At 40.6% G+C, this 60,506-nt stretch overlaps 1 protein-coding gene and 1 long non-coding RNA gene across 2 annotated transcripts in view; both read right to left on the reverse strand.

Moving 5' to 3' along the window:
• The window catches only part of sorcs2 (sortilin-related VPS10 domain containing receptor 2), a 410,103-nt gene extending 397,315 nt beyond the window's left edge, over positions 1-12,788 (reverse strand). The window contains 1 exon segment of the mRNA XM_030722668.1: positions 12,269-12,788. Within this exon segment, the coding sequence (XP_030578528.1) occupies positions 12,269-12,604 (336 nt within the window). The 5' untranslated portion in view covers positions 12,605-12,788.
• A 26,344-nt stretch (positions 12,789-39,132) lies between these two features.
• Positions 39,133-59,789, reverse strand: LOC115775060 (uncharacterized). The gene is made up of 9 exons (XR_004019259.1): positions 59,698-59,789; positions 56,214-56,279; positions 55,027-55,136; positions 50,003-52,871; positions 41,803-41,915; positions 40,604-40,775; positions 40,251-40,417; positions 39,988-40,089; positions 39,133-39,781 (listed from the first exon to the last, which is right to left on the reverse strand). It is a non-coding gene; the product is annotated as an uncharacterized LOC115775060 (long non-coding RNA).
• Positions 59,790-60,506: the final 717 nt, after the last annotated feature.

The following is a 60,506-nucleotide window of genomic DNA, read 5'->3' on the forward strand; positions in this document are numbered from 1 at the left end:
AATACAGAGAAAACCCAACAGTCAACAGCCCCCTATGAGCAGGACTTGCCAACAGTGGGAAGGAAAAACTCCCTTTTAACAGGAAGAAACCTCCAGCAGAACCAGGCTCAGGGAGGGGCAGTCATCTGCCGCGACCGGTTGGGGCTGAGGGGAGAAAAAAAAAAAGACATGCTGTGGAAGAGAGCCAGAGATTAATAAATATTAATGATTAAATGCAGAGTGGAGTATAAACAAAGTAAATAAGATGAATGAAAAGAAACAGTGCATTATGGGAACCCACCGAGCAGCCTAGGCCTATAGCAGCAAAACTAAGGGATGGTTCAGGGTCACCTGATCCAGCCCTTCCTATAGGCTTGATCAAAAAGGAAAGTTTTAAGCCTAATCTTAAAAATAGAGAGGGTGTCTGTCTCCCGAATCCAAGCTGGAAGCTGGTTCCACAGAAGAGGCGCCTGAAAGCTGAAGGCTCTGCCTCCCATTCTACTCTTAAGTATCCTAGGAACCACAAGTAAGCCAGCAGTCTGAGAGCGAAGTGCTCTGTTGGGGTGATATGGTACTATGAGGTCTTTGAGAAAAGATGGGGCCTGATTATTCAAGACCTTGTAGGTGAGGAGAAGGATTTTAAATTCTATTCTAGATTTAACAGGGAGCCAATGAAGAGAAGCCAATATGGGAGAAATCTGCTCTCTCTTTCTAGTCCCTGTCAGTACTCTAGCTGCAGCATTTTGGATCAGCTGAAGGCTTTTCAGGGAGCTTTTAGGACAGCCTGATAATAACGAATTACAATAGTCCAGCCTAGAAGTAATAAATGCATGAATTAGCTTTTCAGCATCACTCTGAGAAAGGATGTTTCTAATTTTAGACATATTGCGCAAAAAAGCGTTCCTATATATTTGTTTAATATGTGCATTGAAGGACAAATCCTGGTCAAAAATGACTCCAAGATTTCTTACAGCATTACTGTGAGGGCTTGGCTGTAGCTCAGTAGGTACTGGCTACTCCAGGCTACATGCCAATGTAACCTTGGGCAAGATACTTAACCCCAAATTGCTCTCCGACCATTCCGTCGGAGTATGAATGTGTGTGAATGTTAGCTTAATTAATCATGGAAGTGCTTGTATGAATGGGTGTACATGGGTAAATGCAAACGTGTTGTATAAGCGCTTTGAGTACTCAGACTGAGTAGAAAATATATATATATAAAATATAAGAGCTAGTCCATTTACCATTTACTGGAGGCCAAAGTAATGCCATCCAGAGTAAGTATCTGGGTTGACACCATGTTTCTAAGCTTTGTGGGGCAGAGTGCAAGTATTTCAGTTTTATCTGAATTTAGAAGCAGGAAATTAGAGGTCATCCAGGCCTTAATGTCTTTAAGACATTCCTGCAGTTTAACTAATTGATGTGTGTCATCTGGCTTCATTGATAGGTAAAGCTGAGTATCATCTGCATAACAATGAAAATTGATGCAATGCTTTCTAATAATAGCATGTATAATGTAAATAAAATTGGTCCTAGCACAGAACCCTGTGGAACTCCATAATTAACCTTAGTATCTGAAGAAGACTCCCCATTTACATGAACAATTTGGAGTCTATTAGATAAATATGATTTAAACCACTGCAGTGCAGTACCTTTAATACCTATAGCAAGCTCTAATCTCTGTAATAAAATGTTATGGTCAACAGTATCAAAAGCTGCACTGAGGTCCAACAGGACAAGAACAGAGATGAGTCCACTGTCAGAGGCTCTAAGAAGATCATTTGTAACCTTCACTAATGCTGTTTCTGTACTGTGATGAATTCTGAAACCTGACTGAAACTCTTCAAATAAACCGTTCCTCTGCAGATGATCAGTTAGCTGTTTTACAACTACTCTTTCAAGAATCTTTGAGAGAAAAGGAAGGTTGGAGATTGGTCTATAATTAGCTAAGACAGCTGGGTCAAGTGATGGCTTTTTAAGTAGAGGTTTAATTACAGCCACCTTGAAGGTCTGTGGTACATAGCCAACTAATAAAGACTGATTGATCATTTTTAAGAAGTGTTAACTCCAATACTGGGCTTTTTAATGCTTCATTTTCAATAACCTATTAACAAAATGTATTATTTAATCCAAAAAGATAACAATGAATATAATATAGTATAAGGGGCTAATCTCCTTGGGAAATGAATATACATATGAATTTTATCTGCTTTTACATTACAAGACATTCTTGGCCGGTTTCCCGTTCATGGATTAAGCATGGTCCTAGACTAAAAGGAAAAAGTCAATGAAGACCACAATAGGAAAAAATATTTAGTCCAGGATTAGACTTAATCCCTGTATGAGAAACTGGGCCTCTGTGTATAACACTGATATTTTGGTCTAAGGTTGGCAGTAGAAGTATGTGAAAAGTGCTCAATGAAACATCCTGTGGGGAACATGAATGTGCTGAGTGCTAACTTGGGAAACCTAAGATATTTTAATGGAAATGGATATTTTGACCTTGTTTTAGTGTTAAGTGAAAGTTTAAACACTACTTAAAGGGAAGAGGATCACCATCTGTGGATAATGATTGTACTGAGGAGATTTTTTTGCATTCAGGCCATTAGATGATTATATATTTTTTCCCACTAAGTGGTCATTCGAGCCTTCTAATGGCACTACAGAAAAGGTCAAAATGTCAGCAAAGCATTTATCTTCTGGGCACCATGAATATGAGGTCTCTGGTGGCGAATTTTGATCAAATATAGTGTCTGAATGAATCCACTTATTGGAAATCTGGCCCGTGGTTATGCTGAAACAAAGACGGATGAATGAGATCAGAATCCAACATAATAGTCAGCTTAAAGGCAAAGGACACATTCCTTTGTTACTGAAAACTTCACGCTTGATGGTACAGGGGTTTCACCTGACAATCTCAATATGACTGGCATATATTTATGCCAGAGCTCTACATAAAATATGCAGAACCTGAGAGAAGTGCATGGCAAGGGGCCATTCTGAATTCATATCAGGAACCAAACCACTGGAAGACCCTGACAGGATTCCAATGTGGGTTACCAGGGCAACATGAGCAGGAACTTTCAACCATGACAGCTGAGCTGCAGAGGACGAAGAGAGGCGGACAAAACAACAGGGAACAAGGGAGGAACGAGAGGCCTCTGTTTACAGTGACAAATCTGGAAAAACAATGAACACATGCTGAGAGTATTTTTTGCACCGTAACAAAGGAATGAAAATTTGGATGTTCACACAGACGAGGGGCTTTCTTGTGTTCAACTATAGTTGCTTTGGCGGCCGCGTTGGTAACCAGTATCCCTCTAACCCCTCACATATTCAAATATACAAGTAAACACACATATTGTGTAACTTTGAAAGTTTAAGAGTCTTTATAGATTTCCAGTCTGAGAACAAGTTAGGGAGCAGGCAGGAAAAGAAAATAATTGGATAACAATACAGCAATACTGAGCAAGCAGTCTATGAGCCCTGAAGCCAGCAGCCTCAGAATAGCCTGTAACTCAAAGGTGATTTGATGCCTTTATTTAGCTCCTGGCAACCAGCATCCACCTGGTGTCACTGAACACTTAATTAAACAGTAACACTACAGTAGCATGCTGCCTCAGTACTTTCCCAAGGTCTCATTAGCAAGCCAACCATAGCATCCAATCGGCAAACATTACCTACCACCAAGTAGCAAAGAGTGGGCACTGAGGAAGGCTTTGGAGCAAGATCTTATCAAACAATGAGCTTGATGGTCTGTTGTGCTTTTATGTTTCAACTTGTTATTGTTGTCTATGTTAACTCTGCCAACAGAGAGTCATCCTGTAGTGCTAGATAGCCAGTCTAGATTTAACTGTTGTGGTTTTGGGTAACCGAGCCAAGACAGACAGATAGGCAGGCAGACAGACAAGAAAAATCTGCTCTTTATAGCATAAAAATTGTCTTGTTCAATTCAGTTTAGTTCGATGTTATTTATGTGGCGCCAAATCATAACAAACAGTTGCCTCAAGGTGCTTTATATTGTAACCTCACAATAATACAGAAAAAAAAAAGCAACGATCAAAACAATCCCCTATGAGCAAGCATTTGGCGACAGTGGAAAGGAAAACCTCCCCTTGTAACAGGAAGAATACTTTGGCAGAACAGGGCTCAAGGAGGGGCAGTCATCTGCCATGACCGGTTGGGGGTGAGGGGACAGAGACAGGACAAAAGACATGCTGTGGAAGAGAGGCTGGTGTGCTCAAAAACCTAACCTTAGCAGCCTCATTTCTGGCACAAATATGCTGCTCGCCCATATGAATGGGTAAGTGGTTTAGTCCCTACAAAGACTTTTTGAAATTTAAAATATATCTTTTGGTAGAGTATTGTTTTAACTATGCATTTTAAGCCAATACTGGGATGATATAAGATCCCAGAGATATGTCTTTCAAACGCTTACAGTGGCATTATGCACAGCAGGCATCAATCAGCAGTAACGCCAGAAGCCATTCAGTATTGTGGAGTGACACTCTGACATGCTGGGCTTAGCTGCATCATGAAGGCCATGCTGGTTGGCGAGCATCTTGTGGTGATCGTGCACTTTATAATATGATGACAGTGTGGGTTTCATATTTAAAACAGAGATAGAGGAGAACCACGCAAACAACTCTGATGATTTACAGTCTGGGTTTTGGAGTATCTTTTTAAGCAGGACCAACAAGGATAGACAAGATAAATGACGAGAAAGGGTTTCCTCACATGTGCAAACAATTTTCATTGGGGAACAACCAGAGGCCAAATGAACTGTCTGTTCAGTATGTGAAGCGGGAACAAATGCCTTTCACATTGAGTCAGGACCTGGGAGACCTAGACTGTGTGTGTGCATGTGCATGATAGAGCATTATTACAGCTCGGACGCCCGCTCGTGTGTGTGTGTGTGTGTGTGTGTGTGTGTGTGCGTGTGTGTGTGTGTGTGTGTGCATGTGTGTGTGTGTGTGCGTGTGTGTGTGTGTGTGTGTGTCCACACCTGCATGAGCCATGATTTTGCATGCAAATAAAGTAAAGCAACCTTATTATGAAATCGGCTCCCTCTAAATACTCTATTTAAATTCAACCAATGTGATGTTTAGATAAGACGTATGCAGGAGACAGATAATCCCTGGCCCAACTGGCTGAAATGATCCATGCAATGTGAAGATGGTGTCAGCAAGAGATCTGCTGGGGATGGTGTGTGAAAGGTGGTATCACCTAATATTCTGCATTATACAAAGCAAAAACAGCTGTTAATGTTGATGTTAACACTGACATTAACAAGATAAATGGAGGAATAGACTGAAAATGGTGAAAAGAGAGGATGGTGATGATGAATACAGTACCAGCCAAAAGTTCACATGAATGGGTGAGTGTGTAAGAAGGTAAGTGGAAACAGCTATTCACTGCTATGAGCTTCTCATTAAGTCCACTGACCACTCTGGGGAGAAATGCATCATTGAGACTTAAATGTCTACGAGACACAAACATGTTCTCCACAAGAGGAATGGAATTAAATTTGATGATAAATTTGACTTCTGACCTAGAGCCATCTTTAGGTTGAAAGAATTTTTAGTCATGCTACTGAAACTGTGGCTCCACAGGTGTAGTGGTCGACGCTTTCACTAAAATTGCCACTTCAATTCCAACTGGAGCCACAAATCCCCTTTGGGGTTGCGTCGGGAAGGGGCCTCTGGTGTAAAACTCTGCCAAATCAAACAAGCAGAGCTACCTGCTGTGGCAACCCCTTGTGACAAGGGAGCAGCTGAAAGTAGCTTTTAGCCATGCTACTGAAACCCATACCTTGGCTTCGGGCAGACTAATTTAAAATGTAATTAAATAGATTATTTAAATTTCCTTTCTTCAAAATGTAGGGTTAGGGTAAGATTAGGGTTAGGAATATCACCTATAATGACTTAGAGCTCAGATGGTTAACTTAGGGTTAAGTTTGGGTTGGATTTTAATAAGATGATAATAAAAATAAGGTGGGAAAGAGCTCTTAGACCACATCCATCTTCATAAATATCATATGCTTATACCAAATAACACCATCATGGCTGAATATGTCTTAACACCAGTATACTGTGTATCAGGCTAGTGTTTCCCAACCAACCAGAAAAAGCTATGTATTTTTAAATTTTAAAGCCTTGAAAATGTATGATTTATTACAATCACTGTTATTTTACTTTTCCTTATTTCCATCTAGGATGGCTCTTAAACCAGGAAGTGGCAGAAATTACCCGCAATTTCCCTGTGGGGGTGGAGGTTGGACCAAGAGTTTGGAGTCAGCACCCCTTTTGCTGCTCATTAATCATTTAGTATACTTTGGGACAGGCCGCCAGGGATCAGCAGCACGCACACATGAAAGAACATACATACTCTTGCAAATTGAAAAGTAGTGTGATTGCAATGCCAATGTCTCCCCCACAACTCATCCACACAAAATAGAGAAACCCTATTAAATATTGAGGGCTGTTTCCTAGCCAGTACAGATGCACACACCGGGGACACACATGCAGACATTGACGTTTCGCTTCACCACAGAAATAGAGGGAGAGAGACAAACACAGAACTCCCCCAGGCTAGTCGACGACTCGGGGAGAGGAGAGAGAGAGATTCACAAGGAGAGTGCTTTCAATAACGGCGAAGTCTGGTATTGTGTTATACAACTTCACATCCCTTTGCAGGATGTCTTCCAGGATTCACATACTCTGTATACGTGCACGTTTATGTCTGTAAGAAGCAGGGGGGTCAGTAATGTAGAGCCCTTAAATGCCCTTACACATGTAACCTCTGAGTACGCATCATATTTCTTAGATGTTTGTCATTTTCAAAACTATTCAGCTACTCTGGTTTCAAAAAGAAGTCCAGTTGTATGAGTTTATTTTTAAAAAATGAACCTCAGATACCTTGATGTACGACTTGAGTAAACACTTTCCTGATGAATCTATAGTCCCAATTGCTTGCTTGAAGTCTTATGGATTACGATATAATATTCATTTGTGAATTATGATCCCCATTAGAGTCAAAAGGATGATCGCAAGGTGGGCCTGCCTCAAACCCTACATTTGAGGGTGGAGTGTCCCCAGGGTTATTATAGTTAACGAAAACGAACGAAATAACGAAAACTGAAATTGAAAAAACATTGTCGTTAACTGAAATAAATAAAAACTATAATTAAAAGGAAAAAACGATAACTAATTAAAACTGAATTGTGAGTTTACAAAACTAACTAAAACTAACTGAAATAATCGATAAACTTACTTTCATTTACTTGTTTTTTTGGGGGGTTTTTTAAGCCTTGTGGATTGATATGAAATCATTGTTTCCGCTCTCCGAGTTTAAGCTGGGAGCGCCACAGGACAACTGTGTGAGTGCGCATGTGCGTGCGCTCACCGCGCTGGTCCGCAAAGTAATGGCTGCGGTCTGCAGAGAAAGCGGCCGAGTCCCGTATGGAGGTTCTTTGAGTACAAACACCTGCACACGACCACAAGGTAATTAACACACACAATCCAGCTACACAAGCATAAATGCGGACATGAGGTCGGCAACTTCTGTAGGTTGTGTACAGAGGCCGCAAAGACCCTGCAGGTTTAATTAGCGAGCATCTAACCAAGCTAGCTCCAAAACAGAAGCAGCTTCAGGTGGTGAGAACATCAGGATGCAGCTGGATTTGAGCTTTGACTCCTTCAAAGAGTTTGTTTTTGTTTAACACCACATGTAGGCGTTATTAATCTGCTGCACTGATGCTGAAGTTTATTGTGGAGTTTATTGTAGAATTTATTGAGTTTGGGAGTTCATGTTTTTCTTTGTTTCTCCCTGGTTATGCTCATGTGTGTCCTTAATATTACACAAATTTAGCATGTCTTGTGAACAGTTGGTTGTTGACTATATTTCTTTAAACTGTATCTTTTGTCAAGTTTTCATTACACAATAGTCACTTTTGCGCCTTGAATCTTGCACCTGATTAGGTATGAAAATACTAAAACTAATACTGAAACTAACTGAAACTAACTAAAACTAAGCATGAAACCAAAAATAAAAACTAATAAAAACGAGCAAAACCTCTCTGAAAACTAATTAAAACTAACTGAATTAGAGAAAAAAAAGTAAAAACTAACTAAAACTAAACTATAATGTAAAATCCAAAACTATTATAACCCTGAGTGTCCCTCTGTGTTTCGGTGTGATCCACGCCTCACTCTCACACTCATGTGTGGTGTTAAAACAACAAGATGGTTGCTAAATCCATCATTTATATATTGCCTATAAATAATATACAGAATGGCTTTACATTTAGCTGGTTTCACACAGAGCATCACGCAGCCTGTGAATGCACTAATATAATGACTGCCCACCTCCTTTCAGGGTGAACACAATTTTGTTGAGTCAGTTGCAACTTAAAGTTAGAAATGAGGGAACTTCTTCACGCAGATATAATGAAGTTTGAAAGACAGATATTTATAGGAGGAAACTGTTTTTTGCACTTTTTTGGAGCTTGATCAACACAGTGAATTGTATGTTGTCTTTGGTGATTCAGTTTCAGTTTATGGAAGTGCCAGAACAGATTACTGGACTACACCTTTAAGTAATACCATATAGCAAACATGCCACTGTCATGAAGTTCACTGTATTTACTACTGTGAAGTGAGATGTGTGAGTAAACTTTCCTTTAAACTTTTCTGTGAATATGAACAATATTTAGGAAAATCACAGTGAGTGACTGGATAAAGAAACATATGTGTTGGCACAGTAAAGAATTTGGTGGAATTCCCATATATATATATATATATATATATATATATATATATATATATATATATATATATATATATATATATATATATATATATATATATATATATATATATATAATTTTCTTATAATTTTCTTATTCTTATTTTCAACTTGAAAATCAGTTCAGTATACTATCACAGTGACTACTTTGGAAGTAGGGGCAGGTTTAAATACAGAATTTTAACACTGAGAAATAATTTAATGGCAATAAAGATAAAATAATTCCATCAACCTGAAGGTGTGCAATATAACAACCCTGTTGCCTTTTTGCTTCTTTGATATTTACTTAATGAGAGAAGTAGAGCACATGTACATTTACTATGTACAATACAGACACATAATACACCGGATAATAAGCAATAGTAAGAAATAGTGATTCATCTTTTTGGAATCCTGTTAGTCGTTTTAGGGTTCATGAATATTTTCACGGAGCTGTAACCTTTAACATGTTCAATTTGGGATTATTAAATACCAATTATGTAGCACCTGAACAGAAAAGAGTTTTTACTGCTGCACTTACTCTGTCTAGATCTACATTCACCTCTGCTTCTCTGTTGTTCTGCACTATGCTTTCTGCTCTTCAAAGACATCTCTGGAGGTAGGAACGCTCTCTTATGCTCAAAGCCACCAATTGACCAACAAAGGCTTGCCCGAGTAAAGTAATAGTTTCCAAAGGGACAGAAGGGAGTACGGAGAGTGAACTATTTTCAGTAACAGGACTTTCCTATGAAGACACACAAACAAGTCGCTTGTCAAACACTACAGTCTAGTCATAGGATGAAGGAGAACTGAACAGCATACACACAACATGCAGTGATTAGCCTGAATCACCAAAAGATGCATGTTTTTTTTTTCACTGCTAGGTGGTCTATAATTCATCTCTGACAACCCATCATCAAGATAGATGTGACAACGGAAGTCCTCTGCACTGCTGACCCTTTCATCAAGGAATTACATTTGGAACATCCAAGACCCAAAAACGACATTATGAAACAAGCGGAGAGGCAGAAATCCATTTTTCCCTTCCATCAATCTGCTTGCTGCTCATAAATGTCAGCCTTAGGGAAATTGAATGACACCATTTTTCTGTGTTTATTAGGCTGGGATGAACTCACTCTCGTTGACCTTTCAGAGTACACACCCACACCAAGTTAACTGAGGATAAGTCAAACTTGGAGTTTCAATGGCTGGCAGAACCTGAGCGCTAGGATCCCCGTGGACATGTCGCCTCAATTAAAAAAAAACATAGAGAGATGAAGACAGGGAAGTTCATTGCAAGATAGGCTGGAGTCCACCGGGAGAATGTCAATGTTTTATTACTTAAATGCCCAATCTAAATGCCAAAGTAGTAGAATCCCACAAGTCATTACTGAATTGTGGCAAGTTGCCCTCAACTGTGACTTTGGACTGTTTGTTTGAGCACATTCATTAATTCAAACCAAACTCTGAGCTCAAACTAATATTAAGAGCAATATTTACTATAGAATCAGTGAAATTTAATTTTTGAACAGTGAACTTTTTTCAGTGTTTGAATTGTGTACATTATTAATGAAAAGATATGTTAACACCTTCTAGATTAGTGTCCTCACACACTTAAGCTTTGGGTTGGTTACCTGTGTTTGTGACAGCTATAATATAGCGCTAAAATTCCTGGGCATTCCTTACTAAAGATTTAGCAGCACCTTGATTACCTTGTCTAGCTGCTATTCCTACCACCATTAGCAAGTTATGCTAATTAGCTCTGACTTTCCTAGACTTTGCTAGTTTACGCTTTTCAACTAGAATAGAAATTTAATATCAGGATGGGTCCTCACAAGCATGTAACATTATAAAGAGTCATATCATTTACAGAAATCATTTGCAACCAACATGTTATAGAACTGCTAAAAATAAGGATGGGAAAACATCATTGTAGGCTGTTCGTGGCAACATTGGTTGTATTTAGCCAACCGCAGCCACTGGAAACACCCATATAAAGGCCTAGCTTAGACTGAGTTACCACAAGTTATCTGCTTGAAAAGTTTAAAAAAATATATACACAACAGCTGAAGAATCAGTATAGTTTAGACTACTAAAAATTGAGGACACTTGCATTCATATTATTATTTCATCTCTTTCCTGCAGCCAGTACCAAAATACTATGCTACTTTTCAAGCACTAGTTATTGGAATCAACCTTAAATTCTCACTTCCATTTCTACCCACCAACAAGCAGAGCTGCCCGTAACAGTTTTAATTTCTCCTTAGCCAATGTCCATAATCCAGGGTCATTACCTGCATTTGTTACATTAAGTTATTTAGCAAAAGTCTAAGAAATTGCTCTTTCACATTATATTGTCCCCCCAGAGGTGGTTACAACTACTGCCAGTGAAGCACCCAGTGTGTCACACTGACAAAAAGGCTCTGATTCCAAGTGATGTCCCAACCAGACACCACTTTTCCACCTCCCCACCCTAGCCTCTGTCGATATCCATCACAAAGACTACTCTTGTTTAGTGTAGCTGCTCTGATTACAGTGAAGCCGAAGAAAAATCACTGTAATATTCTTAAAGTAGCTTTATCATTCTTTGTGGTGTTTCATTCCCAACACAGGTTATCTATGAAAATAACGTATATGTCGGCTATTTGCCAGTCATGGTAAAGGCATTAAAATAGTAGCCTAGACTGCATCCATTTTCGTTTAAGCTAAACTGGATTCCGAACCACAAATAAACAAGGCACTGCAAAATTCATGAATAAAAGGCGCCATCAATATTTCAGTCATGGCTTCATGTGACTAAATCAAGCTGTCTGTTTAGCGTGCGCTCCTTGTCTCCACACTGGCTCCGTGCGCACACAGCGCGTCCTTGGACTTCTTCCTAATGTCACGGCACACAATGGCACGCGAGGTTATAATTCAAATTGGGGTCTGGGGACCCGGGGCACTAAGTGAACATTAAATTGCCTCCCACCCAGTTAGCCTCTGCCCCAAATTCAAATGAGCCATTTCTTTCTTTAACTGTAATTAGGTTAAGTACGAATGGGAGTTCAAAGAAAGGAACCCGGTAATAATACGTTCCATTATGAATGTTTGGATTTCTCTGACCAGCGTGAACAGACAATAACACGATGTTCATGACCCTGAGCCACCTTGTGATGTAATGCAAGTCTGGGATCGAATGTGTGTTTGACGTCCCACCACCCCACCCCACGACATGAAAGCGATTAAAAAGTCCTGATGTTTCAAAAAAGCCTAGAGCTTTTAAACATCCACCCCGCCTCCAGGTGGACCACCTGGGTGCGTAAAAACTACATCGTGCCTCTCCTCTCTGAGAGGCGCACAGTGTGCGTCTGCAGTAGCAGCAGCAGCGTATGCGAGAACAATAACTTGTTTCTGTCTGTGTGGGCTGACGCTGGAGTGACAGATGGTGACAAAGAGCTGGCTATAGGGATGATACATGAACCAGTGGATCGGGACGGGACAGATGAGGAGGGAGGCTACTTACGCTACTGTTCTCTCCTGTCCAGTGGACCATCGCTTGGTTGTGGGTTGCATCCCCTTTAAGCACGAACGAGCTGCTTAACAGGGACATTTGTTTATCCCAGGACAGCGCTCTCCTGATACGGGGTGTGCTCCCCGCCCCGACGGCTTCTTGGCCCGGAGGGGAGCCTCCTTCTCCGGCGCCCAAGTCAAACGTGCGATCTTCCCAGCCTCGCCGGTTTAAAGCCATGCTGCCACAGCGCACAGGTCCCGGTAGTGCCATCCAGGCCGAGGCGGTCAACAGAAAGACGCAGAGGTGCGCAGCGGCTGAGACCGGTTCTCCGGGACGCAGAGGTGCCATGCTTTGCGCTATACACTGCCTAACGCGGAGACTGATGAAGAGACTGCTGATGCTGAGAGATAGATAGGTGTATATTGTAAGCCGAGGAAGAGAGAGTGAGGGAGGGATAGAGGGAGGGGAACTGGAGCGAAGTCAGACAGTGAGAACAACGTGGACTAGTCTCAGTGCCAAGCATGAACCACAGGACGGCGCAGCGGCGCCATCTGCTGTCCTGCAGCTGCACTGAGCTCAGATCATTCATCCATCTAAATAACGAGTCACAACATGAAGAAAGCACTGCCTAAAATCCATGGATCGTTTTCTAACGGCACTGTGTGTGTGTTCCTCGTTGTTTTCATACTGAATTCAATCGTAATTACTGTCATAGTGATCAGCAACTGACGCATGTGTTTTTAGTCTTCGTGACCTTCTGCTTTTCTGCTGATGTCAGGGCATAGACGGACATGAGGGTCAGTTAGTAACACTGTTTATTTTACAGGTGCAGGTCATGTTCTGTTATTTTGGGGCAGGGAATATGCTGAAAATTAATTAGTCAATTTATTTATTGTAAATGCATTCCACATAGAACAGTCGCAAACTAACATTGACACTGACGATTTTAAAGTTAGAAGTAGTTGTCACTTATTGCTTATGTGCTTTATTCTATTTCTGAATGTCCTGCACATATTTTGTAACAGCACATTTGTGGCAGATTTAGTGTAAGCTTAAGCCTGTTGTGAATAATATGGATGAAGATTTTTGTAAATCCTATAGTCAATCAGCTCAGAGGCACCTGGTCATAGATGCTCACGTTTTTCAAATGGTTATTGGTTTGTTGGTTATTTTCATTTGTTCCTTGCTCTGAATTTAACTGATAGAAACTGCGAGATGAACTAAAAGAGCAGAAACCAATAATCCCAAAAGACTTATTTGTGTAACGTCAGTCCTCACCGCTTCAGTGCCTCAGTATGTTGGTTGCCAGCTGGCCAAAGGGTCAGAGTTCACATTTGATATCACTAAATAATAGCTCCCCTCCTTGCATCTGTTCTCATATCCAATTATAATTGGATGCTGGATTAAACTCTGAGTCAGTGGGATTGTAATATTTGTAGAAAGGTTAGATGTAAACCAGATTTTACTTTTTTTTCTGATGATGTGTTTTTCTAATATAGTAGGTATTATTTTTGCTCATCATAGAGTACAATTCATTTTTTAAAAAGTGCTGTATAAAACCAAAAAGGTTTAACCTCCTTTCATTATTCTCAGGGTTTGTTTATAAGACTGCAGGGTTTAACTATGGTAACATTTGTAACCATTGCTGCAGTGTGGATTGATGTGATGTGGAAAACTGGAACATTTTATGGGTGATTGTTGACCTAGTGCTGTTATTTGTGACAGTTCCATGAGAATTACCATTGTGCCTTTTTTACAGAATTTTGGGCCTGTAAAGCCCTTGGTCTAGACCTGCTTTAAGCCTAAATGGTTTTTAGCTTAATTGTTTGTCAGAGTCCTCTTTGACAAAGGAGCTTTTGACAGCGTCGAGAGAAGGGGAAAGTCCAGTTTACTCTCACAACTACAAAGTGCTGGAAGGATCTCAAGTTACTAAATGTTATAAGGTAAAGACCCAACAATATTAGAAAGAGAACCTCCCTTATGAGCAAGCACTTGGCAACAGTGGGGAGCAAAAAACCCCTTTTGAACAGGAAGAGCCCTTCAGCATGCTCGGGGAATGGAAGCCATCTTTTTTGACTGGTTGGGGGGAGTAAGTGGAAAGAGAAAACAGAAAAGGAGATCATAGAAACACCAAGAATAATAACTTGCAGTAGTGGCAGAGATGGTGTCTGTCTCTTGAATACAAACTGAGAGCTGGTTTCACAGGAAATCTACATTTGGGTCTACTCTGAGAACCAAAAGTGGATTTCCTGCACTCTGAGTGTGAAAATCTATTGGAATAATAGGATACTAAGTGGTCTTTAAGCTCTTATGGAGCCTGATTATTTCAGGACTTTTGATGTGAAAAGAAGGATTCTAAATTCAGCTTTAGATTTAACAGCGAACCAGTAAAGCGATGCTAAGATGGGAGAAATATGATCTCTCATTTATTTAAGAACAAATCTTTTTTAGGTTTTACTGCTGCAGACAGAATTGACTCTGCAATTAAGCTTTCCTACACAATTTAAAGGTATTTAACAAAATATAATTTTTTTAAGTTACACATAAGTCAAAGAAGTGGATGCAATGTGAAAAGTGTTACTTTTAGTGACCAATCATTAGAGAGTTCTCTAAACTCTTCAGGGTTTTTTTTTTAGCACTTTTTAGCTCACTGATTTTAGTTTTATGCCACATTACATTACTGTTTTGAACAAGACAGGGCAGTTTATTTAAGGTTTAAGAAAATAATAAGGGGGTTCTGATTCCTGTCTTCTTCCTCCTTTCATGTGAGCTTGTTACTAATGACATCCATTCAAAATGACAGAAGGCAATCTTCAATAAAGAACTGCAGAGAGTACAACTGTACACAGTATTTGTATGGCAGACTATAGCCAAACCAAAGCAGAGAAAAGTAGTAGTAGTAAGGTATTATGATGATAAATGAACCCACTCACAAATGAGCAAAATGCTGATGAGGACTTAATGAGGACTCCCAGACCAAACTATTGTATCAAATTTGATGATATTCACAGCTGAAAGGTTCTGCTGCAAACCGAAAGTAGTTACTAGACAAAGATTTGAATATATTTTAAGGGGGACAGGTTTCAGTGAAATGTCCCCTTAAAGAAAGATGTCAGGTCTTAGTGACCTTATCACTGTTGAAAAGGTGATCTTAGTTAATTATTTACATGTCAGCATCCTTCTGTTGTTACTGCAAGATGGGATTAAATGAATAAAGCGTTGTTGTTGTTCTAAATGATCTCTCTAAGATCGGGTGCCAGAGTGGCAGAACAGGAGCACAGACAGTTTGAATATTTGATGGACCTGAGGGCAGGAGGGATATCAGCATTACACCAAACACATTTTTCAAATTATCACATTACCAAACAGATTCTGGATACATGAGGCTCCCTTCCCTGACTTTTCAGTTAAATTAAATGTTATTCATATAGTGCCAAATAACAACAAACAGTTGCCACAAGGCACTTTACAGTGTGATGTAAAGCCCGTACAACAATTGCAAAGAAAACGCAACAATCAAAATGACCCCCTATGAGGAAGCACTTGCCAACAGTGGGAAGGAAAAACTCCCTTTTAACAGGAAGAAACCTCCAGCAGAACCAGGCTCGGGGGAGTAGCCATCTACCATAACTGGTTAGGGCTGAGGGGAGGAAGGCAGGACAAAAGGCATGTAAATAAAAGCCAGACATTAATAGTAATTACTAATGATTAAATGTAGAGTGATTTATAGAAAAGAGGTCAATGAAAAGAAACACTCGGTGCATCACAGGGACCCCTCCAGCAGCCTAGGTCTATTGCAGCATAACTAAGGGATGGTTCACGGTCACCTGATCCAGCCCTAACTATAAGCATGATCAAAATGTTAAGTTTTAAGCCTAATCTTAAAAATAGAGAGTGTGTCTGTCTCCTGGATTCAAACTGGAAGCTGGTTCCACAGAAGAGGCGCCTGAAAGCTGAAGGCTCTGCCTCCCATTCTACTCTTAAGTATCCTAAGAACCACAAGTAAGCCAGCAGTCTGAGAGCGAAGTGCTCTATTGGGGTGATATGGTACTATGAGGTCTTTGAGATAAGATGGTACCTGATTATTCAAGACCTTGTAGGTGAGGAGAAGAATTTTAAATTCTATTCTAGATTTAACAGGGAGCCAATGAAGAGAAGCCAATATGGGAGAAATCTGCTCTCTCTTTCTAGTCCCTGTCAGTACTCTAGCTGCAGCATTTTGGATCAGCTGAAGGCTTTTCAGAGAGCTTTTAGGACAGCCTGATAATAATGAATTACAATAACCCAGCCTAGAAATAATAAACGCATGAATTAGCTTTTCAGCATCACTCTGAGAAAGTATGTTTCTAATTTTAGAAATATTGCGTAAATGCAAAAAAGCATTCTTACATATTTGTTTAATATGTGCATTGAAGGACATATCCTGGTCAAAAATGACTCCAAGATTCCTCACAGTGTTACTGGAGGCCAAAGTAATGCCATCCAGAGTAAGTATCTGGTTAGACATCGTTTTTCTAAAATGTGTAGGGTCAAGTACAAGAACTTCAGTTTTATCTGAATTTAGAAGCAGGAAATTAAAGGTCATCCAGGCTTTTATATCTTAAAAACATTCCTGCAATTGTAACCTTCACTAATGGTTTTTCTGTATTGTGATGAATTCTGAATCCTGACTGAATCTCTTCAAATAAACCATGGAGATTGGCCTATAATTAGCTAAGACAGATGGATCAAGTGATGACTTTTTAAGTAACAGTTAAGTTACTGCCACCTTAAAGGCCTGTGGTACATAGCCAATTAATAAAGATAGATTGATCAAATTTAAGATTGAAGCATTAATATAGTTTATAGTATAATTCTCTCTACACCCACACTGAAACCCTTAGTGGGCAAAGTCAAAGAACTGCCTCTGAGTACTGCAAGTACTGCAGGACAAGCAAATGAGGGGCTCAGAATCAAGAACTTTCCAATTTTCCAATGTATTTATCAGCAGCTATTTTCACTTATTTAGTAATTTTAAGAAAATAATTCAGCACATAAGACTCTAAATAATACATGTGCCTGAGTAATGATGAATAATTCAGTTAGCATTAAAAAAATGCTTCAACATGGAAACCTTACCTCAGTGTGATGTTTTAAGAATTCACAGATCAAAACAAAGTCTTGTTATCAAGTTGATGAGGCAGGACCTTGAATTGATGTTTTACTTGTGATCAAGGGAACTCGTTTTCTTCACACATACATGAGTAAGGGTGGGAGGGGGCGACAAAGTGTGCACCCTCCATGACCTCTTATGTCAGTATACTGCCCGCAACTCTACCCCCTAAGCCAGAGCTTGAGCTTCAATATTTCAAGTACTGTGGAAATGTGTGTGTTTGTATGTGTGTGTGTGTGTGTGTGTGTGAGAGAGAGACAGAGAGAGAGAGAGAGGTAAAGCAACAGGAATACAGATCAGAGTTTGTGGACGACCTGTGTTCAGTTTCAGTCTATATGTGAACCTGTAAACTGCAAATTTATTTTAACATACCTGAAAAAAGTACACAGAAAGTTTTGTTTTTGTGTCCTAGAGAGTTACACCATTCAAAACATCCTCAACCACTATATAAGAAACTTTCTATAGAGCCCCAGAAGGGATTTTTTTGGGAAGGAATCTTTGTATGCTGTTGTTCACTTCTACACCAACAGTTGATTTAATCTGCTTTAAATCTGATGAGTACTGTTGGATCCCCAACATTGTATTTCATCACTGGTTGAGATGTGGGGGCCATTTTTATTGTCTTTTCCTTTTCTGTGACCTCACTGTGAATCAACCAGTTCAAACAGCATACTGAATAGTAGAGGGGAACAAAATCAAATATTGTAACTGATTTAAATTTGGGCCAATCTCATACTTCTCTTGCACTTCTTAACTTGTTTTTTCTCTCAGTGTAAGTTTATAATAAATTGTCCTTGTGCCTCTGTTACGGCCACTGAATTCCCTCCAGTGCGTCAAAACTCATTATTCATTCTCAGGACATGAACAAAGTTGCAGGGAGGCAAATCTGCTGAGCTTACAAATATGAGGTGGTTCATTTCCTGATTGTCCATCAGACCACTCAGGACCATTGTAACTCATTCACACACTGTTACTTCCTGGCAAAACCAGTGATAAGCCAAGCATGCTGCAATTTAAACACTGTCCAATAGCAGCTCTGCACTGGCAGTTATAAAACCACATTTACAAAATATCTTGATGATCAGAGTTTCAAAAAGCAAAGCAAAGTCATCAGATCATCAATTAACACTTAATTAACAGCACTAACAGGCCAACAGTAATTTTTGCTGTCTGTAGTTCTGTAATAGCAGAGCATGAAAAACCGGTCTTCTCTATTGCTGATACTCCAGGAAGCAGGCTCTGTTTTCAGGCGTCACCATGAAATTTTTCATCATGCCATTAATACTCAGTTATTAGCTTAAAAAACTTTAACCTTAGCACTGAAGCAGATGCTGATTCTGGAAGTCTGCTAGGATTCATTATTTGTCAAGGAGTCATTAAGAAATCCAAAAATGACTTTTGCATAGCCATTTTTTTGTGAAGTTGCACAACTGTGTGGTGAAAACACTATGGGCAGGGATACAACCAAACCTAAGTAATCTAAGAACTATTATATCCACTATTAAAATGGTAAATGGTAAATGGACTAGTTCTTATATAGCGCTTTTCTACTCAATCAGAGCACTCAAAGCGCTTATACAACCTGTATAAAACGTACTTTGGTGGGAAAAAAATAATAAATACCAAGAAAACCACATAAAATATGCAGGTCCTTCACAATTTTTCTGTGGGTGTTGCAGCACCCTCAGCTCAATAGTTTTGAGAGAAAAACTACTTTTGCAAAATATCTTTAAAAAAAAAAAGTAAAACTAGGAAGATAACCAAAACATTTTTCTAAGATAGGAAAACCTTTTTGACCAAAACAGAATTTTTCCAAACAAATACAAAACATTTGTGGGAGAAACACTTTTTTTTTTTTTTTTTTTTGACAAACAAAATATTGCAAATGTGAACAGCAGATACAGTAATGCAGATTTTTTTAAAAGAGCAAAACCTTTGGAAAAAAAACAGTAAGACAATATGAAATCTTAGCAAGAGAAGCAACATTTTGCAGTAATGATGTCAGAAAATATATTTACGTAAAATTGAAGAGTATGCAGAATTGTTTTGCACAGTCTTCCCAAAAACAATTTTGGGAAGACTATGCAAAACAAGAGAAAAAATAGGAAAGAATGTATTTGGAAAAACATGTTTTCAAACATATTCGAAGGAAATTCGAGACCTGTGCAGAGAACGTTTGTAGAGAATGCAAAATTTCCCCAAGAAAAACAAAACATCAGCAAGAATACCAAGACTTGCAAGAAATAAAATCTTTTTTCAAAAGCAAAATTTCAGGAGTCTGCAAAATGTGTACAAAAGAAACACTTTCATTTTAAAATATACCTCAACAGAATTTAAAAAGAAGGCAAGTAAAGAAACATTAAAGATTTTTTTGACAGCTAGGTTCCACTTCCCACTCCCACCCTGCAATCCTTAAGGATAAACGGAAGAAAATGCACAGAAGGAACAAAGATTTATCCAAGGAATTCAACAGAAAGCTTTTTTTTTTATCCTCCTGTCTAATATAATTTCCTGCATTTTTTTCTAAGCTCTTTAACTCCCAATCATAATTTAAGACACATGAGGTTTTACTCCAAGGAGCTTCATATGCAGCATGTTTTTCTGGCTGATTTATGATTAAATATATTGCAGTCAACAGTGAACAGAAGGAAATATTAGTAATGAGAGTGAAATGTGGAATTAGTTTTGCTTCTGTGCTTTCCTTAATTGCAATAAATTACAGCGAAGTTACACTGCAGACTCCAGGGCATACGAGAGCACAGCACAATACAGATGGTGTAAAACTACTGGTTCAAACTGGCACGATGTGAATGAAATGACCTACTGAATCAAGCTTAGTGATCAAGGTAGAACCACGTCAGGTATCTGCTAAAGAGGCCAAAGGCATCCTGTGGAAGCTGTTGAGTGTCAAAGCCTTTCACGGTTCTCCTGCAGCCCTGTGAAACTAAAGCACATTAATCTTCATAACATCCAATTATCCATTAAAATTTCATGATGAACGAAGCTACATTCAGCAGCTGCTCAGGAGCATGCTAACAAGCTGGACTTCTGCAGTCCAAGGTTCTCCTCCCCTTGAGCTGTCTCTGCGCTCAGATGATGCAAGACCTGCCTTACATCTCATCTGCGATCACATACACAGAGAGATGCCACAGATAACCATCAACGAGGGCCATGAAATATTTACCGAATTGAGTTTGCGAAGACATCATAGAGATACAGTTTGGACTTTCTGTATAATTTTGATTTTAAAATAGAGGGATCGAGTGTGTTTAAACTGACACGAGTATCCCATTTATGATCAGACTCTTAAAGTATCATAGCCCATTTTTCGTGACTGCTTTTTTGTGACTGCTGTATACGTAAACCACCAAAACCATAAAGAGTGATTTTCATCTGAAATCTTTTATAACTTACAAACAGACAAACAAGGCATGGTTTATAACAATAAATCCTTGTAACTGACTTTGTGTTAGATCTTGAAAAAGCTCTTTTTTCTAGTTTTTTTTTTAATTCTTTTTGGTGATGCTACAGTCTATCCAAGATGACAGTGGGTGAGAGGCAGGATGCACCCAGGACAGGTCACCAGTCACAGACAGCATAACATCTATTTAGAAGCACAAATTAACCCATCACAACTACAGGTGGAATGCAGTCAATAGGTTAGAAATATGATGCAATGAAGCGAAACTAAATTAAATGAATATGACTTTTTTTTTTCCTTAAGAAAATTGAGTTTGCTGATCCTTTTTAGTGGCGCTGACTGATAAACATTATGGGGCGTAGCATGAACTTTTTTTGGCTTCTGGAATGGGATGTGCCAGAAAATGTTTAAACTTAGCATGCATGCATGTCACTGGACTGTGAGAGGACACCAGAGCACCCTGAGAGAAATCCAAGCATATGCAGGAAGAAAATTCAAAGTCCAGAAAGGAAGACCCAAACCTGCACATAAACAGTGTGCAACCTACCCAAGGGCGTTGAGGGCTGTTTCCCTGTGGAATTCTGTATAAGCAGACTTCTTTTTGCAACCACAGGAGTTCGCCCCTAGTAAGGATATTCTTATTTGTAATCACTGCAGGGTCTTACTTTATAATATAAAGTGCCTCGAGGTGACTGTTGTGTTGTGATTTGGCACTATATAAATAAATAAAACTTGAATTATCTTTTACCCCCATGAGTGTAAACACCCTTGAGTCTCTGGCAAGAACAGCATATGCACAGACATCCCCAAATCTTACAAATATGAAAACATATTTACACACAAAACAGCTAGCATGAAAAATATTGAGTTAAATCATATACACAACCCGTATACATATATGGGTTGTGTATATTTCTCATATGGACTCTGTGCAGTCCTGTGAAAGAGTAAGTACAGGCATGATTCAACAGCTTGTAGAGCCACTTTCAGCAGTAACTGAGTAACTGAAGTAATTTTTTTCTGTATGACTTTAAAAGTCTCTCAAATCATTGTGGAGGAAATTTGATCCACTCTTTCTGACACCATTGCTTCAGTTCATTGAGGTTTGCCAGGAACTAACAGCACTGGAGCTCAGTTAGCATTTAACATGTGAGTCTGAGATTCATGCTTTTAGGAATTTGTAGTTTCTCTGAGCATCACCCTGTCTGACTTTGGCCTTGAATTTGCTGGGACATCCACTCCTGGGAACACTGTGGCATTGTGTTAACACACGTGAATGCTTATAGAGGTGGTCGCACTTGCTGATGATCAGTTAATCCAGGGGTCGGCAACCCACGGCTCCGGAGCCGCATGCAGCTCATTCCAGGCTTAATCTGCGGCTCTGCGTGGCTCGCAGAAGTAAATTATAAGTATCCAATTGAAGTGCATTTTATTTTTGTCAGTTTGGTTTTTGTTGTAGTTTTAAATTGGAACATTATTGTGATCTTGAAATATTAAAATAAAATCATTTTATTTATCTATTTATTTATTTTCGTTTCTCAATATATGCGTCACTCTACCGGCTACAGCTAGTATTTGTGGCTCTCACTGTTTTGTTTTCCATGGAAACCAGGTTCAAATGGCTCTTTCCGGATTACAGGTTGCAGACCCCTGAGTTAATCAAATGAGTTTGAGCAGCAGGTCCTGGCTGCTACTTACACTCTTAATTCCTATGGACGCAGGAAGGGTGTACTTAGTTTTTCACCAGACTGTAACTTTCTTTCACATGACTGAGCTACAGCTCCCCAGTAGAGGGTGGCTGTAGTTCAGGAGATAGAGCAGGTCACCTACGAATTGGACGCTGGTTTGATCCCTGGCAGCTCCAGTCTGCGTGCAAGATAATGAACCTCAAGCTGCTCTCCAGTGTGTTTATCAGAGTGTGAGTGTTAGATAGAAATCCCTTAGGCACAGATAAAAGGGTTTGTGAATGAGGCATGTTGTATAACGTGCTTTATGGGCTAAATAGAGCAGAAAAGCACTAAATAAGAACCAGGCCAGTTACCATTCCCTTGTTTATTCCCCATTCTACTCCAAAAGAAGAGATACCTTTCTTATTACACATTACAGACATGCAATGTGTAATGATTATGTATAATGTGAGTATTTGTTAATATAAAAATATGACATTATTTTTATTTTACATTAGTGTAACCGAAATAAAGAAACATAGATAAAGCTAAAGTTTTTAAAGTAGCCTCTTCATTAAAATGTAAACATTTCTAGTCCCCATAATGGAGTACAAACACACACCTTGATCCCGTGAATGTCAAACTTCCAGCTCAGTTTAAAGGAATGTTCCACCCTAATAATGAAGCACTGGGCAATTGACCTTACTGAACTCCTGAAGAGTAATTATCTCAGCTTAGGAAGCTTAAAGCACATATATATGCAAATACAATCACACACACTTGTTTCCACACACTCAGACAGGAGAACCCATCCTCTAAGTATTTCATATCTGGTCTTGCATGGTCTAAAAGGCGTGACCATCTATTAGGGTCCACACAGGGGCCGCCCCCCACCCTCCTACCCCCATGTGGTCACACTCTGTCATCATAGATTAAAAGCGGCAAGGTTGATAACTCACCCTGGCTGGTGGATTGAATGCCTCCGTGTTTCTTGGCACCACTGGTGCATGAACAGGAACGCGTGTACTGGACGAATATACATGAGTGTTTTTGTGTAAACGCCGCCACGCATAGCGGCGTGGACATCTTGGACTGTACTGTATATACTGCACTCATACTGAGTGCACCAACTCTTACATTAATGCAGCTGAATGTATTTTGTGATCTTTTACTTTAAAACTAGTGTGAGTATAAAACCTCAACAGCAAGCAGCACTTTGCAGCAACAGTGAAAGCAATATTTTAGGGTGAAATGTTAATACATAATTCAAAGTATAGTGTGTGGTGAGCCCAAGATTGACTGACTAGAATTCTGATATGTCTGTGGAGGGTGTGTTTCATGTCAGATAATGAAGTTTTCATCCAAATCAGACTGCATTATTTAACATGCAGTTTTTCCTCTTTTTTTCCCCCCTGTGCTGACCCATTTGAGCAGAGCTGTGTTATGTTGTTTTGCTGAAGTTGAGTTTTGATGAATCATGTGCAAAGCTCCATCATAGGATGGTTTAATTCACTGAGCAATCACAGTGACCTACAATAAACCTTCAAGGATGATTGGCTAATCAGAGTGGCACTATCTAAGGTTGCATTAACCCATCTATGAGGACAGTGTAAGAGGTATATGTTCCTCTTATAATCTGAATTGTATGACTAATGGAGTTTGACTGGTGTGGATTTATCTTCCAAGGCCTATACTGACATTAATAGTTCAAACTTTATTAGACTGAGGTACACATAACTTCTATTTTCATATCATTTTGCAGTAAACATCATTTTGACTGGTACATAAGTTTTTTTTCCTGCTGCATGTGTAGAAGGGAAGGAAAATGGACAGCTGTTTTTAGATTAAGATAAGCTTTTAATCCAAATTGACTGTTGCTGACTCATTGCAAAATGTCAGTCAGCCTGAGATTGGAGTCTTTAGTCTTAACCATCTCATTTAAATATTGAAAAAAGCCAAAGAACAAGGCCATTCTGGGGTTTGTATTTGCATACGGAGCACAACAAGAGCATGGAAGTTTGTGCTGCCTTTTTGCTCATACAGAAAGATGCAAATTCTAAAATGGTGAATTCATTGATTTGGGCTATGCAGTAACTGGAGTAGCTGGAGCCTATCTCAGCTATCACAGGGAGAGAGGTGAGGTACACCCTGGACAGGCCGCCAGTCTGTCGCAGGAGCACTAAAGATCCAAGGCAGCATATCTCGATGACCCCAGCACCCCAGCAGAAGGAAGTGGGAGGTCCCGCACAGAGCTCTCACAGGCAAAAACACTGAAAGCATCCAAGGCCCCACACCTCAAGACTGCAAGGCAGCATCTACCCAAGCCCCCTCCACCACCAATAACCAGGGCACAGAAGTTCTGATCTGGGCTGATGATCTCACTCCCATTTTGCTTTTGGAAGGGAAATTGAATCATCAATTCTTGGTATAATGAGAAACAGAAGAAACACCACCAGTGCTTTAGCAACATGTAGATTAATAGGCATTCGCCAGGGCTGGCTGGTCTGCCACTGGCATTCCATTGTCTTCACAGATTCAATTCAGTTAAATTCAGTTTTATTTATATGGCACCAAATCACAACAAAAGGTCGCCTCAAGGCATTGTATATTGTAAAGACTATAAAATGATTACAGAGAAAACCCAGCAGTCAAAACAACCCCCTATGAGCAAGCACTTGGCAACAGTGGGAAGGAAAAACACTTAACTTTAACAGGAAGAAACCTCCAGCAGAACCAGGCTCAGGGAGGGGCAGTCATCTGCCACAACTGAATGGGGGTGAGAGGAGGGAGACAGGACAAAAGACATGTTGTGGAAGAGAGCCAGAGATTAATTATAACTCAGGATCAAATGCAGAGTGGGGTATGAACACAGTGAAAAGAGGTAAATGAAAAATAAATACACAGTGCATGATGGGAACCCCCTAGCAGTGTAATTAAGGGACGGTTCAGGATCACCTGATCCAGCCCTAACTATAAGCTCGAGGAAAGTAGATGATGAGAGCAGGTTCACACAGTTTTTGTTATTAGGGAAAGACAGACCACCAGCTGGAAGTATTCTTCTAAAAATATATGTAACATCAAAGAAACTATAATTCTTTTATTGTCATTTTGGTCATTTTCACTTAATGCATCAAATTTTAGATATGCATTTCGCATTAAACTAGAATGTAACTGTGTTTTACAGTATTTTTATATGTAAAAAAAAATGCAATGAAAATTTTTGAAAAACATGTTTACTCACAGTTACAGGTTTTTCTGTTATTTTACATTAGAAATGTTAAATTACAGTCTGTGTTTTGTAATGTTATTGATATTTCATGTATTCAAAATAAGAAAATTCTGTAAAATTTATAGGACAAATTCTGTTGAATTACAGCTTTTTTTTACACTGCCAGTGAGTCTTTGCTTTTGCTGTAGACGCATTTGGAACTGGTGAATGAGATTAGCTGTGTTCTTCCGTCTCCACTGATTGGACAATGCACAACAGGTGCGTGAGTGCAAGCCTAGGAAAGGGCAACTGGGTCCTGTTTCTCTGTGTTTTGTATCCAAACTGTTTGGAACTGATCTGACATCAACCACACTGTAACCAGCAACTGTGAAACAGCTGCAGTGTAAGATAGATGTAGCCACTGTGCAATCACCCACTAGTTATTGAGACCATCATCTCACTGGTACAAATTTTTTACTGAGTTGTTAGAATAATGGTCTTAAAGCACATGTGTCAAACTCAGTGATGATGAGCTGCCTGAGGAAATCTGTCAAGTTCATGGAAAGTAAAGGAAAAAGGCTCTGCAGGGCTCTGGCAAGAAAGGTGGCTGTATGCTCTGCAACATAATGAAGCACTTCATGGGTTAAACCTGCAGTTTCAGGGACGAGGCTGCATGATTACACATGTGATTGACAAAAAACATAAATAAATTTTAAAAAATCAGACCAGATCTCCACCACTGTATTTCCAGCTCCGTTTTTTGCTGGGTAACTGGACACACTGCTCAGTTTATGCAGCGTTTTTTCCAACTTTGGCACGCAGAAATTCAGATCACAGTTTTTGCCTAAAAAAAATTGCAAATTTTCACCAGTTGAAATATTTTCATTTTCCCTAATGTTAGAAAAATATAGTTTTATATTTGATTTAATGTGATGAGGAAAAGCTGTATTCTGCCCATTCAAATTCATATTGCTGATTACAGTTTTTTTTTAATAGGTGGACCATGACTTTTGCCCTATGACAGCTGAGATGGGTTCCACCCCACCCCCAAAACCTGAATTGGATAAGCGGATGGATGGATGGATGGATGGATGGATGGATGGATGAATGGATGGATGGATGGTCCAGTGTTAGTTTCAACAATGTAAACCACCAGTGAATGTTCACAACTTTACAAACCCAGAGTACATTCACATTAACAGCTTACAACTGATTTTATAAAGGGATAATAGATGATTCATCAACAGTTAATTAACAGGTAACTTTCCACTTACAAGTCCTTTCAGCTGATACCTTGTTAGATAAAAACAATACAATTATAGGGAAATATAACCCATAGGAAAGTCCATCTTTCAGACTACTAAGTATCTTTATTGCTGAATAACTTGTAATGATAAAAAGCCTCTGACACAGTATTTACGCCACAACAGCATCATATAATTCTACAATAGGAAAAGGCTCTGTTCCCATGTGCCTATAAATGTGCTCCAACTCCATCAGTGTAAAGCATCGTTAAAGCCTCTTGACTGCAGCAATAAACACATTGAAGCAGCTTTATTCTGCGAGTGCTTGATGTCAATTTTTGCTTTGGGAATTCTCACATTTCCATTTGTCAGATTTCCCCAGAGAGCTTGGCCACTTTCCACCGGCCTTCCCACTCACAACTCCCACTCAATCAAACCCACCCTCCCCCTGGACTTTTATTTTCAGCAGAGCTACACAGACACAAAAGCATCCCTGTACCACCACCAGGCTACTGAAATGCACCCTGCTGTAACAACGCTAATTGTGTGTGATTTGTTTACTGTGCAAGGCAAATGTCTTAATTGTCAGAGGAGAGGTGGGACAGAGAAAAGAATGAAAAGTGTGTATGTATGTGTGTTAGTGTCGATGGTGTGCAGAGGCTACTATGCTGGTCTGTGGGGATGAGAGGAAATAATGCACTGTCACATGCCTTGTTTAATGCAACAGCTGTAACTTAACATTATATTCCAGGGAACTCTTTCACAAGTGGATACAAGTTCTAAAATAGTCACATTTAATCTTTTATTTTTACTCTGGTCATAAAGCCCATTAGCCATTTGAAAGGTCATGATGGCGAATGATCTGGAAAGAAGATATAATTTTCTGAGATAAAGAAAACTAGATTTGCCCTTTTTTAAATGAATTTAATTTCAGTTTTCAACTTATTGATTTGTATAATTTAAAAATGTACAAAAAATGTCAATAAACAACACAATGCAGGTGGAGGCAAAAAAAAAAAAAAAAATCCCATGGACTTATCTTGGAGCCTTGAAGAGTTGTTACAGAATAAACTGGCTGGCACTGGCAGAGAAGATTTATCAAGTTTTTCATGGGTGCAACCCGCATACTCATCTCTGCTGCTCAACCCACAAATGTGGCACAATTTATAGGGAAATAAACAGGCTTTCCAAAAGTATGAGATTTATTGCCAAGAAGCATTTTTACAACAAAGAAAAGAAATCAACCAAACACAAATTTCCTTACGTTTTGTGCTAAGTTTCGAACCGGTCAACTTGATCTTGGGCATTGTGACATAAATAAACAAGGTCCTTGTCACCTCTGGAGTCACATTTTACCTGTTCTTTTTTAGGAGACCAGCAATGAAGTGGTTTGGAGGAGGAAATGAGCAAACTCAGACAATACTTTTTTGTAGTTAAGTGATGAAAGCTGCATCCAATCAAGCTAACTGTCAAGTTATGTTATAAAATTTACATACAAATTTAGACAAGTATCCATACATTCTCTTATCCTGGTTAGGATTGGAGGAGGGGGGGCTATCCCAGCTGACATAGGGCAAGAGTCAGGGTACACCCTGTACAGGTCCCCAGCCTGTCACAGGGCCAGCACAGAGAGACAGACAACCATTCACACCTATGGGCAATTTAGGGTGACCAATTAACCAAACCCCAGTAACTGCATGTCTTTGGACTGTGGGAGGAACCCCACACAGACACGGGGACAACATGCAGACTCCACACAGTGAGAGGCCTGGGCCAAGGTGGAATCAAACCCAGGCCTTCTAGATATGATTCCAGCTGTGAGGCAGCAGTGCTAACCACCATGCCACCGCGATGCCTAAATGGGCAGCACGGTGGTGTGGTGGTTACAAATGGTGCTAACATTTGCTAACAAAAATTACACAAAGAAGTTCTAAAGATGTTAAGATGTAAATCTGACTTCAGAGACTTCAAGAGTACAACCTCTTAAATTGGCGCAGTGGTTGAAATTCTATAGTGAAGTCCTAGGCTGGACAGGCATCTTGAAAAATTAGGGCAAAATTCAAGTGGCTAATGGTTGTTTTTTAAATTAATGGCTCAAGAGAGACAGACACAAACATTTTGGCACTTGAATTCCTTTTGAGTGATTCTTACAGTTATCTGCTGAAGCAGCTATGTTGCTGTGACACAGAAGTGCTTGTCTGATGGTAACATGGACTTGGTTTGGAAATTGCCCACTCTCCACTCCTGTGTTCACTCTCTTCACATGTGAAACATGAATCCAACACTTCAACTGTTCATTACCCCATCCTGTCATAGAACAGATCAGAAAGGTGAATAGATATAACTTAGCAGACTAAGGAAGCAGATAACTGTGGTCACAATGTAGAGTCCACATCTGGGCTTGTTACATGCATCTCGCTATTTTGTTCATGGAATCTAACTATGGCGTCTCGCCCTTTTTCTATGTGCAAATGTTTCCACTGCTTTTTGATATGTCAGTGAAGGAAATTCCAAAACAAAGTAACAGGGAATAACATTCCACAAGAAAGAAATTGGTTTAAGCTACTGTACAGTTAATATGTTAAATTTGATACATCACAAGCATTTAATATCAACAATAAGTAAATAATCATTATTTTAAGCTGATTTAATGTTAAGGGACAGCTTCTAAACCAAATTTAAGCTAAAAACACTTTTATTAAACCCATGTGTCTGTGTGCTAACAGCTAACTGCTGTCTGCATCTGAACTGTTGCTAGAAAAGCTTATAGAGCTAAGAGTTTGACCTTATCTGGTCCCAGATCTGGGAATGTCAGTGGCCTCCATCCGTTAATTCCTGTTTTAGGGGTGGCTGTAGCTCAGGAGGTAGAGCAGGTCACCTACTAATCGGACGGTTGGCGGTTTGATTCCTGGCTGCTCTGGGCTGCATGCCAAAGTATCCTTGGGCAAGATACTGAACCCCAAGTTGCTCACCGACGCAAGTGTTGACGAAGCAAGTATGTGTGTGTGTGAATATTAGACAATGAAAGCACTTAGCTTACTTACACATGGAAATGCTTGTGTGAATGGGTCAATGTAAATGTGTTGTGTAAGTGCTTTGAGTGCTCAGATAGAGTAGAAAAGCACTATATAAGAACTAGTGCATTTACCATTACCTCTAGTGCACCTGCTAATTTAATTAACACCAAAACATTAACACCCCCCCTCCCCCTGCTACTTAACTGATCAGATCAATATCCCACAAGTTTTATTGACTTAATGCTAGACTTTGATTAAATAGTGGGTTTTTTTGAGCAGTGTATTAGCCATACCTAAAAAACATGACAGTTTCATAACAATAAATAATAAAATTCTTATTCTATTATAATTCATTATTCTCATTTATTATAAAATTCCTCAGCACAGTAGGAAAGATAGGAGTATTACTACATCACAAAAATGTGGTTATTAATATTTCACCTGAACGGGGTTGTTCTTTCAGTTTTGCTTCCAAGGATGCAGAAAAGCAAACAACAAATAAACAGCATATTAGCAATTATTCCATTTATTTTTTATTTATATAGCACTAGTTCAAACACATCTCAAGACCCTTTATATTGCAGGGTGAAACCTCTACAATAATAGAGCGAAAACTGCCTACAATATGAAGCGCCTTGAGGCAGGTGTTGTTGTGAAATGATGCTATATAATTAAATTGAATTGACCTGAACTGTGGGAACAGTGGTAAGGTCTTTTTCCTTTTAATGTTCTGCTTTTTCCTTTTAACAGGAAAAGGCCTTCAGTGGAACCAGGCTCAGGGAGGGGCAGCTATCTGCTGTGACCATTTGGTGATGAGAGTAATGCAGTGGGAGAAAAGAGGAACATAGAGAGACCACGACCAACAAACAAAACACAAGCTACTGGACAGAGTATAATCTGGTGCACTAGCTTTGTAATGATATTTTCTGACTGCTATATAAAGCATTAAAGCATTAAACATTATAACGTACCTCATGCTTGAACATCCCCTTTAAATTCACTGAATACGTTCAGCTATGTAACTGATTTATACATTACTGAAGGCTTTACAAACTAAGACATCTCTTATTGGTGCCCAATTCAGCAAATCCCTAGTTTGAAACTTGTAGTTATGAGAATTTAAGCGAGTGATGCAATTCGCTGCTAGTACATTACTAAGCTCGCAGAGCCCAGGATCTTCTGAGAACAAGTCCTTTTCATTTCACTGAACTTTTGCATTTAGCAGCAATACAGGCACCAGGGCACTCTCCCTCTCCATTTCACAAAGTGATGGCCTGTAAAGATAGTGCTGTTGACAGGGTCTCTTTCTGCTGTGCTGCTTCTCCCTCTTTGTGAGTGCTCAGAGCACACTGCAGGACTGTATGTGCTGCTCCTGCCTCTCAGGGGACAAAAAAAAGATGAATGAAAGTATTCCTTTGGGATGTCCTGCAAGTGTCACTAACACTAAAAAAGACTCCCTCTGTGCTTTGTTGTGCATAGCATGCATACTCAAATCAGCAAACCCGCTCCCAGGCCATTCATTAAAACATGTGCTTGAATGCCCCCTACTGGTGGCCTCCACACTCTGCCCATTAAAATCTGTGGCAATCATCTAACCCAAGCGAGCTATTTTCCTGCCCTCGATCTGATCTGTGTAAACAAACATCCCCTTGGTAATACTGTGAAGGTCTTGTTAGTCTTGTTGGATGAGAAGTAAAAGGGCTTGGAGAGGATCCCCACACATGAATAATTGAACAACCTTGAATATGTTGTCTTCTGGTTTGCGCAAAAAAAAAGCAATGAAACCAAAAAAAATTTCAAACAATCTGTATCCACCCACCAGCTCCCGACCTTTCTTCCTGTGCGAGCAACTTTGAAGTAAGGTTTATTTTCCTCTATGCCCTTGTGTTCACGCTCTCCTTCAGTACCCAAGCTCCTCATTTGTGCCTGACTACAATTAGACACCTACAATGCTTTTTTCCTGCTACTTTAGCACATTGGGTTTAGAGGCAAGTTGCTGCAACATCTCTGGTAAACAAACAGACGGCTCTGTCTGCGGCACTGCACTGTCCCCGAGGCAGAGGGCTCACCATGATTATTCATAAGGACTAAAGCCTTAACCTAAATAAGCACCAGACAAACACACTCATCATGTGGCCCCTATCAAACTTTGGGAAGGAAAAAAGATGGAAGAGGTGCTAAAATGAGGGTAAATGATATGGATTAAGAAAAAAAATTATAGGAGTTTGGAGCCTATGTAAATTGAAGCCTGTGTGAATACATTGAAAAATATCACCAAAAGCAACTCTAATTAAATTGTATATTTATATAATAAGTATGCAATATATCAGCTTCATATAACTGTAACATTAAATAAGAACAATTTACAAATTTCAAAATCAAACTAGAAATAAACTCCATCTGCCCATGACCTTGAGGTGAGATTGCTATATTTCTCAAAACAAAATGTCTAAATGTGTTGGAAGATACTTTAATTCTGTAAATAACCACAGCACAATATGAAGATATAATCTCATCTAATTTAAAAAGATGTTAGTATTAAGTGATGAGCAATTTGGTTCCCATGAAGACAAATTGTAGGCTAATGTACACACAATAGAGGGCACTGTAGCAATGTGTGTGTGTGTGTGTGTGTGTGTGTGTGTGTGTGTGTGTGTGTGTGTGTGTGTGTGTGTGTGTGTGTGTGTGTGTGTGTGTGTGTGTGTGTGTCAAGGTGATTCACTTTTCCATCGCATACAATTCAAAAATGTTTTGAAGAGGTTAATTAATGACAGACATCAAAGTCTGACACTAAGTAGCCTCATCAAAGTATAAACAAGAAGGATCTGTGCTCCACCTCATGAAACAAACCCCCTCCTAATGAGGAAAAGCCAACATGTCTGCTCCGCTCACTGCAAAATGAAGGCGTAATTTCCCTCCTCACTTTTTCCGCCCTTTGAGACAGTGGCGGAGACATGTGAACAGGTGGAGTCACAGTACTGAGAAGGGAGCAGACAGAAATGGCAGGCTGATCAATTAGCTCCACCTTGTCAGATGTGCACTGAAAGAAAAAGAAGAGAGGAGGAAATGAAAAGGAGCTTGAATTCTGTGTGTGTGTGTGTGTGTGTGTGTGTGTGTGTGTGTGTGTGTGTGTGTGTGTGTGTGTGTGTGTGTGTGTGTGTGTGTGTGTGAGAGAGATAAAAAAGACAGAGGTTTCATTTCATGCAGAATGAAGCCGATTAGTTGATGGAATTCAGACAGTGACAACACATCTTCGAATAACAAGCTGTAAGTGGGAATGTCACTCACAGGAGCCCCCTGGAAGAAATACAGTAAGCATTTTGACTATCACAACTATCATAAGGAATCCAGAACTCCACATTTCACCTATTACAGCTCCCTGTGTGTGTGTGTGTGTGTGTGTGTGTGTGTGTGTGTGTGTGTGTGTGTGTGTGTGTGTGTGTGTGTGTGTGTGTGTGTGTGTGTGTGTGTGTGTGTGTTTGGTCTTATATATTTTTATATGTCTTATATGTTTTATAGATAAACATGCCTCTGCTCACCTTAAACCCCTCGGATGTGTTGATGATCAAATACTCCCAGCTCATCACATTTGGATCCCTTTGTCAGTATCCCTTGGATTGACATACTGGCTGTCTCTTTGGTGTCAGTGTTCAGCTTGCTAGTAGCATCTGCTTGTATGAGAAAGTATACAAAGGAACTATAAGTTCAGGCAGGACCACTTTAGTCAAAGGATTCTTATTTTTGCCTGCAGTAATTTATATTTGGCAGTACAGCTTTTGACTTGGGACCTTCCTTCTCTTCCTACAGGAAAAGTCTAAAGTGGGCAAAGCAGCAGAGCAAGCATGCATGACAAATATGCATTGATTAGGTGAGCTAGGATTAAAAGAGAAGAGGAGTTGGTGCGGTTCTGTATTTCCATACAGAAGACTGAGGTTTAGGTCACATCTACTATCCCAGTCACTTGGTTGTTCCATGTTTGTTCTGCCTGCTACCATCTTGCACCCTGCTGTTATGTGCTGGATTGTCTCAGGGGCATCTCCGTGCAGCCTGAAACTGGGGTCTTGCCTTGTGTGGTAGACCTCAACTTCTATCAATCTTGTGCTTGATACTGCCATGATTAGTGCCTCTTTGCTGTCTGTCAGTCCAGCTTTGTCCAGCCATTGGTAGGATTTTTCTATATCAGCCACTTCTTCTATCTGCCAGTGGTACATGCCATGCAGAGGCCTGTCCTTTCATGATGGTTCCTGTTCCTCTTCTTCTTTCTCGGGTTTCTGTTGCCTGAGGTTCTCACTAAGCACATGATCCTTTGTGGCCATCTTCCTGACGATGGATATTTGTTGTTTTATCTAGGATAGTGGTTCTGACACACACTAGTCCTTTGCCTTTCTTTCGGCTTAGCATACAGTCTCAGGGTGCAGGATTTAGGGTGAAACCCTCCATGCATGGTAAGGAGCTTTCTCGTCTTGATGTCAGTGGCTTCCATCTCCTCCTTTGGCCAGCAGGGCATAGATGTTGGCTGCCTGGATCTTGTTCTTCCCATTCAGCTGACTCTTCAGGACTTGCCTTACTCTCTGCAGCCTCTTCATGGTTCCCATTTGCCTGTGGGATTCCAAGGTACTTGTAGCTGTCCTCAGTGTCTGCAAGCTGGCCTTCTGGTAGTGCAATCCCCTCACTTCAGGAAATTAGGGGAAAAAAAGCTATTTATTAACTGATTAAGTCGTGTTTTAGACTGTTTATTGCTAGCAGATCTATTCTGACCCAAGGTGCAGCTGCGACTGGCTCTGAATGATGGATTTACAGCAGACAGTCGCTCCCCCTCTTCCACCATACCATAGAATATTTTAGTGGTATGCAGTACCAGACCGTACTGACTTACTTTCACCCCTGCTTTCAACACCACTTTTTGTTATTGATTCATTAATATGCTTTACATTGTTGTTTATCAGTGGAGGGAGCAGATTTCAAAACAGCAAAGAGAAGCACTCAATCATTCTCATCTTTTTTTTTCCTTTTTTTTTGAGGAGGAAGAGGAGGAGGAGGAGGCTCATCTTTAATACTTCAGGCTATATCAGCTAGCAGTTTGTAAACCTGTTTAGTGCTGCAGCAACAATCAAATATGTCCGGTTCATACATCATTGTAGTTTGTGCCTTTGCTCTTTCAGAACTGATTTGGAAATCCAAAGGTGCTTGAAAGCTTTTTCTCCAACCCTCAAGGACAAACTTCACCCATGAGAGCTGACAGCATGCAATCTTTTTCTCAGTGACATTCTCAGAAACAAAGGTGAGCGATAATACTTAAAGTAAGGTGTGCTTTTGATTGCATGTTTAAAGGTTCGTCATTGCTCTTGTATTAATTAGATATTTTCCAGAATGGTATCCAGCAGTTTTTTCTTCCACAGAAGTTTCAGTGTGAGGCTGCTGTGTCATCTGAAGTGTCATTTCATTCATTTTTTTTTTACACGATTTTTAGAAAACTAGATTTTTCTACCAAAGAGTGAACTAGTGTGTTTCCATAGATTACCTCTGTGTGTGTATACTTATTAAAGGAAGGCATGTGTCTTTGTCTCTTTTTTTCCCCCTTAGATACAGTGAATGATAAAATGTTAGGAGGAGACAAGCAGCAGAAGTAGTTTAAAGAGGCTGCTGCACTGAGGGCACCTCAACCCTGAGATCAGGAGCTCAGAATAACAAAAAGTATCAGAAGCAGCTCAGGTTTGGAAAGAAGCTTTACCTGTTATCATATTATTCAATTAAAAATTATTAACAGGTTTTGGGATGTGACAAAACTGTGATAGACATTTAGCTTCATATTTTTCAAACAATTTCATTCAATATAAAAATTATAGTGGATTTTGTAACACATACATTGTGTTAGCCCTGCAATAAATTAGCAGCCTGTCCAGGGTGGACCCTGCCCTTTACCCTCTGCTAGCTGGGATAAGCTCCAAACTCCCTGTGGTCCTAAATTAAATAAGCAGAAGAAGATGGATGGATGGACTGTATTCCAATTATATGATCTTATATTTTAATGACTCTGATGGCCCTTAGCAATCATGGGAATAGTTTTATGTTCCTCCAGCTATTCACTTTCTATCTATTGAGTGTCTGTCATTCTTGCTGTGTATTTTAAGGATATCAGACCAGATGGTTGTTATGTTCATATTACAGAAGTGTTCCTTACATATCAAACAGATACTCCACAGTCCAACGCTGCTGACATGTGAGAGGGATGACATGGAAACAAAAGGTGAGCCGAATCATTTATTTTCTTTTAATATATGTTTAACATTCACTTGAGTATTACTTGCTATGCATAACTGTGGCTCTACAGAACACATCACGCTGCATGGTGCAAGTTAAATGACCAGATCTTCTTTTGTTGTGGTTTATTGTCTTGAAAGCAGCAGACACAGCAGACGGCCTTCAGAAGAAGTCAAGGAAGAAATATTTGAGGCCACGGACTGAAACGGTATTTTTACCTGTCATCATGAGACATTTGGAGTGACAGTTCTCAGTTTTTGTTGTGCTTAACATTTACAGTTCAAGACGTCTGCTGTTGATATTTAACACAAAAAGAAAAGCAGCTTTTACAGGTTTGATATTCTGACCATCACTCTGTACACGAGGTGCTGTCATTTAATTTCAAAGGTTTCTATGTCCTGGTGTTCTCTGTGCTTCAGGTTCACAGCAGATGGAAGAAAACTCAAACATGTATACACAATGTAGCCATTGTGCTGACTGTAGACAAAAATAAAATTTAAAAATTACTTTGACCATTATTTTAGGAAGGTAGCCATATATAACATTGTTTAACCTATTCAGGAAGAAGCACTGAGATTAATAAGGGTGGTTTCTCAGGGTGGTCTTTGTACACCACCTTGAAAAACTTGCTAAGCATGACAGGGAACAGATACGATGTAACCCCAGATGCACCCAGCCACAAAGATAACGACAACAGAGAACCAAATGCACCTCCCTCCTAAACTCCTGCACCAACCTGACATTTCTCCTCCCCGAGTTAAATATATGGATGGAAGTTAAATGGTTACAAACATAAAAACCACTGGTCCACAGTCAGGAACAGTGAGCTGAAATCAACAGATGACCCAGACAAAGCTACCCGAGACAATGTATTGAACTACTATACATATAATTTAATTATTTGACCTGACTGGTTTCACATCATATGTTCTTTCTCCTTTTGGCCGATCAAACCAGCGCATGCTGTTTCGCCCACCTCTGTTTTGATGTTGAAGAAGAAGAAGCTGCTTCAGAGAAGTGGGCTTCATGGTCTCAGTGCACAGGCTGCCAGTCGCACACACACTGCAACATGTGTTTTCACTGCCACAATCAAAACACTGAACAAAATCTTTGATTATATATTGTTTGGAGCAAAATTGGTGCGTTCTATTTTCTAATTTGATGACAGCTACACTCCAAGCTTTTGTTTTTAAAAAGTTTATTTATTTTCCAGTGGACAAAATCTTTGCTGTTACACATTTCTCTCATTTTTTTTCCATATTTCTGTCTCTGGCTCTTGAGTGCCATGGCTCTGTCTTTTCCCTGACAGAGAGCCTTTAAAATATTAAAAAGTGCCTATTAATTTTACTTTTACATCATCTTTATGTGGATGTTATCTTTTCATTTATTTTTTTTTAATGCTCACACTGCTGTGTAGTGGTAGTAGAGACATTTTAGTTTCCTAATTATGAAACTGAGCTGCTTGTCTGTGATTTGGAAGTTTGTATCTGTTTGTTACTGCAGAGATTAAAGCTGTGATCCAATCTCAGCCTGGATCCACTGTTTGATTTGACTGGAGGTTGCTAAGCTTTAATTATCATGATACATTTTAACCCAACTGTCAAACCCTGATTAGATACACAATGTGAAGTTCACAGAAGTTCACATATTTTTGCTCATTATGAACACAGGATGCTTTTAAAACGGTCTCAAAAGGCTGTTGCTATGGTGGCTTTTTAGGCTAACCTGGTGTGTCCAGTTCCTGCTGCTAGCTGTCTGCCGCAGGAAAGCTGCATCCCTTTTCAAATAGCCGCCGCTCCGCCGCAACTCCGACTTAAACACCACATTATCTTTTAAGAAAAGGCCTTTTGTAGCCACTGATGACACACACACCTATATGCACGTCACTGTCACAGTGTGTCTTCACTAAAACCTCTAAAGCATTGTTTATAAAATGGAATGTGGCAGGAATCTGATGATGGAGACTGGAGGGTCTGCAGCTGACGTTTCATAATCCTGAATGACTCCCTGATCATTCATATAATTCATCAGAGCAGAGTTTAGACTGCACAGTGTGTTCACTGTTACTGTCAGCTTTGAGCCTGCTACCTTCGTATATGTTTACTGCTGAGGTTTGATGGGGCAGGTGGAGGAGAGTCAAAGAATGCTCACAGCCAGCTCATCATTTCCATGCAAGGAAATGAATGAATATGGATATTAAATAAAAATCCACTTATTATGCAATTTTTTACACATTTGTTGGACTCAGTCAGAGTAATATGGATGACATTTAGAGTCTGAATTGCTAACCCTAACCCTAGCTCAGCATACAAATGATGCCCGGGATTGCCAGTATTATTAGTTTGATGTGGTGAGTAGTGTTGGTCAGTTTCGATTATAAAATAAAAGGGAAAACATAAGCAAACAAAAAGCTTATTATGAAGACTTGGAAGAACAATGTGACACTGATGAGAGAATTAGGCTCATTATTTATGATGACTTAGACCAATAACTCATGTTATATTGTAAATTGTGTCATTGTTTTGGTATGCTTTTGGTCACCACTTCCAATCCAGTTTAACTTATATGTAAAAACAAAAAATGTACATGAATTTGATTTGACTAACAGTATCAAAAGCACAAGAGTAAATTTTTCTAGTATTTTATTAAAGATTTGATACTTTAATATCATATGGTGTCAGCTCCTGCTTTATACAGAACTTTATGATTTGACCTTATGTTTGAAAGGTAATAACTCAATGATAAAAACATTAAAACACCGTTATTATACAACAGTCTACTATAATCACTTTACAAAACTGAATTTCCTTTCTCAAATGTGCTGTGAGTCACTGCTGCTGAAAGCTGAGTTATTGACTTCAAAAGTGTATGTGCCTCACTCAGAGGAAGAGGACTCGAATGCAGGACATACAGACGAGGTAAGAGTCAAAAATCCAAATCTTTAGTCAAAAACACACAGTGGTTACACACAGCAAGGTAAGCAGTCCACAAAATAGTCTGCAAGGGTCACACAACACAGATCAAAATGAAACAAATTTAAATAAAGAGAAATCAACTGGACACTGAAAAACAAAGTCGTGTGGAAAAGAAGGAAGCAGGTGCGGTTACACACTGAGTGACAATTATTACAAAGAAGAGAAAACTGATTACAAAATAAATGAGGACATGAACATTAAAAAAAATCTCATACATCATACATGTATGAAAACATGCTGTACAGGTACAATATGGTAAGTGTTAATATTCAAAGCTGGCTCTACCTGGACTACTTAAAGCTTTGATAAAGTCACTGAGTCATCAGCGATTAAATGAGTGAGTAAAAATGAAATAACTGAGTTTGGTGAATTTTGTTTGTAAATAAATGACAGCAAAAAATAAATACAAGAAAAAAAAAACATGCTTATTAACATTCATTAATAATCAGGAATCAGCAAAACAGTCATGGTCAGACTTTTATAGTCCTAGTTGCTCTTGCTGTCATCTTCATAATCACTGTGATCAATGCATGACATCAGTCCCTCCTCTTTGAAGACCCCTCGAAACATCACCTTTAACCTTGAGGGGAATGAAGGAAGCAGAGGTTCAGGCCTGTTACCATGTGGTTTCTAAAATGACTGGCAGGCAGCAGCCAGGCAGTTAGAAAGTAGATGGCAGATGTTTCGAGTGACTGCTGTATGGTTACTATACTTATCAATACTACCCTTATTAAAGCACACAGACCAACAGAGAACAGATGCTGACTGGTGCAGGAACACGCTCACCTGTGGAGCCCACTGAAGCTGCTGTTTCCTTTTGTTGGCTGTCTCCGTCTGTTGTTGAAGCTGGCACCTGTTTAATCAGTCTGATGCTGAGATCCTGCCCATCTGAGTTTGAAAACACAGCAATGATTAGTTTGTATTACGGTCAAAGTTGGATCTTCATTTTTGTCCTTCTTATGAGGCTCAAACAGCTCAGACAGTCTATCTCTAATAGGATCTCATTTGAAAGTGGTGACAGGGTTATCGACTTATCCACATCACTTTACCTGGATGCTTTCTTTTAAGCTGTAGGCAGACTGCCCTCGGCCTTGATTCACTTCTAACTCTGCAGACCAGCTGGCCTCTGAGCTCACACTCAGCATGTGTAGCAGGAAACAGGAAGTTCAACTCTGATTCTTCCATCTTTTTTCCCTCCATGTTCATAAGAACACTCCTAAGATGGGCAGCAGGTAATAATTTTAGAGATTTACACACTTATTAGACAACAGTAACAGGTATTGCTTGGTTGCTGTTTCACTGTGTGTATAAGAGTCCAGTCTCATATTTATTCCAAAAAAAAAAAAACAGTACCAAGATTCAAAGATTCAGATGTTATCAGCCTGTAAGTGCTGTGGTATACCTGCAGTGCAGAAGAACATCAGTCAGCAAAGCCCAAACAGTGAGATGGACTCATCTCCTCTGTGACTCCTGCAGATCTTCAGGGGAAGGAACACAGTCTTTCAATGCTGTCACCATCTGTGGGCCCAAACCCCTCAAACTGTCTGCTCTGCTTCCTCTGGGATTAAAGCTAGCTGGAGAAAATCAAATGCAGAGGTGAAGAATATTATATTACTAAACATTAGAGCTCAAGTTTAGATAACTTTGTTCTACTGTTGAAATGAAGATCTAAACAGACAGGAGATCAGAGGACAGGTGGCAGCATTTCATAAGCGTGGACAGTGAGATGTTTGGTGGTGTAGCAGCTCCTGATTTTGAATGAATGCAGTATGAAATCATTTTCTTTCAGGCCCCTCTTCTGTGAAACCAGCTCCCAGTCTGGATTCAGGACACAGACACCCTCTCTATTTTTAAGATTAGACTTAAAACTTTCCTTTTTGATAAAGCTTATAGTTAGGGCTGGATCAGGTGACCCTGAACACCCCTACCGCCCCTAGTTACACTACTATAGGCCTAGGGGGTTGGGAACGTCCCACTGAGCTTTTTTCCTCCACTTCCCACTTTTCACTCATGTGTCTACACCCCACAGCTACCCAGCATTAACTGTGTTCATCCCATCTCCTGATACTCGGTTTTCCCTTTTTTCCTGTAGATGTTTTTGTACAGATTGCTCAAGCAGGAACTCATATTTTCCAAGAATTGTCTCAACCATAACAAGTTTATGATACTTTGAATATTAAAAATAGTAATACTCTCACTAAGCTGTGAACCTAATTACCCATATTCATGACTTATGTAAGGGTGATGCTACAGATGTTACAAGGATAAACCCTTTTGTAGACTTTTATGCCATTCCAAATATTTTTTATTTTTATATGGGAACAATCAATTATGACTATTATTGTGTCAATTATTATTGTGAAACTGTGGACAAAGTCACATTTGTCATTACTTTGTTGTGCTCTTCTTGGCTAATGGTGACAAATATCAAGACAGATTTTTTTTTTTCCCCGTTTTTGTGACCTCAGCATGTCTAAGTTACCTAAGATTAAAATAGTGATAGTTATGGGAAAGACATTTCTCTCTTTTTCCATCTGTCTAATCAAACATTTTATACCTCAGTTACTGCACTCGCTATTGTGTTCTACAACTATGACTAACCTGAGCAGGCTTGGAGCTAAAAGAACAGGACTGCAGGGATTCCTTCTTCCTGAACTTTGCTTCCTCACAAGACCGAAAGTGGGAGCCCGGGTCACAATCATATCACCATCCACCTGAGAAAGAAACACGTACAGTGTCATGGGCTGGATTGCAATCAGTTCAAGCACTCTCAAAAAACTCCAGGACGCAAGTAATTCTTTCCATGAAGTTTACTGAAAATCTTGTCAAACTGTAACAATTAAACAAAACGTTCAGCATACACGTTAAAATCATGACATAAATAAACAGTATAGCATAACTAACTTAGCTCTGTAGCTCACAAGGTAAGAGACGTGCGTCCTCCATACTGCTCAATAGGGGAGGGGTGAAGTGCCTGTCTTGACGGTTAGAAGCATCACTGGGGTGAGAATAAGCGGCGATTCTAGATCTGATGACACTGGGATGAGCGGTCTCACGTTCATGATCGACACTACCTCTCCCATGAGTGTAGCCAAGACCTCTTGCGTCAAGGGAAACATCTTTTGTTCGAGCACCATGCAGTCCAGAATACGACGGGTGATGCCAATCATTCGCTCCCACGCTCCACCCACATGAGACGCTTGGGGTGGGTTGAAAACCCAGGTGCAATTTCCCAGGAACTTCTCTACGCTGTCAAAGTCTGGACTTTGTCCATTCTCAACTCTTGAGAGGCGCCAATGAAGTTGGTTCCGCACTCTGAGCGTATATGCTTTGCAGGTCCTCTGATTGCGAAGAACCTCCTCAAAGCCTTGATGAAGCTGCTGGAACTCATTACTTCAATCAGCTCAATATGAACTGCTCTTGAGCACATGCACGAGAACATCACGGCCCAGCGTTTGGAGTTGGTGGTTCCTTCTCTCGTGTGGCGTGCGACGATGTCCCACGGTCCAAAGACATCCACGCCTACGTTGGTGAAAGGGGGTGCAACTTGTAGGTGTTCTGCTGGCAGGGCTGCCATCTGCTGGCACTCAGTTTTTCCTCTCAACTTTCTACAAGTGACACATTTGTAGAGCAGACTACTGATGCTGCGTTTAGCACCTACTAGCCAGAAACCTGCCGCTAGGATGGTGCCTTCAGTCATATGCCTCCCTTGGTGTTTTACCGCTTCATGATAATGCAACACAAGCAGGGCTGCTAGATGATCCTGGACAGGTATGATAATAGGGTGAGACTCGCTCGCGCTCAGTCCCGCCTGCTCAATCTGGCCTCCTATCCTGAGAAGTAGGTCTTGATCTAACGTGGGGTGCAGCTTCCACAGACTGCTGGAAGATTGGATGTTGGCTCCTGAACCAATGCATGCCAGCTCTTCCGCATAATAGTCTGAACATTCTTCATGATGCACGCTTTGGCTCTCAGCAGCTCTTCTTCTGAAGGACAACAGATGTGCCACCCTCGGCATCCATCCTGGGATGACTGAGCGAAAGAACGTGCCACATGAATGAGATGTGCTATGGCCATAAGAAGAGCTCCAAACTTGGAAAAGCATTCAAACCGCTGTGGGCGTATCACATCTCTAGCAACGTGCGTGAAGCTTGTGTGCACTTAGGGTCGCACTTCTGAACCAAGGTCAGGTTCAACTATGTCATATGTCTCCTGAGAATCAGACAAGCATGAAGCTGCTTCGTGAGGAAAGACTGGTCCCTTGAGCCACGCTGTGCTGCTCAGTAAGGCTGGCGTTATCGTTCTTGACCCGATGTCAGCTGTGTTGAGGTGCGTTGGGACGTATCTCAATGGCCTAAACAAGGTCACTGGCGGATATGCTGGACGCTGTTGTGCATGTAGACGTAGAATCTTCTAGACTGACAGCATCCATTACTACAACCAAACGTGATAACCATCTCCACAAACACCATCTCTACAATCTTGACCGCGAGCACGGCAGCACAGAGCTGGAGTCTTGGAACGGTCACTCCAGATGGGGAGGCTAACTTCGCCTTCCCAAAGACAAATCCGATTTCAATCTGTCATTGGTGACTCGTCACCCTGATGTAGGCCACGGCCGCTATCGCTTTAGTTGATGCGTCTACGGAAACACAAAGTTCTCTACTGAATGCACCTGCAGTGGAAAAGGATGTGCAAGGACGTGATATCTGCAGCCCATCTAAATCCTGAAGCGACTGTTTCCATCTAGTCCACTCCACTTCCTTGTCTTTGGGGAGCGGCACATCCCAGTCTTCTCCTTGTATGGTGAGCTCTCTAAGCATCAACTTTCCGTTGACCGTAATAGGCGCAAGAAACCCTAGAGGATCGTAAGGACTATTCACGGTCGAAAGCACTCCCCTGCGAGTGAAAGGCTTCCGGTCTTCCTCGATTCGGAACATGAAGGTGTCTACGAGCATGTTCCAAAGCAACCCAAGGCTTCGTTGGATGGGTGCATCATCTGCGAAGAGACTGAGACTTTCAACTTCCTTAGAGGGATCCTCAGGCGGAAACGCTTCAGTGACTGCTGGTCTGTTCAATGCAATGCTATGCAGCCTGAAGTTGGATGCCACGAGCATCTTCTGAGCCCATCCAAGAACGCTGATGGCTTCTTCTTCCATGGTGAAAGACTTTAAGGTGTCGTCCACATAGAATTCAGGTTCGACTAACACTGCCATAATTCACGTCCACTTTTTTAGCTTCCCTCCTCAAACCGTACACTGCAACGGCAGGTGAAGGGCTGCTGCCAAAAAGGTGAACTCGCATCCTGTAGCCCACAATGCCGGCATTGGGGTCGTTGTTCTTCACAGAATTCGAAGATCCGGTGGTCTTCCCGCACAATGAAGCAGTCGAACATGTGCTCAACGTCGGCAGTGACCGCTACCTGTTCCTTCCTGAACCTCATGAGGACACCTAACAGGCTGTTGTTAAGGTCAGCTCCTGTAAGTAGAACATCACTGAGTGACACTCCTTCACACGATGCGCTGCTGTCGAAGACCAAGCGGATCTTACCCAGCTTCCTCGGACGATACACACCAAACAATGGCAAGTGCCAAAATTCTTGTCCTGGCCTCAGAGGCGGCGCGATCTCTGAGTGCGCGTTCTTGAGCATCTTTTCCATAAACTCCAGGAAATCCTCTTTCATTTGTGGCTGCTTCTCCAGTTAGCATTGAAGTGAGATGAGTCGGTCAAAGCCCTGCTGTCTGTTATTAGGCAACCGCTGTCTTGGCGCTGTCTTAGCGTCTAGAGTCTAGAGCTGTCCTGATAACATTCGGACTCCATCACCTCAAGGAACTCTAAGTGTATGATCGTCGGCTATTCGAGCAAAGACGGTCTGCCCCAGGCGATCTCCAACTGGTGCGCTTGAGCCACGTACAAGGGTAGCCGTTGAGTCACACTGGTGAGAATGTCCCAGATGAAACTTCTCTTTCACTCTGACCTTGTTACCACATGGCTGAAGATGACTTGTATGTCCATTCTCCCAAGATAGCTGTCTTCCAACTTCTCACCTCCATCGATATGTGCACACCTCTAAGGCACACATCACCGACAACGACCCAACCCAGATCAAGCCTCTGGGCAAGCCTCGAGCTCTTCTCCGTCATCTCTGTCTGGCCCGCACACGTCTTAAGCGTGTACGAGAAAGAGCATCCAGGTATCTGGAAGATGTCAAAGAACTCTGACCGTACGAGCGATCGGTTACTCTGCTCATCCAGTATGGCATACATTCTCTTGGCCTTCTCTCTCCATCCTTTCGGGAACACGCTAACCAAGCAAATTTTGGCACGTTATAGCGCTCAGGCCTTCTCCACATACCTGCGTGCACGACGACTTGACTTCGTGACTCCCTGCTTCCTCTTGCTCCCCGCCATCTGCTGTGTAGGGAGTAGAGGACTTAAGACTTCTGAGTGAAAGGACTAGGGTGCAGTGCTGACATATGAGTGGTGCTCCCACACTCTGTGCATTCTACCTCCGCCTCACAGTTCTTGGCGAGATGTTCTGTGGAGGTACAACAGAGAAAGCAGATGCAGTGATCGTTCAAGAGCTGTTTACGCTTTTCTCTCGGAAGCCCCTGCACTTCTTCAGAGGGTGTGGCTTCCTATGCAGAGGACAAAGTTTGGATCAATTCGTTCTCTGAACTCAAACTTGGCTGTCGCTGAAACTTGTGTTTTCTGCGTGTACACAGACATCTTTGCAGGCATCTCCCAGGTGCATGAAGAAATTAAAACTTGGATCCGTGCGAGCCTTCACCTCCATGGAGATGAAGTCCACTAGCACAGAAAACGGTGGGAAGCTGATCATGTTTTCGCATTTGTATCTCGTCCTGAGGTACAGCCATTTTTCTTGGAGGTTGTAGAGGAGTTTCACTATAATAGGTCTAATTCCTCTCGAAGTGTCCAAGTAAAGCAAACCTGCTAAAATAGCCATCCTCCATGGCAGCTTCCAGCTCCGCTAAAAGGACGGATAAATCCCTAAGCATCTGCGGATCCTTCACTGTGACCTTTGGAAAGTTTTACAACTTGCTGAAAAGAGCCTGTTCGACGCCTTCGGGTGAAGCGTACATCTCATCAAGGCGCTCCCATGCCATACGCAGGTCAATCGGCGGACTCCTGATGTTAACAGTCTTAATCTCCTTACGTGTTCTGCTGACTCAATTCCTAGATCCTTAATCAGAAGGTCGAGCTCTTCTGCAGCATATGGGTCTAAATCACTGATACGGTTTTAAATGTGCTATATAAATAAATGTGACTTGACAAGTAATCTATAGACTGTACTTACAGACAATGCCTTAGCAAAGAGGGAGAGAAGGCTTCAGCTACAGCTGTAGACAGGATGAACACACGACTGACAACAACATCTGCATAACGAAAGCCTACTTCCTATTACCCAGAATGCATCTCTACGTCATTGTCAGGGTAACGAAACAACTTAACCACAACAATCAAACAACTTATTGCTGGGGCATAACATACAGTAATAGACTTTGTTGTCTGACCCTGCAAAAAGACAGAGGTCAGAAAAGCCCAGAGAACACAGATACATAGGGTCCAACATTCATACTCCAATATTAATTCTTCATAAAAGAAGAGCACCAGGTTGACAATTATATTATTTAGGGCTGCGTAAATCGATTATTTTAGTAATCGAGTATTCTATTGATTATTCCATCGATTAATCGAGTAATTGGATAAGAAATACTTTTTTATTAACAGTTTATCTGCATATTTTAACTTCCGTACTGCAGTTATTCGCCTGTGAACAAACAGCGGTGGATGGAGCAGCTACAAAGTTCTCTTTTCTTCACCTTAACACTTACTGATCAGGTGCTTGATGAAGGACCTCCAGCTGTTTCCCAGTAAATATTTTTAATGGTGGTTACTAAAAGAAAAAGCTGCTGTTTTGGACGCTGGAAAAACGTTTCCTTTTGCACTACTTGAGCTCACCATCTCTATAACAGCTTCGCCTCTTTGCGCTTGCGCAGTTAAAACCGCTGCCTGCTATGAGTGTTTTGGAAAACTTGTGGCTGCGGGAGCCATGGTGCATGTGTGAGTTATGTAATAAAATACGTTTCTACTGCAGGTCTATATTTAGTCACTAATAATGGATTAAAGTATAAAAAATATTTTGATGGAGCCCCTCAATCCTGGGGGGCGGGCCTTCCGGTACCGAACCATCGCTAGTGCTAATGGCCCGCGCTCGCTAGCAAACCAGTTCTGATAGCAACAGCTGAAGTAAAGACAAAAATAACAGCTGAAATTCTCAGCGAGCACAACACACACAGACACACAGAGAGCAGTGGAGGCGTGGAAATGCATGTCAGCGATAGTTGCCACCTGACCCGTAAAGTACGGAACCCCGCATGTTATGGAGCCGTATTCCACGGAGTCCCGTAACATACGGGGTTCTGTATTTTACGAGACAGGTGGCAACTCTAGCGATGATCCACTCTGTGGAAATCCATCGCAGCGACGGAGAGCTTTTTAGAATGTGTGTGTGTGTGTGTGTGCGTGCGTGATTCACACTCCAGTCCAGTAGGTGGCAGTAATGCAGTTCTATGTTGGTTTGCCAGCCACCAATAAACCCACAAAAAGACGACGGAGCACTAATGCTGCAAATGCTAGTGAGGAGCGCCACTTACACCGAGACAGCTGAGCGCTGCAGAGTTTAAACGAAGCATCGACACAGTAAATTTGTGTCGATAATTTTTTAGAATCGATTTAATTGAATCGTTGCAGCCCTAATATTATTACTAGATATCACATTACTTTGTATGAATGAATAATAAACAAGTAAACTTTGGAGATGCTGAGGATCAAACTGGAGGCCAACATCTACTAAACATCTTTGCTGAAGGAGCCCATCAGGGATCTGTAGAGTGTTAGCCTGTGGTATAAGCAGCAGCCACTGAAATATTGCTGTTGTGTTTAATAAGATCCACCACATGAAAGTCAGGGTGGGAGGGTTTTAATGACCTCTGCAAAATGACTTACCTCTGCAGGTGTGAAGCGGTTTCTCCAGCACAGGGAGCTGCAACCCCTAACAGAAATCTGACTCACCAATCACAGGCAAACAAAAAGCGCCAGCAGGTAGTGGCTGTGTGGGTCTTGCTGGATGTTGCTGATCACAGCCTGTACATTAGCAGAGGGCTTCTGCTCCCACTGACCCACCTGGACAGTGACTGCAGAGCTGCGCTGGCAAACAGAAAACAGAAATATTCAAAAACCCAGACAGGATTTCTCTAAAGACCACTACGCCATCTTGGAATCAGTAATCAAAAATGCATCACACATTTATAGAAAATCATTGATTCATTTTTTTTTTATTAAATATAAACACATTGCTTAACACATCGCAACAGACTGGCAGGATGTACAGGCTGTACTCCCCCTAGTTCCCTGTGTCAGGGATACACTGCAGAGCTCCACTAACTGGGCAAGCAGTTAAGAAAGAGGATGAATGGATTCTTTAACTTCTCAATATAATTTTCAGTGCAAAAGAACAAACTAACAGTGACTGTCATTATTCATGTACACAGCACAGTTATGCTGGCCTTCATGCAAATATAGGAATAATCTCAGGGAAGATGGCTCATAGTAGGAATTCTGTATCTAATCCAACACACTATAAGTTAATACGATTTCTAGAACAATCTAAAAAAGAAGTTAGTCTGTCCACATTTGATTGTCAGGGTGTGGGTGGAGGGCTGGAGCCTACCCCAGCAGGCACAGGCAGGTTGACCCTGGACAGGTCACCAATGTGTCACAGGGCTGACAGAGAGACAGACAAGAGTTAGAGGAACAAATCCATTTAAAATTACTGGCAATTCACTACAAGTACATGTTTGTGTACTTCTGTTCTTACATCCACCTTCTCAGGACGCTGCACTGAATTTTTGTTAGTCTTCTTTAGACAGACCTCACAAAAGGTTGACGTGGTCAGTCCAGTAATCTGACCTAAGACATCGTTGCACAGGAACTAATCCAGTACATCTCACCACATTCATTTAACAGTCCTGAAGTGCACCCTCTGAACCATTGTTCCCACACCTGAATAAAAAAATATTGCCATGTACAACTAACAAATTCACCTAATCATGAAAATACTGGCGTTAAGACAGAGACACAACAAAGAGAAGTGGGAAAAGTCCCATTCAGCACAGACACACAGGCAGAGATGATCTCTGCATTTGTTTAAAGATGAGGACAGTGAATCAGTCCCTGCTCACCGACAGGATTCCCAGAGTCTGGCAGCCTCTCCATGATGGGAATATTACTGGAAGTTTCAGCTCACTCTCAGGTGATAGCAGGTCGAATACAGCTGCATCCTCGCCACAGAGGATTAAAGGCAGCCAGACTCTGTACAGACCAGTATAATTTTATTTTACATTGTCTATAACCCTGGGTTAGTATGATCCAGCCTAAACGAAGCACAGATATTGAATATGTTTGCACTGAAGCTAATCAGGAATTTATTTGGAATCTGTGGCTGAAAATAATCACTTTACTTAACTGGTAACTTAATGATCCCCAACAGAAGCTGATATTTCTGTCATAATATCATTTAAATAGTGACTGCTTTCCTATGACATCCGCTAAAATCTTCACAGAAACAAAGACAGTAAAACCTGCAATAATCTCTACAAATGCATCTCAGAGCTGTGATATTAGTGCTCTTACAGCACATTAATACCATTCCAAGTGCTTATTGGCACTCACTGTTATTAATATCACTATATAAACGCTGTCCATTGAAATCCTCTTACCTGTAAACACTGCTGCATCTGCAGGAAGTCAGCAAACATGGATTCTGTAGTCCTTCATGCGTGTGTCAGTGATCCTAATTACAACGATGATAAGCTTTTTGACCCACTAGGACGTGGAGACAGCCCCTCCTGGTCTTTAACTATGGGACTGACAGGAAAGGAGGGAGAAAACTAGGCAGAAAGTAATACAAGGAGAGCATGAAAGGAGGCGAGAAGAGAGACTGAAGACAGAGGAAGACAGGGAGGGAGGAAGTGGAGGAAGATCAGTAGCAAAATAGGAAGGTAGGGAGACAGGGAGGAAGGAAGACAGGGCTGAACATAGGATGGAAGACAGTGGAAAAGATTTAAGGCATAAGGAAAGAAGATAGGAAGGGAGGGAGGAAGAGCCAATGAGGAACATAAAGAGGAAGAAATACAAGGAGGATTGGAAAGAAGGAAAAAATAAGGGAAAGAGATGGAGGAAGGGAGGAGAGAGAAAGAAAGGAAGCATAGGAGAAGGTGCAGGAGGAAAACAGGGAAAAAGGGAGGAAGAAAAACGAAGGCAAGGAGAGCATGAAAGGAGGTGAGGAAAGAGACCGGAGACATTGAAGGAGGCAAGAAAAAAAGAACAGAGACAGAGGAAGACAAGGAGGGAGGAAGTGGAGGAAGATCAGTAGCAAGATAGGAAGGTAGGGAGACAGGGAGGAAGGAAAACAGGGCTTAACATAGGATGGAAGACAGAGTGAAAAAGATTTAAGGCATAAGGAAATAAGACGTGGGGGAGGTCGGGAAGGGAAGGAGAAAGAGCCAACGAGGAACATAAAGAGAAAGAAATACAAGGATTTGAAGGAAGGAAACAAAAAGGAAAGAGAAATGGGGGAAGAGAGGAAAAAAGAGAGATGGAGGAAGGGAAGAGGAAGAAAGAGATGAATAAAAAGAAGGAAAAGAAGATAAACTTTGTAGGCAGGGAAGGACAAAGGAACATAAGGAGAGGTAAAGGAGTAAGGATGGACATAAAGAAGGTATGAAGGCAGTGAGAAGGAGGTATAAAGAAGGGAAGGGAGAAAGAGATAAGGAAGAGAGGAAAACAATGAGGGCAGGAAGGAAGGTGGCAAAAAGGAAGGTAGGGAAGATAGGAAGATGCTGCAGGAGGAAAAAAGCAAGGGAAGGAAGAAAAGAAAATAAAGACAGAAAAATAAGGGGAAGAAAATGGAAGGATGAATTAGGGAGTGGTAGGAAAAACAGGAGAGAAAGAGGGAAGTAAAACAATGAGAGAAAGAAGGATGGAAGATAATGTCCTGGAGGAAGGGAGGGACAAAGATAAGAAGTAGTAAGATAAGAAGCAAAGGAGAAGGTGGCTGAGGACAGCAGGAAAAAAAAAGGAGGACGAAAGGAAGGGAAGGAGAGCAGGAAAGGAGGAGAGAAAAGAGACTGGAGAGAGTGAAAGAGACGAGAAAAGAGACTGAAGACAGATGAAGACGGAGAGAAGAAATGGACGGAAGGGAGGAAGATCAATAGCAAGATAAAAAGGAAGGGAGAAAGGGAGGAAGGAAGACAGGGTTGAACATAGGATGGAAGACAGAGGGAAAAAAATTTAAGGCATAAGGAAAGAAGATAGGAAGGGAGGGAGGAAGAGCCAATGAGGAACATAAAGCGGAAGAAATACAAGGGGGATTGGAAAGAAGGGGGGAAAAAAAGAGGAAAAGAGATGGAGGAAGGGAGGAGGGAGAAAGAGAGGAATAAAAGGAAGGAGGAAAAGAAGATAAAGTTTGGAGGCAGGGAAGGACAAAGCAGGAACAAAGAGGAGAGGAAAAGGGGTAAGGAGGGACATAAAGAAGATATGAAGACAGAGAGATGGAGGTGTAAAGAAAGGAAGGGAGAAAGGGATAAGGACAACGGGGCTAAACATAAGATGGAAGGGAGAGGGGAAAAGATTTAAGGCATAAGGAAAGAAGGGGGGGCAGAGAAAGAGCCAATGAGGAACATGAGGAGGAAAAAATACAAAAAGGATTGGAAGGAAGGAAATAAGGGAAGAGAGATGAAGGAAGGGAGAAAAAAAGATCAATAGAGGAAGGGAGGAGGGTGAAAGAGAGGAGTAAAAAGAAGAAGGAAAAGAAAGAAGATAAACAGAGGCAGAGAAAGAAAGTAGGAACATAAGAGGAGAGGAAAAGAGGTAAGGAGGCACATAACAAAGAAGATATGAAGGTAGTGAGATGGAGGTGTAAAGAAAGGAAGGGAGAAAGGGATAAGGAAAGGAGGAAGGCAATGAGGGCAGAAAGGAAGTTGCCAGGAAGGAAGGTGGGGGAAAGATAGGAAGATGCAGCAGAAAGAAAGCAAGGAAAGGAAGAAAATAAACTAAAAACAAAAGAAATACAGGGATATGGGAGGAAAATAGGAAGGGAAGAAAACTGACAGCTGAAAATAATTAGGGAGTGGTAGGAAAGAAAGGTGGGAGAGAGGGAAGGAAGATAAAGTCCTGGAGGAAGGGAGGGACAAAGATAAGTAGCAGCAAGATAAGAAGCAAGGGAGAAGGTGGAGGAGGATGACAGGAAAGGGGGGAGGAAGCTAGAAAGGAAGGAAGGAAAGGAGAGCAGGAAAGGAGGTGAGAAAAGAGACTGGAGACAGTAAGGGAGGCAAGACAAGAGACAGTAGAGGAAACAGGGATGGAGAAAGGGAGGAAGGAAGACGGGGCTAAACATAGGATGGAAGGGAGAGGGGAAAAGATTAAAGGCATAAGGAAAGAAGATAGGGAGGGAGGGATAAAGGTTGAAAGACAGGAAGGGAGGGAGGACGAGCCAATGAGAAACAAAGAGGAAGAAATACAAGGAGGATTGGAAAAAGGGAGGAAAAGAAGGAAGATGCTCTTTTCTGCCTGCTTCTGTTCTGCTACCTGGAATTACAAAGGCAGTTCAAGGAAAAGTTTACATACTTTAAATGGATTCAAATGCTATTAAAGACAGGGTGTCATTACAATATGTGTCTGCCACAAATTATTTTGTTTTGGATTTTAGAGTGCTTGATTTGGTGATAACTCCATCCATCCATCCATTTTCTTCCGCTTATCCGGGGCCGGGTCGCGGGGGCAGAAGCCTAAGCAGAGAAGCCCAAGCTTCCCTCTCCCCAGCCACCTCCTCCAGCCCATCCGGAGGGACCCCAAGGCGTTCCCAGGCCAGCCGAGATACACAATCTCTCCAGCGTGTCCTGGGTCTACCACGGGGCCTCCTCCCGGTGATAACTGTTGATCTATTTTTCAAATAATCTCTAAGGATCTGAATAATTAAGAGACACAAATCTCTGCTTACAGTTAAAAGCATCATATAGGCATAATCATTTATGTGTCAGCCTCCCCATAACTGCTGACGTTAACCCAGCACTGAGCTTATAATTTAAATCACGATGTATTTATGATTTAATCACAGCAGCTCAACAATGTCACAAAAATATGCCACATATTTGAAATGACCTGCTCAGCATCACATAAACCACATTTTAACACGAGTTTGGCAGTTAAACAAAGGCTAAAGGTGTATGTCTGCAAATATTAGCTAAACCTTTTATGAGCTACAACATGGGCATAATGATGGAAGTGCTGAGTACAAAATAATTAGACATTTCAATTAACTTATCACTGTAGGCTGTTAACCAGCAAACTAGTGTACGCTGGTCAGCTAACTAGCGGTCTTTACTTTAACGACCCAATGTTAGCATTTGTTAGCATCAGTTAGGAAGGTCTGAGGCTAAAACTGGGGTGAGTTCAATTCTGTCTGAAACCAGGGCTGGACTGGACAAAAAAAAAATTGGCCCTGACACTTCTGGCTTAGGCCGTCCCGCAACGATGTTTTAAAAGCATTTGACACTGTCTTACTCTTATTCCGTGTGGGCATACCTTTTGCTAATAATACTTTTTTACACTTACTTTAATAATACTTAAATTGCAAAGCTTTTACTTATCATTTAGCAGTTTTAAAATCTGTTATTTAACTTTAAGTGCTGTTTAAAACATGCTTAACCTCAGCATAGAGGCTACAAATTCAAACTACTATGCACGACGCACCTTTAACCTAAATATCTAAAATGCTATGATGTAGCCTAAAATGGACACTTGCTGCTCATCCAACACTCCTCGGCCTTGACCGTTTGCTATTTTATCAGATTAAGGTGCCGTGGCTGGCAGATTTTGGAAGTATGCAGATACCAATAAATATTGATACTAATCAATCACCATTGGTCATCATTCTCATGTAATAGAGCTAACCTTACCTCCATCACCTCAAGGTCCCTGTATTTACCTAATGTTGCTACCTGCTTACGTACTACACTTTCCAGCTCACTCTGTCCCTCAGTTTCCCTTTCAAAAGGCCTGCATCTCTGGCTGCTACTCTCCCTGTCCGCTGCTGCCGTCTTCACCTACAGCCTGCTGCTGCTGGAGCATTGCTGTTACAGAGGACGTGGAGGCTACAGCAGTGAACATGTCTGTGATCTTTACACATTTTGTAGCATCTACAGTGATACTCTTCAATTTCTTTGCCCGTAACTTCTCCGCACCCCCTTTCTGCCACTTTGGTTTCTCCATATTGCCTCTCCTTCAACACACGTGCTCAACACTGAAACTATTAGCGGGGGTTAGAGGGCACCACGCAGAGAAAGGGTGGGGCTGCTTTCGTCCTATATCCTGATTGCTTCCGTCCACTGTCAATAATGAAGATGGGCCAATGGGCCGCCCCCTCTAAATTGTGAGCCGTCTCTTAGGAAAAAAAAAAGGGAAGAAAAAAAAAATCCAATAGCATCAGCCCCTGAGGACTGTCGGCCCACCGGGCAAACGCACAGTAAGCTAGATTACCAGTCCAGCTCTGTCTCAAACCATTAAAAGTGCAAAATAAAGGTAACTGTAAAAAATACGTTTTATTATAGAACTTACATTAGAATCCCAAATTATTCCTTTAGATACTGGTCTTTGTCTGGCCACGGAAGGCCAAAACTGGTGACCTTATAGCCATGAATAATTTTAATATTCACTAAACTATAAGGTTTAAGTCATGTCAAACCTGAATTACAAAGCAGTTTCTCCAGCTCCAGAGTCCAAATTCCAAATGAAGCCTGTCAATGTAATGGCTGCCCTCCCTCCAACTTTTCCATCCTTTTGTGGTTCTTGCTCCTGCAAGAAATACCCAAAAACTCCTGTAAATAACTAACGTGAAAATTCCTTCATATTTATACAGTACATTGTCCTGTATTTTTACATATTTTTTATAGTGTTGAAAAGTATCAACATCAAACTTCCGATCAAAATGTAACTTTGCACCACAAAGGAAACACTTTCCATGCATCATGCACACATTTAACTTATGCACCAAGTAAAATTCAATTTACTGTCTGATGCCAAAATAAGGAATCAGGATTAATTTCTGTCAGTAATTAATTGCCTTCAGTTGTGGTTTAGATAAAATCTTTATGGGTAGTATTGGGCTTGTAATGATTTCTTTAAACTGTCCATTTTTCTGGGGCATAATTATTTCATCATACTCCTTTAAGATTTCAAAAGGAATGTGCTGCACACATTTTGTTTTTCTGAATTAAAGCAGGTTTAAAAGTAATCAAGTTTTTGGATCACCCACAAACTTAAGTCAAGATGGAACATGCTGATTTGGAGCAGGGGCTTCGTTCTTTGCAGCAACATCTCAGTTGATGCCACTAGACAGTGAGACTGATGTTTGAGCAGTTAATGGCAGGCCTGTGCCTTGTCGGTTTTGGCAATCTTTAATAAAATAAAATTAAAAAAAAAAAAAAAAAAAAAGCCCTCTCTGCAGATTCTGACGGTTTGGTCTTTTTTTTTAAACCTTCACTATGTGGAAATACTTCCCCAAAACTTGCATAGTTGTTTGAAATGATCACTAAGTCACTAAGCCACAGAGAAAGAGTAATTTGAAGAAATCACTGAAAGCCCATTATTGTTAAAGCACTGATGTCCATGCTGAGTGCACATAAACCCTTGACAGGAACTATATAAAGACCTTAATGACTGGTTGACCTGTTGGAGCTTATCTGGTTATTGGTAATATTAATTTACACGACCATAACAAATCCTCAGGTGTGGGAGGGGTTTGGTGAGGCCATAGAAAAAGACACTGGACCACCTGGAAGCAATTCTGGAAAGCCGTCGAGTGACTCAGGAGGGTAAAGTGGTGCTCTACTCAAACAGTGTATAGTGTGGGTGAGATGCTGCTGACTTCACCTGAGGTTTTAGTCGTGCAGTGGAAGTAATGCTTTGAGGACCTCCTTAATCCCACTGACAAGCCTTCTGTAGAGAGAAGCAGAGGGACCCCCCTCGTAAATATGTTTAAAACTACTAGGGCTGGGCAATATGGACCAAAAATAATATTAATACTTTTTCTTCCCAAAAGGTATAAACAAAAAATCTCAATGTCCCAAATATCATATGAGTATTTTTATTAATGTTCAGCTGTAGATATACATGAGAAATTGCTCAACAATCAACTATTGACATATTTAAATAATAATGCTCCTCAAATAAATTAATGCTTTTTTTCCTCCATAACAAAAGACCCACATCTGCGCTATTAAAATGTAAACAGAAAAAATACAGAGCAAAATACAGCAGATACAAAATTATCAAATGAAAAATCCTCTTCTTCACCTTTATCATCTCTCTGTTTAACACAATTGTTCCCTTGTAACACTCTTGAATAGTCTTAAATACAAACTTTTATTATCAAAACAGTGCATGTTGAGAATTCCCCTTCTGTGCTCCTCTTTTGGCTGGTATGCAGGAATCGGCATCCCGTCTCTCTGGCCTAATGATTGGTCAGAACTGCTACGAGTGCGGGCTGTACTACGGCTCGTAATTGCCCTCAGCCTCCCCCAATCATGCACAGATAACGACATACACCATTTCCCTTTATATAATTTCACACCGACTCATTAACATTCATCATCTCTTGTCTCGTTCCCAACCGTATCTCATCACCTGTGATGTCAGTAACACATTACTTAGTAACGCGTTACTCTACTTTTTTCAGTAACGTGTAATCTAACGCGTTACTATTTGCAGTCCAGTGATCAGATTAAAGTTACTTATCCAAATCACTGTGCGTTACTATTTTTGTCATTTTCCTCAGTACAAAGATATAATTTTGCTTTCTTCTTGCGTCTCGGGGAGTGACGTCTGGCAGATGCAACAGTTAAGGCCTGTTTTCAGCATGAGGACAATAACAGCACACAGCGACACAAATATAAACAATGGAGGGAGGAGAGAGATGCGCGTTTTTTAGCTGAAATACAGGAACTATTTTGAGTTTGTGTCAGCTAAAGAGAACAACATCAAGGTTAGTTGTGCACTCTGTGCTGGCAACAAAGTGCTATCTAGCTTTAAAAAACTACGTCAAACTGAGGAAACATCTACGAAGCTGAAGTTGGTTTCCAACTGCAGCTTTCCGATTCCGGATATGGCTTAAGGCTCATTCCACTTAATTTTTTGCTACCTTCAGCATCTTTAATCTGCTCTAGTTAAAAACTAAAACACCTACACACTTCAAACCTGGACTAGATTATTCTGCACTAATAGCAGAGTATTTAAAACCAAGTGTGTGATTAATGAAACCTTTATCTGATTTTGTGAAACTTCAATAAAGAGCGATTTCAGAAATTTTTTTGCTTTTTTTTTTTTTTGGCTCTTTATAAAAATCAAACTGAAGTGTTCCTAAAAAGGACATTGTTAATATAATTTGACTACACAATAAAGATGTAAGTCATGGACATCTGCATTAACACTTCCTAATACAATTTTTCATTCATTGCTGTTTATATAGTGCAAATTTACAACACGTCATGTCAAGGCACGTTGCAAAAAAAGGTCAATTAAACCTAATAATACATACATTTCAATTGATAGTAGTAATCAAACAAGCCAGTCAAGTTCAAATTATTCTTCACATTTGTTCCAAGCAGTTTGTATATCTGAGGAAACCCAGCAGATAGCATCCAGTCATGGACGTGCAACATTCACTCTTTGTTCGGCAAGGAGCCACAGTGGACAATGATGTACATTTGTCTTTAACTTTGAGGCAAACCCTTATAGCAGATGGGGAAAAAAGTGCTGAAATCATCCTTTATTGAAGTTTCACAAATCAGATAAAGGCTTCACAAATCACAAAGTTGGTTTTAAGTATTCTGCTAGTAGTGCATAATAATCTAGTCCAGGTTTGAAGTGTGTAGGGGTGGTCTATACTGATCACAATCTCTATATTGTCTATACTGTACATAGTGTATACAGTTTTTTATTTGTATATTCTGTATTTGTATTTTCTTATTTATTTTTATCTTTTCATACTTTTTTGTGTTTTCTTATTGTGTTTCTAGTATCGTAAACAATAGCTTGCCGCTACTACACTGAAATTTGCCCATTGTGGGACAAATAAAGGGATTTCTATTCTATTCTATTTTCTAGTTTTTTTTTAACTAGAGCAGATTAAAGACGCTGAAGGTAGCGAAAAATTAAGTGGAATGCCCTTTAGCCATTTCCCGAATCGGAAACTGCAATCGGAAACCAACTTCAGCTTTGTGAAACATCTGGAGTCATGGCGCAGTCAAACTTACAGCGAGTCGCAACAGGTGGAGCGAAGCAGAGCTGCGGCTAATGCAGGAGCCCCAAAGCACCCAAACAACAAAAGGTGGACTTTGGTACAAACCAGTAAGTGGGGGAGAGCTGAAAATGTTGACAAGCCCTCTACTACAGTATGTAGTAGAGGCTGGTATTGTGCCAAAAAGTGAGCATCTGCCAAACAGCAATTTTCGGTATTTGCCAAAAAAATCATTCCCTGTGTTTAAACAGCTGTAAATGACTTGTTGACCTATAATCTGTTAAGTATATATCAAACATTTGTCTCATGAATGATATCAGGTAATTTTGAGTGAGAAACAGCATTTCTATCACAAGGTAGAAGCTGCACTCAGTTTTTGGCAAAGTGACTTTTATATATTCTGTTTTATTTTTCAAGGTAAAACTGTCTGACATTAAAGATGTCTTTTTAAACAGAAATCTGTCTCAAAAGGCTGCAGAAATCACAACAAATATAACGTCATAGTTCTATAAACATATTTGAAGTGGCCAAAAAGCTCTGGATTGATTATAATGTAGGTACAATAACACAGACTCCTAAAGATTGTTAAAAAAAAAACAGGTTATTTCTGCATTTTATATATAAGCCCTTCATAAATCATGTTGACTGCACTCTATTTACCAATATAAGCAAAGACATTAAACATAAAAGCACAGAGACACATCTGAAACACTTTATGACAGACGATCACTTTTTGTAACAAGACCGGCCGCTGTTCAAAGTAACAAAGTAACTTGTAATCTAACTTAGTTACTTCTAAAATTAAGTAATCAGTAAAGTAATAAAGTTACTTTTTAAAGGAGTAATCAGTAGTCGGACTACTTTTTCAAAGTATCTGTACCATCACTGCTCATCACACACTTCCTCACTCGCTTTCACCTTAATTAGTGTGATTGGCATTCTCGCCACGAGGCATTCGAGGCGTTAGCATTAGCGACGTTAGCGTGCACACTCGGTGTCATCCCAAAATCACAGTTAAAATCATTTCACAGACATTCTATAGCACAATCAGTCTAAGGCTTTACATGTTGGGTTATTCTCAGTTCCTCTCATTTTTATTAAGATTACTGGGTACCTTACCTGTGAACAACAGAACAGGATACGACAGTTCAGCACTTGTGTTAATCGGAACAGCTTTACTGACATTGGGGTACAGAGCATCTCTGCTAATCCCGTCAGTCTCCTTGTGCCCACAGCGACCTCTGTCGACCAGACATTTCACTACACTGTGAACAAAGTTGCATAACGGTACTGAGTGATCTTCAACATGTTTTAAAAGAAAGCCCTTAGCTGGTTAATTTTTTAAATAGTGGGCAAGATATTTCATTCTAGTCCATTTTCCCACTGTCCTGTGAAACACATAGTGCTACACTCTCCCCCACAATTTTGTCTCCTCACATTATAACCAATGTTCTACCAAGGTCTCCATATGTGTCTGTGCTCCCTATACTTAAGAGGGGGGGGGCATATCAGAAACCTGACAGATCTGTAAATACTCGGAGCAAAGTATAAAAAATGCTATTTCATCTTTTACTTTCTTCTTTTTCAGACGTTTCTTGGAAAAATAGTGTTGCGTACACCTGTATTATTGCATGTATAATTTACATATATACACTGCTCAAAAAAATAAAGGGAACACTTAAACAACACAATATAACTCCAAGTAAATCAAACTTCTGTGAAATCAAACTGTCCACTTAGGAAGCAACACTGATTGACAATCAATTCCACATGCTGCTGTGCAAATGGAACAGACAACAGGTGGAAATTATTGGCAATACCAGGAGACGTGGAGGAGGGCAACAACCCAGCAGCAGGACTGCTACCTCTGCCTTTGTGCAAGGAGGAACAGGAGGAGCACTGCCAGAGCCCTGCAAAATGACCTCCAG

Source organism: Archocentrus centrarchus (genome assembly GCF_007364275.1).
Source record: "Archocentrus centrarchus isolate MPI-CPG fArcCen1 chromosome 18 unlocalized genomic scaffold, fArcCen1 scaffold_23_ctg1, whole genome shotgun sequence".
NCBI lineage: Eukaryota > Metazoa > Chordata > Actinopteri > Cichliformes > Cichlidae > Archocentrus > Archocentrus centrarchus.